This window comes from Numida meleagris, chromosome 3, assembly GCF_002078875.1.
Source record: "Numida meleagris isolate 19003 breed g44 Domestic line chromosome 3, NumMel1.0, whole genome shotgun sequence".
Lineage (NCBI taxonomy): Eukaryota > Metazoa > Chordata > Aves > Galliformes > Numididae > Numida > Numida meleagris.
This window is the reverse complement of record NC_034411.1, coordinates 86,085,638-86,157,726: the sequence shown is the minus strand read 5'-3', so window position 1 is coordinate 86,157,726 and position 72,089 is coordinate 86,085,638. Positions and strand designations below refer to the sequence as shown.

General features: G+C 37.3%; 1 protein-coding gene across 1 annotated transcript; it reads right to left on the bottom strand.

Moving 5' to 3' along the window:
• LGSN (lengsin, lens protein with glutamine synthetase domain) lies at positions 37,020-55,697 on the bottom strand. The gene is made up of 4 exons (XM_021392045.1): positions 55,091-55,697; positions 47,043-48,027; positions 39,836-40,014; positions 37,020-38,421 (listed from the first exon to the last, which is right to left on the bottom strand). Exons 1-4 carry the CDS (start codon positions 55,118-55,120, stop codon positions 37,222-37,224), a joined length of 2,394 nt encoding a protein of 797 aa, XP_021247720.1. The 5' UTR covers positions 55,121-55,697; the 3' UTR covers positions 37,020-37,221.

The following is a 72,089-nucleotide window of genomic DNA, read 5'->3' as shown; positions in this document are numbered from 1 at the left end:
CACTTAAAATGCCTTTCAGATGCTTGAGTAGTATCTAAAGTAATGCATTTACTTTTGTGTTTGAATGGAATTTCTTCAAAAAAGTCATCTGCCTTGAAATATAAATTAAACACTTATAACCCCAGAGAATAAAGAAAATATGGCCACACTCATATATCAGTTCCATTTTGGGCAACTATTGTTAGAAATAGGACTTGCATTTATATGATTTATAGCATCCCATCAAATGCTGGTCACCTACAAATGTCTGCAGTAGTTCAGAAAATGGTCCAGTGTTATGCTATCCCCAGCACTGGCCATAAACACAAGCCTAGGGAGAAGCAAATACAAAGCAAGCAGTTAAGATACATTCCATGGATATGCTCTCAGCCTTTGCCTGTTTTGTGAGCAAGGGAATTCGTGAGACTGACACAGATTGACATTTATTTATCCTCATCTGATCTCTCTTCCAACAATTTGTCCTGTGTCCCTTGAATGTCTGTCTTTTTTTTTTTTCTTTCTTCCATTAATAATCTCCCTCATTTATAGATCACTCCCATGCACATCTTCTCTTGTCCCTGTCTGGACTTCCTCCATTCAAGATTATGTGGCACATTAGGATGAAATAAACTCCTAAAATGGTGCTTCGCCAAGTCACTTCCAGCAATACACCTTATTGTTATTTGGCTTGTTTCTGGATGAAGTCGACTCATGAGAAGAAAATACATTTAACAGGCTGCTTGAGCAGAACCTGCCACCTAGGCACGGTAATAGATGTCTTTCCAATTTCCAATTCCAATTTCTTGCAAATATATTTGGTAAATTATGGTCACACCATAGAAGAAGAATCATAGGGTGATTGTGACTTCTGCTGTACTGGAGACAGTAATTACTTGCTTTTCATCTTTTAGTCCTTGAATCAATTTTAGTGCCATAGAATGACATAAAATTATATTTCTTGAAAACCTCTAAAAGTGTATGTGCTGGAAAAGCAATTATTCGCTGTTTTTAGCCGTCTATCCTAAGTTATTCTAGTCAGTATTCATATGTACTTCTTTGTTTCTTGGGATTCTTCAGGCAGCTGACACAATCAGTTCTCTCATCTCATTGCAAGTCAGCATGACAAGCCAATATTATTTCTCTTTGCTTGTCCTGTGCTACTTTCATAAAAGAATTATTGCCTTCTTGTGTATAGATTCTGACAAGTTTTCCTGGGAGAAGCGCAAGGGCCAAATTCATTACATAAACATATTTTTAAATAGTGCTTATTGTAATTATTTACATATCTCTGTATAACAGAATCAGGCACAAAGGATTCATCAAAATGTAGTTAAAATAGAAGTACTGGGGAACGAAAAGCCTGATTTAAAATGGTTGACAAATGTGGACTTTCAAAGGAACTATGCAGGTCTGCTGGCATGAATTCTGCTACTGTCTTTTACTGTGATCTTTTCTATATTATACTTTTTTTAGCTATTGATTGAAAATATAGAGATTGAATGTGCATGGTGTCAGGAATATGATAAGGAAAGAGCTCAATATCATTAATCATCACCATCATCATCATCATCATCTTGGGGAAATTGTACCCCCTTGACATTTGATGGAAGGAACAAGACTCTGACTTTACCTGTCATGAAGCAATATGTCCAGAGGACACATCAGACAAGACTGAATACAGAAGAATTTAGTGTGACTTATCCATTAAACTCCACTTCAGGATGAACAAATCCATAGGTGAAGGTTTTCAAAGAAGAGCTACAGAAGTTCAGTTGTGATATATATATTACACTTAAGTAAAGGTCTAGACCACTATTCTAACTCTTGCTCTGTGTAGTTACTAAATTCAGGCGTAGTTCCCAAGAAGAAAATCTCATCTCACTCATCTGCTCTTCAGAAGACTGAACATTAAAAAGTCCCTACTGAAATCAACAGGGCCTGTTGAGAATTTGGCGTTTCTGATAATACCTTTTTTTATGACTCCAGCTATGAGTCAGGAGCTAAGCTAAAGGCATATAATATACTCCAAATATGGAAACAGAGATTGTGGAAATCTGTGATTGTATTTAAAACATCTTACAGATGATTCAGGATTGTTTGTCCAGAGCTGCATACATTTTTTTTAATGTGTTAACACTTAAAACTAGATTTTTCTCCTCATTTCTACCAAATATTATTTTCATTCTCCTAATCTAAATTGAACTGTGTGACACAGCGAAGTGCATTTCCTCCATGATAACTCCAGACTTATATAATGTTCTCACATCCCAAGGTCTAACATGAAGGATATAGCATGAATAATGCTACCTTTAAAGATTGGAAAGTAAAATTAAGATAAAAATGCCATTACTTTACTTCAGGGGAAAATGTAATTGCAAGGTTTGAAACTAATTTAAACATTATTTGAGAAACTGGATGACTGTGTGTAGAGCTCTGCAGAAGATGGCAAATATACTTGTTACTCCTTAGTAAGATTTAAAGGTAAAATATGTTAGCCTTTGAGTGGTAGACATTTGCTTTATTTTTTATATTATTTTTATTTCCTTCTCCACCTGAGTACAATAAGAGTAAATATTTGTTGTTGTTGTTTTCCTGGAGAAAAAACCTACTTTAAGCAAAGCTTCACATGAACAAAGAATCTTTAAGAAAGATGGACATAAGCTAACAAGAAATTAAGCAGTTGGCGTATAGACATACTGACCTATCTGTTTAGATGATATATCCTCACTAGATTCTCATCACTGTAGTTTCTGAAAAAAAAAATTCTGTTACATATTTATACTCTGTACATCTGAATGAAAAAATGAAATAATTTCTCCATATTAAACTAATAAGAAACTGAGAGGTTAAAATGACCTTCCTAACGTCATATGGATTATCTGAGTAAGATCTTTCCCATCATTCTTTGTTTTTTCTGTTTTTGCCTACAAACTCTTTGGATTAATGTCTGTTTTATTCTAAAATCATACACACGGTCTAACAGAATGTGACCTCGTTCAAGTCTGCACTCAGTGCAAGTCCGCTTGGTACTAACATGATGAAATACTAAATAAGGTAATTTGACATACAATGAAAGAGAAAAAGCTGTAGAAGAAAATTAGAAATCTTAATTTAATTTTAAATGTTTTACCTTTTAATTACTCAGGAGGAAAATCAATTTAGACAATTCCATGCTTCATTTGCTTTGAAATGTGATTTTGAATGTTTGGTTTTGTCCATTGTCTCGCTTTTTGTACTACTTTTTTGGCAAATTACAGAATGAAAATTAAAAGAATAAGACAACTACTTAACATTACCTTACATTGTTTGAAACTTTTTTCACATTATTCTAAGACAAAGAAAAAATTTAAGTGAAAATTATTTTTTCCCTAGTTTTACAATTTCCCCAGGTTTTTCAGTGGGAAGAAAGAGGAAATTTTAAAATATTAGAAGAAAAAAGATCCTATTATTTTTGAGAAACATGTCTTTTTAGATTTCTTCCATCTGATACGAGAAAGGAAACATTGTGAGAAGTAATCTTTTTCAGTAACTTTTTGTTTCAGTTAAACTCAATGTTCCTCCTTGCATTTCTTGAAGAAAATCTCAGCAGCTTTTAATAATACTGACGGTAATGAAAGTAGTTTCGTTTTAATTGTCTGACCTTGGGCTATAGTTTCATGATATGTATTGTTCAGAGAAAACATTATCTCTAAGTTTTTCAGTCTGCCTTTGTCTCCTGCCACTTCTTTCCACCTCAGCCATTTTGACCCACTCCCTTCACTGTGCCAGAAAATTCATGATGATATTGTGCTGGACACCAGATCCTGCAGTGGTGGCACAGCAAGAAGGTAGCATAATCCAAGAGTGAGACCAAGGAATACCCAACATGGTGTTAAACCAAGACATAAGTCAATGTTAAATAAGTTATACCAAGTCAGTATTCATCATTTTTGCCAACCTGCATGGTAAGGACTTCTTCACTCTAAAACTAGGCATCTGAAGTTTGAGTTAGTCTTGCTAATCTCTTTCTCACTGTTCGCTTCTTGAAGACAGTATATCTTAGTCTAAATCATCTGTCTTAGTGCAGATGAATAACTCTTGTGAGAACCATATTGCTCTTTAAAGAAATAAATTTAGAAGTAAATATTTAAAGTTGGTGAGATTATTTCCAACTAACATGATATTCTTGAATTTAAGTATAATGAGTATAGTATGTGTGTAAATGACTAACTAAAAAGATAGAATATCCAGTCTGTTGGCTCTTACTAAAAAGATGATGTAAAGATAAGAAAAAGAGGAAATAAAACTAACTGACCAGTTGAGCTGTATATCTTTCCTACCTGTGATTCAGGTTTTTCTCTGTTGAAATTAACCATGTTTAAAGATTATTTGGGGCTTTAACATTTGAAATGCAGACTATTACTCCCATTAAGCAGTCTGTGCCTGTACGGCAGATCTGACTGTTAGGTAATACATGGAAAGCTTATATACACAGCTTCTAATCCAAAGACCAGAACAGCAGCAGTGTTCATGGCCATCTGCACAGTATACGAGATTTATAGAATCACAGAATCACAGAATCATAGAATCATTGAATGGTGCGTGTTGCAAGGGAGGGACTTTAAAAATCACCTATTCCTAAACTCCCTGCCATGGGCAAGGATGCCACCAACTAGATTAGGCTGCCCAGGACCCCACCCAATCTGGCCTTGAACTCTTGCATGGATAGGGCATCCTCACCTTCTCTGGGATTTTAATCCATTCTCTGCCCAACCTATCTTTGTGCTTGGGATTGCCCTGACTCAGGTGCAAGACCATCCAGTTGCCCTTGACAAAATTTATGAGGGTGTCATGGGCCCATATCTCAAGTCTGTCAAGGTCCCCCTGAATGGCATGTCTTCCCTCTTGTGTGTCAGCCAGATCATACGGCTTGGTGCAGTTGAATCAAGATATGGAAACTAATTAAAGCACATGAGATTAGACCATCATAATATTAGGCTTGGTACAGATACATTAAAACATGTCATTCTCCCAGAGCACGACAAGAGGCTACAAGAAGAAACATTCAGACAGATGAGGAATACACACGACAGCCACAGTGTTTTGGTCAGTGAAGTTGCCTTAGCGTATCAACATAGGTGAAGACTTTGACAGACATTGAAGCTATCACCCTTTATTCCTTCTTGAAATGATCTTTTCTACCAGTAGAGGAAGAAGTGGTAAAAGGTTCTCAGTGCTGCACTGCCATAGCTGCGTGGTGCCTGAGATGTTTCTCCTAAAAGCACTGAAGTGGCACAGCAAGCAGAGTGAGTGCAATGTCTACCCATCCCAGGCAATCATGCTATTCATGTTCAATACAAGAATTCTTTATAAAATTACATTTCTTGTGCACAAACAGAACAATAGGTGTTTCACACGTCCTGGGGTCAACCAGTACAGTAAAAGTCTGGTGCACAGAGATAAAAGTAAACATACACCATACAACTTGTTCTTTCACTCAAAGCTGATAATAATGATATGAGCTCAGGAATTCTTTTTGAACTCACTGGTTGAAGAGAAAATATGCTGCATTCTGATAAATATTCATAATCCTGAACAAGTCAAACCTGGCTCTGAGACGATCAGGATGTAGCTTCAGGGACATTTTAGTGAGCATTTTGATTCCCTAACAATATTTTCATGAAAACACTCTTTATTCCACTCTCTGTAAGGAGTGAGTTTTCCTCTTGACAATAAATTTATTTAAATTTACAGAATACTGGCATATTTTTTTAGCCATTGTAAAAAATTATATTCTAACATTCTCCTTCTATATAGGCCAGGAGGCAAACTGAATATTCTTCTTCCAAGATGTATTTGTGTACTAAAAATAATTACTTTCTCTGTATATAAATTATCCTGACAACCTGATCTATGGCAAGGAGAACCACAAAAATAAAAACAAGAAGTGGACACAGATTCCATGGACCTTTAAATCCCAGAAAGCTTCAATAAACATACTATAAAGGCGCAGACAATCTGCAAAATTCATATTTCCTACAGATTTGGTTGACTGGAGAGTGGATAGTTGGTTCCAGACCATGTATGACTGTGGCAGATTTTGTTTTCTAAAATGTATTCAGTGACACCCACATTGACATTTCCAAGCACTATCATGCCAGCACATGGCATTTTGAGTAGAAGACTAAAAAGCATTTAAAGAATTTAACTGACTTAATTCCAAGAACTGACCTTTGCTAACATTATTTAAATGCTGTTTAGTAAAGAAAAAATATTGCAGTTTCAATTGTTCATCACTCTTTCAAACCACTTTAGGAACAAATCCATTTTTTCAGTCTGATTCAGTGAAACCTGATATTAGGAAACTAGCAACTACCCCCTCGGCCTGTGCAGAAGACTCTTGAGCAAGCTCAAGAACTGAAAGAGTGAAAGGAGATGTAGGAAATGCTGTGGAACCCCGTAAGCAAAAATGGTACATCTTCATAGGCTGCTCTGTTCTACCTAAACAGGCACTTTGAGATATTGCTAAACTTTTCAGAAACCAAACCATATCCATATAGTTATTCCTTCAGCTGTTTTTATCTAATAACACTACTGTCACTGCAGGTGAAGGTTTTGAACCATATAACATTACAGCAGGGTGAATCTTCTCAGCTTTCTCTCCTCTGATATGCTACTGGGAGAAAATGTGAGTGCCTCAGGGAGCGTCACTAATTGCAGAGTTTCAAACACCAGTGGAATAAATAAACACAATTCTAACTGTTGGTAGGGAGAGAATATATGGTTATTTAGACTAAACCACAGAAGAATGTTCTCTACTTTATTCATTCAGAGTATCAGATTTTTAAGGAGATTCCTAAAAATGGAGGATGGTAAAATGGGCAGTTTGGAAACTAAAGTAACATGGATATTATGTGTATGGAACAAAAGGATTTAAAAGGTCAATTTGCCATTGTTTCTGATATGAGTGTAGAGAACTATGTTTGTTTAGTTCTTTCTAAAATCATGCTTTAATATATTTCTATGTTCATGTGTTTTTTTTTCTTTCTTCCCACTACAATTAACTACTTTCATTTCCTTACTGTCTCTCACACATTTTCATCAAACAACAAAAACACATTATGAATAAATACCACTTCCGTTCTTCCAGGCATCCTTCTGCTCCTTTCACTTGTGGTAAAACAAACTCAAAGGAGCCTTTTCTGCAGTTCATACATCTGTATTTTCTTCTGACAAATACTTAAAGAAAGTTTTTAAGCTTTGATTCAAGTTTATGTACATTAACTTTTTAAACATCCATTAGAAGTTCTATGCTTTAAACCTTCAGTAATTAATAATTCTTTTCTAAATCTGAGTATTTGTGTCTGCAGTGATCAACCATGATGACACACACAGCATTGACTAACACTTCTAATACCCACACAGGTCATTACACATCCTGTTTAGCCCCTAATAACAATGATTTATATGCATGACTGTGGGGGGAGACTTAACAACAAAGAGCTCAACAGACTCTGGTAGATCTTATCTTTACGAGGCTTCCGGAGTCTGGAGACAGGACTAAGGTGTAAACAGAATACTCTTTAGTATGCACAGCTAATGTGGTCACTTCTGGGACAGTTAAGCAACCCTTTCTTTGTTATCTATGTTGTTGTGAAGAACTTAAGGATAATCAACTGTGAGTGGATTTACTGCTTACGAGTGAAGGATATATAAGGTGTGTGTAAAACACAATAAAGAGAACTTGCTATTCTGAGGACTTGCTATTCTGAGGCCACACTGACTGAGGGAATTTTGTAACGGGACCAAGCGCCGACACATGACCTTCTTTTTCATTATCCTTGTCCATCACCATAAACTCTTCTGTCTTGCTAGAGAACTGCTTCCTTCGGTAATATTTTCTTATGTAAAACTAAACAGAATTCAATTTATCATACAATTTAAAAGAGGATTTAGGCATGCATAAAGGTGTAAGTTTAAAAAACAAAAAAATGGGAGGGAGGCAAGCAAAGGCATGATGATCGTCTATCTTCCTACCACTCCTGCTAGGGGCAAAACTAGTCTCCATCTTAGGCAACTGTGGCAACATGGAAGGTCTAATATTTCCCAGTAACTTTAGAAGGGCTTGTTTCGACTTCTCATTTTTCTTTAAGTCAGAAGTGAGAGCCCATTAATTTAAAAATGAGAGCATTCTCTCATGGCTGTGTATCAGCAAAATGGAAGACACTCGGTACTGGCTGCAACTAGATAAACATAAAGAGTTGTAATTACTGAAGTTTCTATACTTCAGGTGCATTAAAATGCTACATAGCACACTGGCATTGGTAGCAGTGCTGCCTGGTAGCATTGTTTATGTTAAGCTATTGTTAAACAGGGATTTTTCAATTCCATGGCACTCTGAAATGTGTGTTAGCACCGGGATATGTGTCCTCTTTTGAAATTTGTGCGACGTCTCTCTCTACCTGCTGTGCTTAATTTCAAAATCCAATGCTATCATCAAGAAAATCTGTTTCCTCTTTTGTCCATGTGCTCTATTTCGCACCAATTTTCATCAAAAACCTTCTACAGTTCTTGCTATAAATTGATCCTGTCTAGCCCTGCCTGCACTTCAGACCTAGTAAAATGATGTTTATTAAAAGTTTTAAATCTTGCACCGTGAAAGTCCTGAATAGTCAAGAACAAATTTGTTCCTATCGTAATTTCTTTGAAATTATTTTGTTTTCAAAAGTTTTTACACAAGCAATGCACTTTTCCAGTAGTTAGTATATCCCTGCTAACTTTGATATTAGGCAGAACACAATCTGCTTTTATTCTTTGACTGGAAAGAAAGGACAAGAGAAAGGGTAAGAGTAACTCCAGATCTCATCTGATGGCTGCTGCAGGGGCAAAAATACCTTATTTGAGTTAAAGTGGCAGACTTGGAGGTATGGTTGGATCACTGGATCTTTATGGCTGTCACAACGATATATGGTCTGTACTAAGTTACGTCACAGAATCCATCTTGTTCTTCAATTTATAGCATTACTTTTACATTTTAATTCAATCACACATTTACAATATATGCTTCTACAGGAAATAAAGATTCCTTTTCCTAGTACATTCCTTCTTTAAACTACGTTTTAAAAATTGCCATTTGGTACTGAGTTTTTGCTAATTGAGAGTGCATTTGGGTTTTCTATACATGCCTCTAGTAAACACTATGAGTAAGTCCATTTCAGGATTTCAATTCCAAATCTGGATATTTTCAAACTTACTTAAACATGAAATTTGGCCTCTACATGTTATTAGGAAAGAAGGTGTTTTTATGATAGCACAAATGTTACCAAGTTGTGATTTTTGATACTTTTTTTAAATACATATTACCAAAAATTAAATACTCTATAAGCAAAAGCAGAGTAAGGAAGGGGCTAAAAAGATGAAAGAGCATTCTTAAATGTCCCAGTACTGACAGAGTAGCTTCTCAAGTTCTGCTTCATGGGACACAAACTGTTTCAGGAATACTTTTTTCGGGTCCTCCAAATATCTCCTGTAAGCACTGGATACCCAGGAGCAAAGAGAAGTAGCTTGCAAGGATCTCTAATATCTTACAGTGTCTGCTTAAACAGAATCATAGAACCATCTAGGTTGCAGAACACCTGCAAGGTCATCAAGTTCAACCACCTATCTGACCTACAGAATCCCATCACTAAACTATGTCCCTTAATGCCACATCCACATGGTTCTCAAATACCTTCAGGGATGGTGACTCCACCACCTCGCTGAGCAGCTTGTTCCATGTACAAAGACTCCAATGTGTCCATCTCCATTATGACTCTGGGTGAGGGTACATGATTAACTTAAGTCTGAATTATTATTCTACACGCACATACACAAAAAAAAACAAGGTTTGAGAACACATCATATGCGAAAACTCATTCTGAAGTAGTTATAAAGACATCATTAAAATTGAATCCTGCAGTTTCTTCAGGTTGCTCTGGAGTGAGTTGTATGCGATACAGTCTGACAAACAGTAGTGCCTTCACTGGTATACTGGTCTAGAAACATCAGTATTAACCTAATTCTGCAGTTCTGGTTAGACAACATTTCAGCAACAGCTTTTGTGGAATGGGAAAACTGGAGTCATGCTCATTGTCTTGGCAAAATGAAAATGGCACCACAGATTACTAAGCATGTCACCACATATCAATTGACCCATGCAATATTTGTTCTTGTATTTGCTTTGAGAATGTCACAGTAGCACAGATGGTGCAATTAGGTGGTTGGCTTTGTTAAGCTGCACCTGCATTTATGGTCTCAGAATATAATATTTCTGGCCATTTTATTTCTTGTAGCATCCTTCCTCAAGTGCTGAAAATGTACTTGTTTGCACTCTACCACATCTCTGGCAGTAAAGTATGTCTTTGTAGGAATTTAGAGCCTCTTCTATGTTTACTGGTTCTAGCCACCATGACTCTTACTGTTGAATGGGATGCGATGCCGCAGCATGATGTGTCAAACAATACTCATTGCCTTTTGCAGGCAAAAAGTTTGTCTCAAATTCACAGTATTCAAAGTCTGCCGTGACAAATATTCTGGCTAGTAATGACAATCTACCAAGCTAAGGACGCAGAACATGGGGGCAGTGTGGAGGCACTCCTGAATGGGGTGCATGTAGGACCACATGGAGTCCATGTCCCCAAGCAGGGGATCACATGTGGCACCTACACCCACACATCCAGTGCCAGGAGGTGCAACCAGCACTAACAGGGGGTTCAGGGGTACAAGTAGGTATTAATTACAGAAGTGCATTTGGATGAAATCTGTATATATTATTATTTTTCAAGCATATGGAGTTGTGGTTTATGTTCTGTTTTGCCAGTATCAATTCTAAATGTATAGTTCACTGATTGCCAGTTAACTATACCATTAATAAATCAATACACCACTTTGAACCTGATTTGATTTAAACCACATGAGTTGAGCAGCTATCCCTGGTGACATATATGATCTATTACTATAGAGGCCTAAGTCCCACAGAGAAGGATACATGACCACTCTTACATCCATAAATAAATAAAGATTCTTAACTTAAAGCATTCACCAGTAGCAAGGTTAAAAATAGTGGAAATATGGAGGATGGAAAGCTTCAGAAAACAGAACCACTCATTATAAGACCATTACTAGGGAACGCAATTTTGACAAAACTGTATATTTTGCAAACAGCAAGACTCCATATGCTTAGTGATTACTATTTTTTCAATTTATTGAAAAACTACACTTTCCACCTGCTATTTACTGTCAATTTATAAAGGCACTAAAAGGTTTGCAACAATTTTGGCTTTCCTGAGAATAGAATGGGTTTCAGCTACTAGTTTTGAATGTTAGTGCTTCATTGCTGAATATGATTTCAAACACCCAGTGGCAAATCTGGATATCCAGTGTGACATGGACTGGTAGCCACCATGCAGAATGGATATATTTAACTGAAGAGTTGCTATTACAGCAAGATCTTCAGTCTACTCTTGGGACAACCACTTCTACAGCAAGTCAGGAAAGATAACAATTTTAGAAAACTAAATACTAAAGAAGAACAAAAAAAATATATGGAAACCTTCTGCACTGAATCATTCCTAATAAAACAGAACAAGTGTTCATATCAATGTCCAGAATTTGCCAGTGTTTCCAAAAAAAAAAACAGAAGCAAGTGGCCTTTCAGTACAGCTGAAGGACTCTTTGTCAGGGAGCATAGTGATAGGAAGAGGGTAATGGCTAGACAAAAACCTAATGTGATGGGTGACCAAGTGACAGATGGATCAGATCAAAGAGTTATAATAAATGGTGATATATCAGACTGGTAGCCAGTCACTACTGGGGTTCTGGAATACTCCATTTTAGGCTCAGTTCTCTTTAGTATTTTAATCAGTTACATGGATACAAGACTTGAAGATATATTAAGACACTAAACTGCAAGGAGCTGTTGACTCCTTCTAGTTTAGAGAGGCCTTGAAGAGAGATCTTTAAAAATTAGAGGGCTGAGCAATCACTAACCCCAAGAAGTTTAACAACAGCAAGTGCCAGACTCTGGCCTCTCCTGGAATAATACATCCAGGCCTGAGGCCTCCCACACATGGGAGAAGTGGAGCTGTTGGAGCGGATCCAGAGGAGGGCCATAAAGATGATCAGAGGGCTGAAGCACCTGTCTTACGAAGAAAGGCTGAGCACTGTCACAGGCCACCCTGAGAAATGGTGGGTTCTCCATCCTTGGAGGCATTCAAGGCCAGGCTCCCCAGGACAGGGACCATGGCCCCAAGCCTGGTGGAAGTTAAGAACCACTTGGACAGATCTCTTAGAGACATGGTTTGAATTTTGGGTGGTGCTCTGTGGAGCCAGGAGTTGGACTTGGTGATCCTTGCGGGTCCCTTCCAACTTGAGATATTTTATGATTCTATGATTTCAAGGCCACTTTTATTTTTATTATTTAAATGCATCACTATTGTTTATGAATCTGAACATAGCTCCCAGCTGGCTGAAATGCAACTTCTCTGACATGATATGGTACAAACTTCATTCCTGAATGAGGTGCATAAACACTCATTTCCCTATGTGCTGTGAAGCACATTCCTCACACTAACGCCAGGCTTAGAGCTAGTTTGAGTACCTTTTTGCTAGAATTTTTCAGGTTCTACAGGGTTTACTATTTATTTCATCAGGGCACGCTAGTGTTAATAGAATAATTTTATGTGGTTCTTGAATGTTGTTTTTAAATGCTAGTCCATCCAGGAAGTATCCAGTTTCCTCTTCCAAATCACATAAATGTCTCCTACGCTGCTAGTTTTCTTCTCCCCTATGGGTTCTCTACTTAAAAATAACTCTTCTGTTACAATGCCAGTATTTCTGTTTCTTCAGCAACCTACATTTCTCTCTAAATTCCTTCATATTTTTCCAAAATTTTTAACATCAGTGATTTTCAATACACAGAAACTATACTCAGTTTCTTTGATCTCCTGAGTATTTGTCTCCCTAAATTCCAGCACTTCACAAGAAAATACTTTTCCCTAGAATGTATTGTCTTCATCTATTTATTTAGATACTGATTGTAATAATTAACATGTTATAGCAATACATAACATTATTCCCTTCTCATCTCTTCACAGCTCATCTATCAAAAATATTAAAAGACAGTATAAGGTAAAGAGGAGTAAGATATAAAGACAAAATCATACCATAATATCAAACTGAAATTAATGAATTATATAGTGCTCATTATACGTAACAGTTTCATTGTTCCATAGAAAAAGAATACTACATCAGGATATTACCAGAATACTACATCAGGATATTACCAGAATGGTCAGCAAAGGTTTTTCAAATGAGAATCTTAGAAACACTTTCTAAACAAATATTTTTTTTTCTCTCAACTTTCTCAAATCCAAATGTGCGTCTCAATATCCAAAAAGCAAAGAATTGTGCAAGTGTCTTTTCTGAAAGTCACAGTATGCATGACTTATTCCAAATTGATAATCTTTTCAACTATCCTTTGATTATTTCTCTGTTTCAACAGAAAAGGTAGTATATAATATAAAATCTTTTAATCTATTTTTAACTTAATCAATGAATCAAGTGTTTCTACTTCTTCTCTGAAATTCTTGACCTGTTTGATAGATCTGCACAAAAAAAAAATTGGAAAAAGAATGAAATTCATACATGCTACATATCACTATATGCACGTAAAATACTGAAAATTTGTTAAGAACCAGAAAATAGAAAAAGGTTAAAAAAAAACCAAATGATTCACAAGTCAGCAAATCCAGCTCCTTGGAATCAGCAATACAGCAAGGAAAAGAAATACATACAAGGAAGGAAATAACTACCAAAAATATAACAGTGAAATCTTAGTGAAATAGAGATGAATTATACAGCAAATGCTATTTTAACATGCAATATGATGTTATATATTGATACCTCACTGAGTAATACTCCTTGTTGCTCTGTTAATTACATACTTGAAATTTTTTGTTCAAGATCTACTCAGGAGAGGAAGGTATAAAATATACACTTTGAATGAAAAGCAGTCTAGGCCAGAAGAGAAAGCTGACATTAATGTTCCTGAATCCTATGACTTCCTGTCCTGTTTACACCCAAGTCAGCCACTAAAGTGAGCTCTTTGATGTCTTTGATTCATTATTCATAATGCTGGCTATTGCTGGCTCATCCACAACACAGTACAGCTCTTGTCTCACGTAGTAACTTCTTGGAAGGAAAAATACAGAGAAAATGAAAAGAAAAAATATTTTAATATAAAAGAATAAGTTATACTTACTTTTCTCTTATGCACAGGACATGGAAGGATTTTAAACTGAATTCTGTGGTCCAGAACTGGCCTGTTTTTTCTTGTTCAGAAGCAGAGTACTGCACCCTTAGAAGATGTCACTTCCAAAATACTTTCTCTTTGTATTAATCAATCTGGACAGTTAATTTACTGTCCATTTTACAACAATGATGTTCAAACACTTGGAAAGCATAAATCTTAATGTAGATTGTCCTTATCTCACTGTCTGCATTATCTATATAGCTTGTCCCAAAAGTAATGCCTCCCATTAATTTCCATTGGGAAATAGATCAGACACAAACAGCACAATAACACTATTTGATAGAACAAATTCTCAGCTACTTAACACCATTTTTCAAGACAGGCACCACCATTAGCTTCATTTTTGCCAGTGATGAACAAGAGTCTGTATGCCATGTTCATGCTTACCAAAGGTGACCCACTGTCACTCTTGTCACTGCTGAAACACACCACCCACCACCTCACTGTGCTCACATTCACTGTTTGGTCTCCATAAACTTTCAGCATGTATCAATGAATTTCAGTGGGTGCTATTTTTTTCTGCATAGAGGAATTCAGTGCCATGTCTTGGCCTCATACTCACTTCAACATCAGATGCCATTTTGTCAAACTGCCCCTCAGCTGCCATCTGTCATACAGTAACAAAATGTAATGGAATATTGGTGGGAAGGTTCAGCCTCTGCTGCCATACCACCTACATCTGCCTCTGATGTCGTGGGCCTACATAATAAAATAGGAGACATTACTTTCAGAGCAGCCCTTGTACTGCACAATCTTTGCTTTCTCCCAGGCATGACAAAGTGTCAAGCTCTGAAAATACACTTGCTTGAATTAACAAATTGCAATGAATCCTGACAGAACAAGTAAAACAGGTCATCTGTATGTAGAGTACATTTCAGTCATCTTAAAAAAAGGTCTTCAAAACTTGTGATATGTCTTTCATATTTGTGAAAGAAATATTACACTCACCCTTCATGGTTGAAATATTGTGTATTTTCAGTGACTCATTGAACCATACTCAAGCATTCTGGAGTGGCAAAGGTAACTGGATTGTTCTTTCCCAAGTATATAGAAAAACAGAGTTGAATCATGCCAAGGTGAATTGTGATTATTTTACTAGGGAATTCGATACCCCAAATACAAGTCTGTTATGAACATTGTGACTTTAATTAGGAAAGTACCAGCAGTAACTTACCTATTGCAGGGCTATTTAGATACTTTCATCAGTTTGTCGCTGTTTGTTTTTTTTTGTTGTTGTGGTTTTGTTTTTTAAAAGATTTAACTCTACTTTAGATCTTGGCAGTTCATTTCATGTTCATCTAATATGAACATGGATAATATGAAATATATAATATGAAATGTGTTTATCAATGTGTAAGGTTTTAAAAATTTGAAAGATACGTGTAAAGTTAAAAATGCCTTTTTTTGGCACCTTCCTATAAATCACCATTTTAAATACCTGCAACAACCTAGACATTTATCTGTCATGAGGTACCATGAAAAGAGATAAGTTAGCAAACCAAACCACTCTTTACTAAAGACAAATCAGTTTCATGATCCTGAAAATCACTATAAATATTATTGATAACTTTTTTGTAATGATCTTTTGTGAAAAAAAGTACTCTCAAATGTCTTTCTCTCTTTGGAATTCGAATATTTGGAAAATAGGGTGATTTTGAGCCCTAAATTTCTTGTTAACGTCTTATCTGATATTTTGCCAGCAATGCACAGAAGAGTAATTTAACAGGACATCTATAATTTAAAAAAAGAAACACTTTTATTTGGATTGCCATTATTGATCCAAATATCAGGTCGCCAGCCTGAGTATATTTGGTGTTTGTAAGGAAAGTGATGGTATCTTATACATGGACTGGATAAATCAGAAATGAGTAAATGCTAAATAGAGTTTGATGGAAGTGAAATAGTACTAGTAGTTTTACATATTACCTTCAGCAGTTGAGTGTACAGGCAGGATTCTTACCACATGGACATAAATTATACAAGTAGATTAGATAGGCAGGATAAACATGTCCAAAAGGAGATGTCTGAAATATGAATGAATTTAAGCTAAATTTTGTGGGATCTATTTATATTGAATGGATGGAAAATAAGTACATCTATAATACAATTTACCTAATCCTGAACCTGAAGTTTATAACAGGTTAGATACATCAAATTCGAGAGAGGTTGAAGAACCAGGATAGTGAGGTTAGACATAGACACCCACACTGTATATACCTAAGGCAAGATGAGATGTCTGATACCCACTTCACACCAAGACTCACATAGTCCAGCCACGTGACTCAACTTCACTGAATTTGATCCCTAGCAGAATTAGTTCAATAGAGAAGAGAAATTACATTAAAAATCTCCAGCTGATAGGATCATAGGGGTTGGAAAGGACTTCTGGAGTTCTGTGAATTACTGTTTCCCATTTTCTTTTTTTTGTTTGTTTTTTTTCAAGGTAATTTCTTCCACAGATACACAGAAATGTCTTCTGAGTTGCACTCCTCAATAAAAAGGTTTTGTACAGATTCCTCAATCAGAAATTTGCAAGAAAAAAAAAGTGGAAAAGTGTCTGAAGATATAGTTATACTTTCATGAAAGAAAAAATATGAAAAACATTACCAGCTGTTCTATGTAATGGTGAGCTTGACATAACATCAACATCACTTCTATCACTCAAAACTAACGATAAAAACCTTTTATATTTGGCTATACATGAAGAAATTAGGACAGGCAGAGACAGTTTGTATGTAGGCTCACTGCAGCTTGCTAGGATTTGTACCATCAGTGTCTGTATTAAGTATGTGATGAAGCTGTAGGGAAATGATACAAATAAATATGGAGCTTATTCACTCAGAGGAACATCTCCATCCCAGCCACTGAGCAGGGGAATGAATGTTGTGATCTTGGCAGTAGCAATTTGATCTGCAATTAGAACATTCATGAAATAATACTGGCAGCCAAAATGCAGATAAATACACATTTGCTCTTAGAAGAGCATGCTGTATCAGTAAATTGACACAGGAAATTATTACTCATCTTATATGAGAAAGATATGAATTATTAGGATAGAGAAAAATTGATGTAAATTTCCTTAGGCAGAAACCCTGAATCCTTGTCCTACCTGCCCAGTCCATAAACGAGTAAATGAAATTCTAAGCTCTCCGCTAAATATTGTAGGCTTTTTTCTCTTATAAGCTGAATGTTAATATGCACATACATTTGTACCTACGTGTGCACAAGGTCCAGTTCTTTCAAGCAAAGGATTTTGCTAAGAAAGCTGTAAAGGAGTATTGCACTGGTGAATCCTCTGCAGGAAAGGGGAAAAAAGAAGGATTCATAGAATCATAGAATCATAGAATGGCTTGGGTTGAAAAGGACCTCAAAGATCATCGAGTCTCAACCCCCCTGCCAAGTGCAGAGTCGCCAACCACTAGGCCAGGCTGCCCACAGCCTGCTTTTCATGGAACAACAGAATTAAGCTTTCTCTCCTTTTGTCAGACAGAGATCATATTTCTATGTAGCAGCCACATACCACTTTTCTGATCACCAAAATTCATGTACAATGTGCAGCGCGTACCATGGGAAACATGAAATTTTTGTTACCTCTCCTCTATGCAGAGACTCGAAAGAGGTGGAAATCCATCCTACTTTATAATCTGCTTTTGTCTTTCTCAATATTTTATACTTTCTGTGCTGTAACTTTTGATTTAAAGCCTGTCAAGCTTGTTTGCCAAAGTATGATCCCCAGAGCAGGCAGAGTAACCAGAACTAGCCCGTTCAGAAGTCAGGAAACAGAAAAATCTCAAATGTAGGATGATAGGATTCCACAGAGCGAGCAAATATTTGGACTTCTTAACCACTCTGTGTTATTTCTCAGGGGGTAAGTTTCACATCTATTCTTTTTTTTCCCCTCTTCTTACCCTGAACAAAATGGTTTCACCCTCTTGCCTTTTCATGCCCACTTTCTCCATCCTTCCTCAGGCATCTGTGTGAAATTCCTCAGTAAAATTCAAGCAATAAACCGAAAAGAGAGGAAAAAGCAACAAATATAGAAAAACAGGAGTATTCCATTTTACCAAGCATTCCACTCAAATCCCTCAAATTTCTGCATTTCAGTCCCTACATCCATTGCCTCGTTGCAAGCTTTGTAACAGGAGCCAAAGAGCAGGCCAGCTGGCTGGAGCAGGCCTCACCTCCATCTGCCTCCTGCAGCCCCAACCCTCCCTTGGAGGGAGGGATTGCTCAGTTCACAAGTATATCATGCCAGCCTTTTCTTTTGCAAGTGTAGCAATGTTAGGGGAAGCACTGAGGAATATAGCAGATGATTACAATTTCAAAACAGAGCTGTTTGAAGTGATCTATTTAATTCAATAAAATGTAATAGCAAATGTTATTTTTTCAAAAACTTTCATAAGACACTATGAAAAAATCAATAAAAATCTATTTCCCTAGCTCAGTTGCATCATTAGAAAAGCTACTTTTTGGAGTCGTTTCCATAGAACTTTATTAGTTTTATCCCAATTCAGTTTTGTACTACCCTTCTTTAAAAATAGTAAGAATAATGACAACAAAGTAAGGAAAAAAAACCTGCTGCCATAGGGCCCAAATTATACAATTAAAGGTATGCCTGATTAGTTGAAGTATAGTAATAAATGCACAATAACAGGATTTGAGGCCATATCCTAAAAATAAAAATTTGATAGAAGGAAAATATTTTTTTTTATTTCACTGTCCCCAACAAGAAATTCAGCATATGATATAAAATAACTTCCAAATATGTAGCTAAATGCAAAACCTACCCAGCTCTGAGAATATGTTTATTTAAATCCCCTGATTGGTACAGACGGGCACTGGGTCACCTGTCAGAAGAAAACAGGTCTCACTGAGAACTTTGTACTGATGCATGAAGTCCCCTAGCTCTATCTAGTGGATGGAAAGGAGTGCACTGCTTTCCATGAAAGAGCTGATTAGAGCTTTCACTTGTATATTTGAATGTAACACGAATTCCTTTCTCTTTCCACTTCATAGGTAGTTCTACCATGTATAAACATATTTCAAGCGATAACACTATTAATGTATTATTTTAAAGGAATACTTTTACTTCTCTCCCCTTGTCCTGTGGAATATGGCTTAAAGTAACTGTGAGGTAGGTTTGTAGAGAGAGGCAGTATATTTTAAAAAGCAACTAAAGTAGTTGGGAAAAAAATTAAAAAAAAAGCAAAATTTAAATCTTGCCATTCCTTCTTGAGAGCTAAACCAGAACTGTTTATGTTTCAGAGCAAACAAAATCTTGCAAAAAAAAATACTGTTTTACTTTATTTCCCTTTTTCTTGCATTACAAGTACATGGTCTCGGATCTTTTATTTACAGCAATATTGCTTGTCTCCTATACAAGACCATGCCATTGCAATACAAATATTAGAAGTTATCATTATTTTTTTAATTATGCAGATTTCATCTTTTTATTTTCACCTTTTTTTTAACCTTTCTTAACACATTTGAATGTGTTTTACAAAAATTCAATTTACTTACACAGACAAAGTAAAAGACAGAAGAAGTATGTTTAGTAGGGTTTCCTGCTTGAAACTCACCCTTGAATACAGACCAGGCTTTCATCTACTCCTGCGAAACCTTGTGTGAGTGGGAAGACCTGCAGGAGGGTTCCCACAGCTGTAGCAGAGCGAAGCCAGGCATCACAGCACAGCCTTCACTGTGGGCTCTAGGAAAAGGGAGAGGGGAGCAAAGGCTTTGGAGAAAGGAAAGGACTCTTCAATGCCCTAAGGGAAATATCACTTTTCTCACTAAATTCGGGAAAGCAGTTGAAACTAATTGTCACCCCCCCCCTCACAAAAGCAAGGGAAGTTCATTGAGATTGCATGTGAGGTACCTCTATGCCCTGCAAAGGAAATATTTCTTAACAAGCTCTCCGTCAGCCTAAAGGATGTGGGAGACAGAGTATTTCTGGAGCTGTTCTATCATCTCTCTATTATTGTAATGCGTTGCACAAGTTTATGCATATCTGAGGTCTTCCAAATAAATTAATGAGATGTTTGCCACATGAGCTATTTTTGAAGGCCTGCAGGAAATCTACAGTTCTGCTGAAAGTAGCTGCCAGCTTGTTTATTGGAGTGATAAATAAGCCTTTCTCTTCTGAGGACTCTTGTTTAACTCTGTACAATGTTTCAGTCTTTGTTTTGATCTGCAGATCCCTCTGTGGTCCGAACTTTGTGCATTGCCACAGCATTGATCTGCTGAAACATTTTAACTAACTTTCTTCAACTTTCTCACAGAAAGGCTTTCAATCTAGAAAATGTTTGTTTGAGAAGCCATCAAATCCTTGATATATTACAATTTCAGCTATGATTTGTGCTGTAAAATTCTTGCAAGTGTGACTGCAATGAGAACTGCTCAAACCTAAATAAACCAGGACAATCTCAGAAGAGAGAAGTGAAAGGAAATGAAAGATCAGAGGCTTAGCTGTCATTAGAAAAAAGATTTATTGTACAGTTGTATCAAGAAACATTTCTAAGTTCAACACACCTTTTGGAACTATAACGTGCTGGCTTCACTTCGACAAACTAAAATGTACTAGCAAAAACCTTTTTTTTTCCTCTCCAGTATAGCTATGTTTACATTAAGATTTACAGCTACAAATGTTACAGAAAACTACTGCAAACTATTGCAAATTTTGTAGGATATAATTTTTTAGATCAACTAACATAGCTTACAAAAAAAAAATAAGCAAGCTCTATCTTCAAAAAAGCATCTTTATTTTTAATATATAATTTATCTGATGAATATACTCCTTCCAGACTCTGTACCCTCACAGTTACAACACCAATAATTGCAAAAATATATCACTATATCGCAAAAAGACTAACACAGCAAGAAATCAGTATTATTTTAAAGATCTTGTGTCTGTGTCTTTCAAACTATTGACATTTTGGAACATTTTCCACTGGAGAAAGTAGTTTCTACAGGACAAAGTTTACCTTAATACAATTAGTTATTTTTAGCAGATCTTTATTTAGACCAAAGATCAGGAGAGCATCATGGAATTATAGACTTGAATTAATCTATTTTGAAAGAGAAGAGAAATGCAGCACAGTTTTCACATTATGTAATTTTACCCAGAATCAATCTGAGAACTTGCTGGAGATTACTGAGCAAGTAACTGGTAGATATTAGAAGAGACCGTCTGGCTTACTACTTGGCTGTACACCACTCAAGTCTAATTATAAATTATTGGCTTCGTGTAAAGCTGAGGAGAATTATAGAGGAAGTCTGATATGAGCACAGGACTGTCTTCAGAGGGGTTTTTCAAGACTGAAATTGACTACAATGAATGCACTCTTGTGTTGCAGAAGAGAATATCTCAGTTCTGCTTGGTGCAAGACCATAATCCATAGGAATTTTATCAATATTAACATTTTGTTGTATTGTTAATAAATAACTCTAAAACGAATCTGTCCTGCTAATATGGTTTATACATTCAGATCTTGTCTACTTGGCTTCTTTCCTGAGCCAAAAATGATATAGAAATTTAGACATTTGAGGTTATATAAGCAACAAATTAATATTAAAAGCTAGAATTAAAATAGGAATATAATCCCAGCTTTGCAATTCAATGATTTCAGAGTCAACATTGTACAAGGATTTGAAAACATTAAAACCCTATTTTGATGAAAATCTTCAAAATCTATAAGCTTTTTGTCCATTTGTGATGTCTTACAGATAATTTGAAATCTCTAAGCATATATCAGTAGTTTACGTTGCATAGACTGCCACTTAATTGAATTGTAACTAGCATAGTTGTTGTGATTACACCCTGAGGACCCTTTGAAATGAAGAATGAACTCGTCAGATTATTTCCTCTTGGTTAGGAACAGAAAGGAGAGCAAAATCCTTCCACAGAACCTGAATCTTTTGTGGACAATATGAAGTAGCTGTGCATAATGCATAGGAACTGATTAGACAATTATTTGATTTACTGAAACACAGTACTTAACAGTTTGCAATACATCAGCCTCCTGAATGGAGTTCTCAGACTACGATGTGTCTGTGTAGAAAAATTTTATCTTTCTCGTTGTGAAAACTGCCATTAGGAAACTCCCAGAGAAGTGAAATGCTTCTCGTCTTTGTCCGAAATATTTTTGACATTTATTTCTCAGACCTTTATGTGACTATTCATTATATTGGTGAAGGGATACCATTTCACCCCCACCTTTTTAAATTAAGTAAATGGCTACACAGATTGTAAGCTATATACTTCTGTGTCCAAGTGCTATCGCAACAGTGATATTAGGATTTAGTCATTACTAGAGACCATGGGCTTCGTTCCCAAATTGTTTATGATTGCAGCTTCACTTCTTGCTTGCCTCCAGGCATGCAACCTCAAATACAGTAAAAAAAACAACTCAGTTTCTTATAACACTCCCTTATATCTCCTGCTATACTTCTGCTCCCAGTTGTAATTCCTAATTTGCAGACTACTGCTGTAGGCAGTCCTGCAATACAAATAATGAGCCATGCAGAGCAGAATAAAGTGCTCAGGCAAATAGGAGAAATAATTTACACACTTTGGAGTGCTGCATCCTGTGAGGCCATATGTAGTCTATAGACAGAGGACATATATCTAAGGTACAGCAGAAGATACAAGCCCTTTCTCTCTCACCTCGTCAGACTGTAGCTGAGGAAGTTGCAATTTGTTGTGGGGTCCAGGGAATCCCAAGTGTTCAGTAACAACACATGTGTAGCACTGATAGCTTGCCAAAGGGAAGTAAGTCATATAAGGCCCTGCTGACAGAGGAGGGGCTGCATATGGTATGAAATGAGCACCTTGCAGAGAACTGGAAACAGTTCAGCAATGTGCCCCAGGCATAGACAGTCCTCTGGGCTATGTCAAGATTAGTAAATGCAAGGGATCTTTCAGCTGCACTAGCCCACATCCTCTTTTACCCTACATCAGGATAATACATGCTAACTTCCTCTCAACGAGTTTCATTTCAGTTTCTATGGGATGGAAGCCAGGGAATCCCAGCCAGAAAGAGGTCAAGACATGTTTTAGCCTTGTTCCATTCTGAACGATCAAGTAACAAGGACTTTTGTTCTTTTAAGTCTCATAAACACAAGTATATATGTAAGAGTCATCACCTATGGTCATTTTTTAACAGGAAAAAATGTAATCTACTCTGTGAGTGAGTCCAAAAATCCATCCTCATCACATCTCTGCCCAACATCACTATACCAGTAGCATTTTGTAGGACTAAAGCCCATGTTTATCCAGGGCTACTTCTGGAGACGCACAGCTACCCCTCAGCAGTGTAATGGCATAGCAGACAGGAATCTGTCCCACCGAGCATGAGTGTGACAAAGCCTGTCCTCCCTGACGGCCATCCCTTGCAGAAAACTCATGCAGGGATCCGTCCTTGTGTATCTTCAGTTCACTGCATAGGAGCAAACAACAAGTTAGACTGTCCTTGAAGATGTTATTAAGGGCTTAACTCTCAGTTTAAATTCTATTATCACAGAATTATTTGAGTTGGAAGGGACACTTAAAGGTCATCTAGTCCAACTCCCCTACAGTGAACAGGGACACCACAGCTAGATCAGGTTGCCCAGAGTACCATCCAGCCTGCCCTTGAATGTCTCCAATGACGGGATATCCGCCACCTCTCTGGGCAACCAGTTCCAGTGCCTCACCACCCTTACTGTAAAAAAAACTTCTTATGTCCAATCTAAATCTCCTCTCATTGAGTTTGAAACCATTTCCCCATGTCCTATAACAGACTTCACTACAGAGTTTGGCCCCTTCTTTCTTACAACCCTCTTTTAGATACCATCAGTTCTCTATCTGGTCTTTCCAGAGCCTTTTATCATCAGGGTGTAAATTCAGAACAGCACCACTTTAGAAGGTGGACTTAAACTCCCATAAAGTGAGAATAAGTAAAATTATGGGCAAGCCTTCAAACACCAAGGAGGCTTCCAACTCTCAGGTAAAGTTACGTAAAGTAAAGGCATTAGGGAGAGAATTTTGAAATGAAAGGGTCTGAAAAAAATGATAGCTTTTAGAGACCAGAGAGGATTTTCACAAAATCTGACATGCAAACAGCCAGAAGTATAGCCTACTATATCAGGAAGAATGTTTAAAGCATCAGATAAGATGGAATATATCTTCTTAAAGCTAATAAGTATTTTCACTGTTGTTATTTACACAGCAAAATGATGTGCTGATTTTGAAAAATCAGAAGTCATTCTTTTTCTTTCACTTCTATCCTTAAAATTATTAACTCAAACAACAAACAACCCTAGAGGTTAAACAGAATGGAAGATATCCAGGAATTGAGTTCTGTGGTTACTTTGACTCGTAGCACTCAAATAAGATTCCACATATCTCACCAAAGGTGAAATTTACTTTCTATGAGAATCTTAATTTTTTCCCCAAAAATCTCTACATTAAAATCCTTAACCATAGCATCTCTTCAATTTTTTTCTTAGAATTAAATACAGTAAGTGGTGCCTAAATTATAATAGATGGAGAAAAATCTCTTTTAAAATAAATAAATAAATAAATAAATAAACGGTTCTTGTGTTGGATAGAACTGTAAGATATCTCTGCCTGCCTGCTGCAGAAAGCAATGGTAAGGCAGCAGTTCTTTCAAAATCCTTAACAAAGATTTAAAAATACATTCGGTTATTCTGCACTTAGTTGGTAAAACAGCACTTAAAAGAAAAAATGACAGAAGAGTATGATGAAAAGAGGATATTTAAAAACTCCTTCATTTTACATAACATTTAATAGTATAATTAACAATAATTATGATAATTAATGGTTCTGATTTTGATTAGTATGAGAGAATACATAAATATTAAAAAGTGATCATAGAATCATAGAATTGCTCAGGTTGGAAAAGACCTTCAAGATCATCAAGTCCAACCACAACCTAACCATGCTACCCTAACTCTAACAACCCACCACTAAATCATGTCCCCAAGCACCACATCCAAGCAGTTTTTAAACATATTCAGGGATGGTGACTCAACCACCTCTCTGGGGAGCCTGTTCCAGTGCTTAATAACCCTTTCTGTAAAGAAGTTTTTTCCTGTGTCACGGTATTATCTAAGGGTCTGCGTCCGTGACAAGGGGAACAGGCCCGAAAGAAAAAAAGAAAACGAGAAAAGAGGAAGGAAAAAAAATTGCCGGCGAGTAGGGCCCAGCCCCCGGGGGGTCCGGCGGCTAAAGCGGCAGAGAAACCGTGGAGCCGCAACCTGGGAAAACAAAGGGAAGAGGGGAAAAAAACAGGGGACTCGTAGGCGGATCTAACACAAAAAACAGCAGCACCAATCTGAGGAGGAACAACTAATTTTACTAAATATATCAAAATGAGGCTAGTAGAATTATAATAGAGGGTTTACAGGCTGAAAATCTTACACAGTAAACTGCAGGAGGACCACGTGCTTTCTCCGCCGGGCAGGAAGGAACAGACCCCGCCTCTCCCACGCGGCTTCACCCCCTCCCCTCCAACGCAAAGACCCCTGGGGAGTGCACCTCCTCCCCTCCCCCTCAGAGGGCCACACCAAAAAAGGTAGTTTGCAGTAACCAGGGAATTAATTCTTTAACTGCCCATACCTTACATGATGTAATGATGTGGAATACCGACAACAAAAATCACAAAACCATAACATCCTGATATCCAACCTCAACCTCCCCTGGCACAACTTGAGGCCATTTCCCCTTGTCCTGTCACCTGAGAAGAGACCAACCCCGCTCTCATTGCAATCACCTTTCAGGTATTTGAAGAGAGCAATGAGGTCTCCCCTCAGTCTCCTTTTCCCCAGACTAAACAGCCCCAGTTCCTTTAGTCTGTCTTTATTGGGCATATTCTCCAAGCCCTTCACAAGCCCTGTGGCCCTTCTTTGAGGCTCCAGCACCTCAATGTCTTTTCTGTACTGAGGCACCCAAATCTGAACACATTACTTGAGGTGGGGCCTCACCAGTGCTGAGTGATATTCTTGTTTGGGAAAATGTTCATGCCTGAATCAGAGTGAGACATGGACAGAAAGCCAAGAAATAATTTTATTTCTCTTCTTTCCAAGATCCAGAGGGGAAAAAAAAATGGAAATAACTAAGAAGAGAAGCAATCTTTAAATTCTTTCCTGCCTTAGCAGGTGGCAATTACATTTTATGATTGTTATCATTTGGGTACTATGCTGCTTAATCATCCGTTTCTTCATGTTCCCATCTCCACATCTCAACATCAGTGTAGGAAAATGTTTTTCTATGGTTCTGTTCCAAATGGGCTCACATGAATAACTTGGCCTTACAGAAAAAAAAAAGAAAAAAACACTGAAAACAAACAAAAAAACCTAAAAAGGTAGCACTTCATTTTTGCAAGTCAGCAGGAGAAGTTAAACCTCAGATTAAAGTCTTATATTACCCAAGAATCCTTACAATAAAAACTTCTATTTTCAAGACTTCTGGAGGTGTATTTGCAGCAACAGAATAAACTAAGCCGACATAACATGTGCATGCCATCAAATGTATCTGTTCACTCAATCTCTAAAAGCAGGCCAGTATAAACAGCAAAATACCAAACTATATTTTTATTCCATTAGATCTCAGACTTAAGAAACATACATCACAGGAGATTTTAGGAATCATCTCGTTTCTACAGAGACTGTATGCTGTGCTCTGAAATGTACTAGACAGGCAACTTCACATGTTGGCTGTTTGCACACAGCTGCTGGGATAATCATGTGAACATTTATTAAATATTTATTGTCTTTAAAAATACACGTGATATATCAGGAGAAAGCTTATGGATGTTTCTTTTCTTTATTTTGTTCTGTGTTTAGCAGGCATATGGGGATTGCTAGGTCATGGCCTGAACCAGTCATTGAGTGCCAGATGAGACCGTGTGGCTAACCCAGGGCACACAGGTGCAAGCAATGCACATGGACAACTGGAAAGGGTGGACCCTTCTCACTCTCATTTAAGGATTAGCAGCCGAGAGAGTAGGAACTCTTTTAGGACTGTCCCTTTTGGAGACTTCACCAACCTTCAGAAAGGGGAAGCCATTTGTCCCCATATCATCTTTTAAACTATATGTTGATGAATACCTTTATGAGCATGTTTGTATCCTGGTAGAAGGCAATATCATAATCTCCTATGGAGCAAAGGAAGATAATGTAGTTCTGTAAGAAGAATCTGCTTAACCTCATTTTTTAAAAACAAATGATGTGTACAGTAGTAGGGGAAAATAAATTCTGCTGCACCTGATAGAAGTGAAGCTGACACAGTTCCATGCCCCACATCTAATCAGTGGTGAGATCAAGTGTGTACTTCCAGCAGGCACACATACATACAGAAAACAAGTATGCAGCACATGAGTACTTGCACACAGAGTCAAGCATAGAGACCTCAGACAGACATGTGGTGCTCTCATGCAAATGATAAGAGCAGGGCTGGATAGGCCCGGATAACTGATATTCAAAACTTCAATGCAAGGACACCATTTGACACTGCTGATGAATTCTACTCAAAGTTCAAAATATTCTGAGTGCAGAAAGTGTATCAACAGTCTGAAGTTCCCAAAGTTTTACAAGCCATCTCCAAAGTAACTTCCATTAGAAAACTCCTCTAGACAATTCCATCCCATCCATTTTGTTTTTCTTGGTTGGTCACATGCCAGGTGTTAGCTAGATGAAGAATGAATCCTTTTGCCTGAAGAAGCCACATGATCTTTTTTCCTTTTCTTTTGCTTTCCCATGGCCACCATCTGTTTTTGCTTTCTCATTCTGCTGGTTTTATTGATGCCTGTTACTCTGCATGGATTTCCCCTTCTTAGGTCCTAGCTTCAAGTGCACTGGACAAATCCTTGCATTGGACAGTGTAAATACTTCTGGAAGTATATATCCCTAACAGTATTGCCTCAAACTTTCAATGAAATACATTATAAAAAGAAATATGAATGACTATGATCTGAAACTATTCATCAAAACAAAATCAAAGTAAGTTTTCAACTGAAGTTTTCACAGATCTTCTTGCAAATACTATTTTGCTGGCATGTAACAATTACTTCGCTCTATGACAAAATATCTACACCAGATTACTGAAAACTACTTTATATTTATACTTAATAAATGTGTATGATGAACAAGGCAAACCACAGAGCCTCAGGATGAGTTCAGCCTCATTGTGAGGTGAGGTCAGCAGGGATGGGGCAATGTGTAGAATGCCTAAGCTAAAGAGACCATCTCATTGTTCCTGGAAGTTCAAAGTTTTTAGTCAGTACATCCCAGGTTGTTGCAAAACTACCAGGTTTCTAAGCAGCCCTGCAAGCTTCCCAAAAGAAGCACAACTTTGCCTGAACCTGCCAAGATATCTGAAATGTAGACACACCCTCAAAGTCAACGGGATTTGCCATTTTACCTAGATTCATCAGTCAAAGACATATCACTACAGTCATAATAATAATAATCCAAATAAAGCAAGGTGCTTGCTGGATCTTACTGTCACTTAATGATCTATGATACAACACATGAGAGCTTAAAGGTGAACCTTATTGTGAATCTCAGTGATTTAGTGCATAATACAGAGAAGCTTAGCATGTAATTCTGTTATAAATTTATATTGATTTACTGTACAATATAAAGAAACTAATGGTGTAGCTTCATTGTGAGACTCTTCTTACTTGCTTCCAGTATCATGCAGCTGACCATGTAACCTCATTGTGAAACACTGATTTACCAGGGGGCACTGAAGATTTCATTGAGCAGCTCTGTTGCGAGCCTCTAATGATGTGCTCATTTAGTACTGCTGGAGAATAAACTGGATTTAACAACTTGTTGCTGCTGTATGGTGAAGAATTATCTGCAACCAATGAAATATTTAATATATATATTTTAAAAGACTGTCTAGAGAACACATCATTTAAATTAAACTGTTACCCTCTAATTCAATGCATAATAAGGTGCTATACAGAAAATACCACTTTCTTCAAGAGATCTAACACATGCACAGACAGTATGTTAAGTTTGCCTAATATCTCCCAGGTTTCAAAAGCCTCAGACTTTTCCATTTTTTCACAAAAAAATTCTAGTGTTACTAACATACTTCATTATTCATGAAATCATAGAATCGTTTGAGTTGGAAGGGATTCTTGAAGGTCATCTAGTCCAACTCCTCTGCAATGAAGATGGACATCCACAGCTATATCAAGTTGCCCAGAGCACTGTCCAGCCTGACCTTAAATGTCTCCTATGGCAGGGCTTCCAGTACATCTCTGAGCAACCTGTTCCAGTGCCTCACCACTCTTACTGTAAAAAAACCCTCTTATGTCCAATCTAAATCTCCCCTCTTTTAGTTTGAAACCATTTCCCCTTGTCCTGTAACAAGACTCTGCTAAAGAGTCTGTCCCCTTCCTTCTTACAGCCCCCCTTAAGATACTGAAAAGCCGCTCTCAGGTCCCTCTGGAGCCCTCTCTTCTCCAGGCTGAACAGCCCCAGCTCTCTCAGCCCGTCCTTGTAGGAGAGGTGTTCCATCTCTTGGATCATTTTTGTGGCCCTCTTCTGGATGCATTCCAACTGGCCCATATCTCTCATTCTGCCTCAAAAGTCTCCCAAGACTTTTAGCTAATGCACTGCGTTACACCTAGGGTTGTCTTGGGCCAGGAAGAAATGTATTCAAATGATTCTTTGCGGTAGATTGATTCTGGCCAGCAACAAACACCCAATTCCTTGCACATCCTGCCTCCTCCATTAGGATGGAGGAGAGATGTGGAAGTGCAAACATGAGTGAAGTGCCATCAAGACTCACTCATCACCTTCCACAGGCAGGTCAGTGGTCAGTCAGTCTCCAAACAATATCTACTTTGAAAAAAAAAAATGCTTCACAGTTTTAATTGCTGAGCATTAAGTCACAGGATATGGAATATCTCTGTCCAAATCATGGCAGCAGTCCTGGCCAAGTCCCAGCTTTTTGGCCACCCCCAGCCCACTCAGCGGGGAGTCACGTTGTATTAGGCGAAAAACAGAGCGTTCGGGATGTAACGCGGAAGGCCCTTCGCCATTTTGCTTGCTATTGGTTGACCTACTTACTTGAACCCGTGGTGTAAGAAGGAGAGTCTGTACCTCTTTGTTTTGATAGCAAACTACATAACCACCCCATATATGGGTTTTCGGAAGTGGGTGGAAAGAGCGTGATATTCAATATGATTGGCCAGTAGCCCACGTGAGCTTCTGGAACAGTCTAGTAAAAGATAAGAAATCCTATATAGTTCTGTAACTTTTACCAATAAACGCCATTTTGCTGTTCATCATATTGGTGCCTATATGCAGTATTTGGCCTGGACCAGACTTTTGGTCTCAGCGTGCAAGGACGAAATACAGAGGGTTGCCTGCGTTCGGCTACAGAGTCAGAAGCAAATGAGGCCTTGATTCTCTGCAAGCACTGTAGGCTTCAACCCTATAGGCTGCTATTAAGAAAATGAACCCTATCCCTACTAGATCCAGTGTGTGGTTGAATGACGTATAAGAAAGCAGGTTTCAGAGAGGTTGCACTTAGTTCCACCTCTAACGCTACTGCAACATAAATTTTCAAATATTATATAAATATATACATCTCCGTTTATCTTTGGATGTGTTTATCTCTTGCCACCAAATAGCCAGTGATTCTATGAGAGCTAAGCTCCACACTGAGGTGCACAGCTGAGTGCCTAAAAATTGATGGAGTCTGCAACCAAAAGCTGTGAATTCAACTCAGTATTCTACAGAAAGACCACACAGGTGTATGGGGGAAAAAACACATAATAATGTTGTGTATTAACTATGATCCTGTAAGAGGTAGCAGGTTCCATTTCAGAGATACTTTAATTTTGTAAGTCAAACAAACAAAAAAGAAAAGGAAAGAAAAACTAAGGACATAACATTTACCAGGATGGAATATCATCACTGGCACAGATTGAGATAGCAGAAAACAGTGTGCATGGACGTTGTCATGATGAGAGCTTAGTGTCAGCAAAGAAATCAAAAAGCATTCTTAAATTACAGATTAAATTGAACAACAGTTGTTGCATACCTTCAATCAAAAGAAAATTGCTCTGCAGTTGCAAACTCATCCAAGTAGCTTCTCTGTCAGCCAGGGTTTTATTCACCTTCAACCAATTATTCCTCATCTAGCAGCTGACATCCTGACTGCTGCCTTGCTGGGCTTTACTCAGGTGGTGAATTAGAGCTTACATGGGGCACTCTTATCTACTCAGCCCTCTTCACTTCTTTTTCCCACTGTTGAAATATAACATAGATGTTTACTGAAATTGCCTGTAGATAGTTCCTCTTCTCTTTATTTCCTTTACTGCCATATTCTAGGACCATATTTTCCTGTTTTCCACAGATGGTGTTTAAAATGTTTCAAAATAGCATAATTTCAGACCAGCTAAATTAATGTTCTGTAACAACAATGCAGGTTCAATTTTTATTTGAAGCATTTCTATATTTTTAAATATATTTGAGCTTTTTATTTAAAAAAAAATATGTTGCAAAGAAAGAGTTGGGGGAGGGGATTGTTTAAGTTTGAATCTTGCAACTTTGTGTAGAGATTAAATACGTGATAAATGTGATAAATGTGAAGTCTGACTTATGTAGTCAGAATTATATATAGAAGATAGTCCCTGACTAATATCTAGGCTGTATAGCTAAACCTTAATAATTTAAATTCTGCTTTTGAGTTCTGCAAACCTTTACTTGGTTCTGCTCAGGAATAGAAAGGCAGTCGGAATAGGTGTGTCTAGAGTGCATTTATTATGTATTTATGATTCTCCCACAGCAGACAAGAAATAATGAGTTGGAAAGGAAATAAATTAGTGTAGGTAAAATGGCGATCCATATAAGCAAGCAAACTCTCCTCAGCATTTTAATAAGGTGGTACTACGAAAGACTTCGCAGTGGTGGCCTACCTTCAGTTATAAAGTACTGCCATTAAACTTTGGTTGCAATGCTGTTAATATATATGAAGACGATATACATATGTACATACACACAAATATGGACATATAACTCTTTAGATTAAGTAAAGATTTACATAATCTTATTAGAAATTGAGATAATGTTTTGAGAAGTCTGAAAGTGCATCTTTTACCGGAAAAGTTACACAAATTCAACAGTAAAGTAAGCTTAACTAACCAAGTGGCAAAGAGATACACTAGCTTTCAGCTACTGTGCTATGTTTCTTTAAAATACCATACATGCATATATAAAATAAATAGATATATTTTTTTGTAGTGTTTTGCAGCACACTATGTTTGAGAGCCCAGAGGAAAGTTGCACAGTGCGCTGCTGCCCTCTGGCTGGAGCCTGAAAGAAGAAAGACTGAAGATTCACTTATGTGGATGGTGTCTGTAGACTGACATACAGGAGATATGTTAATTAATAAACTAAATTTTGTTTTCGTATCTCACAAAACCTGAAGCATAGTTAAATGAATGTCATTTTCAAATTCATGATACTGTATGGAGGAATCTGTAGATTTTATGTAATTTTCTGACACTACATCACAAAATAGATCAAGATGATGTGTAATTAGAGATGTGAGATGTTTTCATTGTTCATTGTACAGTGCAAAGTCTATTTGAGCTTCATAGCATAGTGTCTCAACACATTTTTCACTGTTTCTATTGTTCAATTACATGGTATGTCTAACTGTAACTGTGAATCAGTTTTTCTGACTGTTTGCTAGCATGAATCTTCTGGTATCTCTTCTTCCTTGTGTACGCATACTTTTAATAGAATTCCTCCCCTAAAACAACATGATTTAGCTATTATGTTTTATCTTCTAAGAGGATATTCTAGATAACCAATAATTGAATTTTCTCTGAGTAATAACAAAGACCATACTGGATTAAATGTTAAGCCAGTCTCCAGCTTTGATATCTACCGAGTTCAAAAGTACTATAAGAGTCATATACCTACACAGACATTGTCCATTATCCTTCAGTTTCAAGTTGGAGTACCTGTAGAAGGATAGAGAAGACAAACCATTCTGCGTACTTGGGGAAGAGCAGACTTTCCATAACTCTCCTTGGCTGACAACTGTCAACTTCTCTTCAAAAACAGATGAAGGAACGCCAACGAGGAAATTTTATAATTTGAGACTTTATTTGCAGAAGTCTTCATAAGCCCAACTACCTACTGCTTTGCTCCAGACCTAAGCACCTAGTAAGGAGGCAGTGTGGTATTAGAATGCAGCTACAGCTATCCCACATTATTAAGTCACATCAAGTAGACATGGTCAGACAGACCTAATTATTTTTAAACTGATTCCTGAACTGAGGGATACGTGACTCAGTAAGGATAGGAAACAGGAAAGACTATTGAGGAACATGTGTGTGTCTGCTTGAATTCTTAGTTATAAGGTAATCAATGACTAATATATATGCACAGAGTTTAAGTTTTCAGATGAAACTAGCTCAGGCTGGTGTTGCAACCGTATCCTGGTGAGTCAAAGATCTATGTGAAATGAATTGTTTTCACAGATGTATGTAGAAGTTGATAATGAGATGAGATAATCAAATAAAACTATAATTGTGTGGCTTAGGCCAAATATCTACTTCACTTCAGTAGGTAATGAATGAAAGTAAGCAACTCAAATGTCAAATTGTCTTTGATGTCTATTTTACCCCGATTATATTAGACCATATACCTAACTCTTTGGAAGCTAGAAGCAAGTGATATCACCTTCATCTCTAGATTCAGAGATGGGCTTGTGTATCGTTGGGCTAATATAGTACATTTCCTTTCCTATAAACTTAGCTATGAGCTCCCAGTTCGCCTATCTCTTCCACAATCACACAGAAGCACAGAAACCCAGCAAATAAAGAAACCAAGCAAGTTTATTCCTATAATGCTTACACACCTGAAGATGTAATATCTCGGTACATCATAAGGCACAAAAGTTTGGTGACCTTTGTCAGAACTCTACCAGATTCCACAGATATCCATTAGTTAAAAGCATTTTGGTGACTTCACAGGTTTTCTAAATGTCAGTTCTATTGATTCACTATCCTGAATACTATGAAGTTCTCCAGAATGTCTATTCTACATCATCTTTGATATAACTGTATTAGCTGCATCTTGACCATAATGGATGGGAAGAATAGATTATATTCTTCTACTTATCAACATCCTTTACAGACTTGAAAACCATTATAATTCCTTCTACCATATCCCCTTTCTAAGATAAACACAGCCTTTTGGTCTTTCCTAGTAAATAAGTTCTAGCATTATGATCATTTCCTTTGTTCCTCTATGGATTTTCTCCAATTAATCTATGTGTGTTTAAATTGTGGCACCTTATGATCAAATTCTGAGAACAATTTCATTGAGGAAAAGGATAAGTTTGCAAGCTACACCCTTTTGTATTGTTCCTGATCTCCACTTGAAATTGTTGAGCTGGTGAACTGGAACACAACACAGTCCTTTCTGAAGAAACACATACTAATGAACCTCAGTGTAGTATCTTTCTCTTACCGTTATTGAAACATTTCTTTTTCCTGAATATTTCTCTAAATTTTTAACTTTTTTTCTTTTCCACTTTATTCTTGTCAGTTAACATCAATGAAAATATATACATATATGTTTGCAAATATAATAAGCTTGTTCTCTATTTCACTATCTAGGTCATTCAGGAAAATGATGAACAGGATGGACTCCAAGACAAATAATTGTCACATCCTATTGTACACATTATTCATTTTTGACAAGAAAATCTTCTACAGTAATCCACCCCTCTTTTTAGATTTCCCTGTAATGTTTACTTCATTTGCTATTCCACTGAAATTATACACTGAATTCTCTTCATGTTTACTAATAGTTTCAGATTAGCTGTTGTTTTTTATAAATAAACTATTCTTTAAAAATATCACTGAACTTAAAATATCTTTCTCATCAAATATATAATCTTGCTTATAAAGTGAGAATTTTTTTTTTTCACAGAAAGGATATCCCACTGTTTTACTGATAAATACCTCACAGCAGCTGTCTACAATCTCTTTTCATTGAAAAAATTTGGTGATACAGCATTGTGATACGAATTCTAAATATGTTATAAGGCACATGCAATATGGAATATTTTTCCATAAGTGTCTGTAGATTCCAGCTGGTATTATAAAAATGTTTTCTATGTTTTCTGTTTTTAAAAAAAAATTCTTCTACTATTTTGAGTGAATGTATACTTAATGTTTATTAATGATATTGATTAAAAAGCATAGCTAGCCTAGCAAATATTTATTTACCTTATATTTTGACTTGCAAATAACCATAATAGCTTTATCATGCTGGCATTGCAAAAAGTCATCTTGTAATATTTTAAATATTTTAAAAGCTTAGGAATTTACAGTAATGTTCCTTGTAATCCTTCTGCATGGCATGGAACCGAGGCCTGGCATGAGCCAATATCTAGAAAAAGCAGTCATGACATTACACAGTGTAAAAAGCAGTACCACTTTGTCAGTGAATTTATAAATACATAGTCAGATTAAAGCTGAAAAGATTAAAAGATGCTTTATTAATAACAGAAATTTCATATGCAAAGCCTTGCAGCACCTGACTGTAGTGTCCTGGGAAATCACCATTACCTTACACAAAGCTAGAGGTTTTAAATGTCACCATAATTTTTTTTCAATTTAAAACACTGCACAAGTTTAAGTTACCAAATTGTGGTGCTTGAGACATTGATCTTGGACCTGTAGAATAGTGAATGGTATTTCCAGACAATACTTCAAGTGATGAAATGTTAACAACACATCAGTCAATGGTAACTGATTTCAACTGAGCAGTACGAAGTAGTCATCTTTTCTCCTTGCCTTTCTGAAGCAAATGCATGAAAATTTTTTCAAGGATGCAGACAACTTTAAAAATTCATAGCTGCTCATTTTGAAAGAAGTATTTTTGATGTTTTCCCATGAATTTGGAATTGCTTTTGTTACACTGAAATATATTATATATTTAGGAAACAGAAGTCAATTTTCTATTTCAAATAGCATTGTGATAGGTTTAGGTATTTAAGTCACAAAATAACTGAAAGAACTTCTCTCAGTCTTACACGGTATTTCTGGGTCTCTCTGGGAAGGGTGAGTTCACTTATGTTTTATTTAATCTGCTTTACTTTATAGAAAAAAAGTGAAAAATATATATAGATCAGAAATCAGATTTTGGAAACTCCTGTGTGGGAATGTGTTTCTATATCAGAATCAGCTTCTATATAAACTTTAAACTTGTTAAGATCACCACATCTACAAATGTTTAATACATGTTCATAGCCATTTCTGGTACAGCTTTGTTTAGCCAGTGTGTCTGCTATTATGTAAAAATCTTATCACTTTAATACATATCACACATGCAGTGATGGTCATTAACACATCTTGCCAGATGAAGAACAAGGAACAGCTATTAACCTGTGCAACTGTTGGGACTAAACAAGGAAAAAGGTAAGAAAACATTATGAGCAAAGAAAGGATTTTTATGGGTGTTTTCTGCCACGATATTGTGAAGACTGAGAAACAACCAGAAAGAGAAGACAGGACTTGGTAATGGTAATAAGTTCACAGAGCCCCCGAAGAGCTTTTTGTGCAGCAAAACAGAAGCTCTTTTCCATTTCACCTTCTGTTTTCTCCTTTTTACCAGAAGGCCTGTTCACTTAAAATGAAAAGCTAGTATTCTAAAAGCCTGTTAATACTTTTTCATGAATATCAGTTTTCCACTGTGCAGAATGTACAGACTATAAAATGCAACTGCCATTTACTAAACAAAGAAGGAAATACAATAAATAAATAAATGAAGCATTAAAACATTTTAAAATATATTTACTAATTTCAAGATATTTGTCTACAATATATGCATTTACACAGCATCAGTACAGAAGAGTGCTCCTTCTAAATAAAATACCCCAGGCATTTATTCCTTTCACTATCCATTTCTTCAGTTTCTAACTCATAATGTTTCATGGCAATGAAATAACTGATGAAAGTTTCACCTAATGCTTCCTTAATGAATGAATCTTTTTCAAGTGCAACAAGAGCATCTTCTAGCTTCAGAGGGATGGATGAAGGTTTCAGATCAGATATGTGGTTTTCTTCCTGGGACGTATCATCATACCTAAGTCCTCTCTTTACTCCATCTAGACCTGCAGCAATAGTAGCAGCAAGTACCAAGTAGGGGTTTGCTGTAGCAGAACTTAATTTATTCTCTATGTGAGTGCCTTTTCCACCATGACATTTGACATTAAAGGCACAGCTGTTATCATTATATGCCCATTTTGCATTTACAGTCTCTTTTGATTCTTTGCTGTATTTGGAATAAGGCTTACGGCAGCTGGTGGTAGGAGCCATCAAGCAGCTAATAGCTGCTGAGTGTGCCAAGAGACCAGATAGCCAATTTTTTCCAATATCTGTGAGCTCTTCAGCTCCATAACCAGCAGAAAACAAATTCTTCTGGCCATTCAGATCCCACAGGCTATGTGAGAGAGCCCCTGAATTGTAGAATCCTGATTCTGAGAAAAAGCTAGCTATGTAGCTATACTTCTTAGCCACCTCTTTAATGCCTGTTCTAAATGTGAAGGCACTGTCAGCAGCATCTATGCCAAATGCTGGATGAAAAGTGACCTCCATTTGTCCAGGCCCACTAGAAGAAGAAAAGCTTTCAATGTTGGCCCCAGTACAATACATTCCTTCAATGAGCTCCTGAATGAATGTCTGGTCATGGTTATTTAGTATCGTTGCTGCAGGAAAGGATATTGTCTTCGAATTTACAACCTCAGTAATGCCATAAATACAAAATTCATAAGTGAAGGCAGAGTGTAGAGAGAAGCCATTGTTCTGAAGCTCTCTCAGCTGCTTCTTGGCAATGTGCCTAGGTGAGGTCATTAGAGGGTTGCCCAATACAGTGAAGGAATCACATATCACTCTAGCAGTCTGCTCGGTCCAGGGTAGAATTCGAAACGTTGATAAATCAGGATTCAGGATTATGTCACAATTAAAATTAGTTGCATTTATATAATCTATTTCATTATCGTTAGGATTCAGGGTCAGTTCAAGATAGCTTCTGGGCATGGCAACACCATGAATTGCTTTTTCCTAAACACAGAGCAGAATTACAAATTACCAAATGAGAAAATAACTGAACAGTATTTTTATTTAAGTAAAATATATAAAACTTCGATTTGTAGCAAGAACAGTAGCATTTTTCATAAAAGAACACCTAAAGCACAGCAATCATTAAAGTTGAAGATACCAGCCAATTACTGTGTCACTATTAAGCAGGACAATTCTTGGACAAGATTGGTATGAAAATTCTGGCATAAATATCCTGATGATTGGTTTTTAAATTCACATTAAAAACTGTAGAAAATGTTCAACACTTAGTATTCCATGGTTTTTGTACAATTACAGGAATCATCAGTCATGTGCAAACTTTGCAAGTCAAACTTTTATTTATAATTATGTTATGAGGCTTTCACATTCTCTGAGCATTTGTTTTACAAAGATCCAAGTGACCATAAAAGACTCATGACAAAATTCAGGCTGCCACTTCTCTTTAAATGCCATAACACTTCCCTCACCATTTTTCAAATGCAAAATTAAACCAAAAAATTCTCACTTTCTGGTTTTATTGAGTTGGGGAAGAAAAATAAGCAAACAAACAAACAAAAAAAACCCACAGAGAAGCATTTTCAAGTGAGAAATTGTTCTAATGTTTCAACACTCCCCTTTTAGGCATCAAACAGGATGAACTCATAATTCTACTTTCTCTATTTGAAAAGAGAACTTCCACTTATGTAAATGAAATGTAGATAGGACATCTCCAAGCAAGCACCTTTACAACTTACAACCAAACCACTGGATGATGAAAGCTGCAATTATGTGGCTGTCAAGAGAAACTTGGCTCGCATTTACATTTTACCTTTATCTTTCTAAGGAAAAGGGAAGAGTAGACAGAATGAACACAGAAAGGGGAAAGCTCAGAGCTGATAAAGTATTTCCTAACCAGAGGGAATGTTGTTGAAATACTTCAAACTGTATATAATGGCTTCTGAATGAATGAATCATCAATATGGAAAATATTGCTATTAAATCATTATTTATCACCTGACTGACTACTATAACATTTCCAATACCTAAAGACATTTTAATTTACTCATTTTCTTACTGTTAGTGGTTACACTTTTCTCACTGTAATTTACTGACATCCAGTCAAGCTAAATCTTTATAATTGTGTAGAACTTGAAAAGATAAAGAGTTTACTAGAAATACAAACAAGAGAAATTACTGGACCAATGTAACTGGATTACCATTTTTGAGAAACAGAGCGATAGATGATTACAGCGATGAAAAAATGTCAGGTTCTTTGGGAGCACTCACAAGTGAAAAGAGCAGATAATTTGTTCTAAGTTTGAGATTCTGCTTGCACTATGAAATATATATATATATAATACAAATTAAGGACAGAGCAATGAAAACTCTAGATACACCTAGAAACCAAAATACTTACATGAAAAAAGCGAGAAGGAACATTCTTTGACCTTGACACACCATGGAGGTCTATTGATTCAAATCTGACAAACTGTACGCTGTCCCTGGCCATCTGCTGCTTAATAAATTCAATGTGAGAGAACAGGTGAAGGAGGCTTGGAATTCCGAGGCCGTTTATATCAGGTTCCCTGCTGGATGCTACAAGTGAAGAGGAATGTTCATATCAAAAAAAAATAATGAATGCTACAATACAGGCTGCTCTACTAAAAGGTGCAATAGAGGCAAACTGTGATGCAGAGTCTAAAAATAAAACTAAGAAAAAGATACAGATCACAAAACATTTTTGTAAATAAACAGGCTTTTTTTGCCCAAAAATCCATACAAAATCCTGTATTTTCTGGAATAGTCTATAACTTGGATGTTTTTTCAAAAAAGGAAACACAGGGCTATCAAGCAGTGAAGCCAGGAATTTCTGAGGGATACCTCAGTTGGTTTACTGGGTGAGTTTAGGAGCACAAATAGCAACTGGATAACTTTTTCCCAGTGAAAGTTGATTTAATTCAGATTCTATATCCCTTCTTTAATTTCTTTGAAAAGTGTATTGATAACAAAATATGATAAAAAGACCATTTATCTACTAAACTTTTCTCAGTACCTCCTGAGGAGGCCTGCAGACTTCTCCACTATAGGCAGCAGACTTTTGAGAGGAGTTTATGTATTTGCTGGCATGGAGTTGCCTTCTTTACTGTATTACAGCAGCTGTAGGACTGTATAAACTTGTTGACATAAAAACAGCAGCAGGTGAATCATAACTTCTATAATGGAGCAAAGACCTAAGAATAGTAACTGCTTTTCACAAACCTCTTGATCTCTCAGCCTGTTTTCCTTTTAAGTATCTAAGTATTATTACTACTCAAGTTAAACTGTACAAAATATGAATTTCTATTTACTACCATCAACTAACTAAACGAAAGGCAAAAATTGCTATTAAGATTAAAAAAAAAAAAAAAAAAAAGGAAAAACGATGTTTCTTTCTTTCTAGGAGGAAAGTCCTCCATTTTCCCATGGAAATTGAGAATATGACCTGATTAATTTTTTAAAATCATTCAGACCAACAGTAGATCAGCAACAGCAGCCACTCATCATCATATCAAACCACCCCAAATGGCGTAAAATTCGTTTAGCAGAAGCCAGCAGACACAAGCAGATCTTTCTGATCTTTCCATTGGGACAGCTAGGAGTGCCTGCTGCAAAGCTGCAAGGAGTCCAGCCAACTAGCCCAGCACAAAGCTGTCTGATCATTACTTCAGAAGGCAGCAAAATTACACAGTCATAGACTATGTGGAGGCTCTAAACGCCTCTGGATCAATCTCCAGCTTCAGATGGCAAGGAGGTTACTAGGATACTAAAGTAAGGACAGATTAAGTAATAACGTTGCTCCCTGAGGAATAAATAACAAGTGAAAGCAAAGACAAAAGTTTAAGTAAATATAAAAGTTTAAAGAAAAACACTATAAATCAAATAGGTAAAACCAAGAAAAAAAATTGTCACATCTACCTTCTCTCTTTTCCTTTCATCTGCTTCAGTTGTGAGCTACTTCTGGAAATAGTTTTTTTCTCTGTCTTCTAAAAGCATTGGGGTAAAGCTACAGATATGCTTTATTTAAATATCTAACAATGGTAAGTAATTTTTTAAATTATATGTGTATTGTCCTCAAGCTAAATTGTTGTTTCAATAAATGCATAACTACAGATTATATAAAATGTCATAAATAATAGAAAAATTCTAAAATGATACCTGTTAAACAACATTGAGAAAACCGAAACAATTAACTGAAGAAGTAAGAACAGTATTTTCGTGTTTGACTTATCATGATTATAGTGATGGATCTTTTTAGATGATGAGGTTAAAATTAATATTGGTATTTTAATTCAAATGGTGCTAGACTAAGTCCATGCAGCTAGTAATGGATAAAGTTTGGAAGAGTAGTTAATAAACCAAGTATTCTGTCTTTTCCCAGTTCATACAATCTTTGCCTAGAGCATCACCTACTGTAGATAAGGTAGCAAATAAATAAATGTTAGGCAAATGTAGCAGACATAGATACACAGTCTAACAGTCTTTCATTCTCATGAGGGGAACTATGTTCACAAGTGTAATCGTTTCCCAGGGACTGCAAAAATAAAGATGTCTTCATTTCCAATTCATAAACTCTACTAACAGAAACATATGTCAATTTCACAAGATGTGCAAATTTGGGTTTGGATTTTCATTTTAAAATTGAATTTTAAATCCAGACTGGACTTCTCTTATAAAGCAAATCACTACACATAGATTTTTAGATATTTATATTAAATCAATAGCACACAGGAAAACATTTCATGTTTGTTTCTCTGTGCTTCTATCTGTATTTCCCATTTAAGTTACCACTGAGAAGCAATTGGTATCACGTTTGTTTTCTAATTACTACAAACTAGCTACTAATATATATAAATTATCTACAAGTATTTAAAAATACATATGAATAATGCAAAACTACAAATATTACCCCAAAAATCCATAAACTATACAAATGAGTGTTCCTGTTCTTTCTAGCAGAAGACTTACATCATTCTTAGATCACTAGTATTGAAACAACCTAGATTCATAGAATCATAGAATCATAGAATCATAGAATCATAGAATCAATCATAGAATCATAGAATCATAGAATCATAGAATCATAGAATCATAGAATCATAGAATGGCTTGGGTTGAAAAGGACCTCAAGGATTGTCGAGTCTCAACCCCCCTGCTAAGTGCAGGGTCGCCAACCACTAGACCAGGCTGCCCACAGCCATGTCCAGTCTGGCCTTGAATGCCTCCAGGGACAGGGCATCCACAACCTCCCTGGGCAACCTGTACCAGTGCGTCACCACCCTCTGTGTGAAAAACTTCCTTCTAATATCCAACCTAAATCTCCCCTGTCTCAGTTTAAAACCATTCCCCCTTGTCCTATCGCTATCCACCCTCGTGAACAATCGTTCCCCCTCCTTTTTATACGCTCCCTTCAAGTATTGGAAGGCCACAATGAGGTCTCCCTGGAGCCTTCTCTTCTCCAAACTAGACAAGCCCAGTTCCCTCAACCTTTCCTCATAGGAGAGGTGCTCCAGCCCTCTGGTCATCTTGGCTGGCCTCCTCTGAACTCTTTCCAAGAGCTCCACGTCCTTCTTGTGCTGGGGCCCCCAGGCCTGGACGCAGTACTCCAGACGGGGCCTCACAAGAGCTGAGTAGAGGGGGACCACCACCTCCCTCTCCCTGCTGACCACTCCTCTTTTAATGCAGCCCAGAACATAGCTGGCCTTCCGGGCTGCCAGCGCACACTGCTGGCTCATGTCTAGCTTCTCGTCCACCAGGACCCTCTCCGCAGGGCTGCTCTCGAGGAGTTCTTCCCCCAGGTTGTATAAATACCTGGGATTGCCCCAGCCCAAGTGCAGCACCCTGCATTTGGCCTTGTTAAACTTCATTAGGTTCTCGTGGGCCCACTTGTCCAGCCTGTCCAGGTCCCTCTGGATGGCTTCCCTTCCTTCCAATGTATCGACTGCACCGCAGTCGATAGATTCCTAAGGACAACTGACATGAAGGAATAAGAAATATTGACAAGAAAGAATAAATTCTTTACTGTGAGGGTTGTGAGACACTGGAACAGGTTGCCCAGTGATATTGTGAATTCCCCCTCCCTGGAAGCATTCAAGACCAGGCTGGATGGGGCTTTGAGCAGCCTGGTCTAGAGGGAGGTGTCCCTGCCTATAGCAGGGGGGCTGGAATTAGATGATACTAAAGGTCCCTTCCAACCCAAACCATCCTATGATTCTACGACAGCCTTTCCTATGTAATACATCATTCTTACTGCTAGTATTTAAAATCTCTATTTTGTATCCTCATCTGATTTTTAGCACGTTAAGTACAAATGAGTACTGGGTTTCATTTGAATAGCAGTGTTGATTTGAACAATGATCAGAAATATTTGGAGTTGAAAATTTTGTGTAATTTAAAATTCCTTTTCATCCAACTCTAGTTTCATCAAATGTGTTTACAATATTGATTTCTGCAGTCAGAAGGTGTTTCCTAACTCTTACTTTTTGCACCCCTACAAGACCTCTGACAAAGGAAGCATTTCAGAAATTTATCAAAGCATGGAAGAGAGTTAAAATATTTCCCTGATCTGATTGATTTTGATTCCATCTATTTATCTGTCTTGTGATAATACTCTGTTTTCTTTTTTAATCTTAACTCTGAACAGGGCTTTTTTACCGATGTGGACACAGAGAAGTTCAGCTCTAATGCATAAGTTTTATAGCTAATTTAGAGACCAGTGAACAGTTTCAACAATCCACGGATTATTCTTTCCAAAATGTACAGCACTAACAAGACACAGCTACTCAGAGGAAATACATTATTAAGAACTGAAATACAAAATATGATTTTATTTCTCAATAGATGAAAGACAAAATAAATTACCCATTTTTCCTGTCTTCCAGGGTGTTTTATAAGATGTCTGCTCTGTATTGAATAAGAAAGTGATCACAGTTTTATAGAAAAGTTAGAAAAGATTCCATCTAGACCCAAAGATTTGAAAGAAAAATGTGCAGCTGACTGAAAAATCATAACAAGGTAACACTTAACTAATAATCCTAAATATAATGGCTCTAGAATGGTATGCCTTTCTTAAAACTCAAATAGATTTAAGGGAAGAATCATTAAGTCAAATTCCATGAACTTATTTGTGCAATACTGCAAATTGTCTAGCCTCTTTTTCTTTAAAAAATGTTTGACTGAATTAAAAAATAATAATAAAAATAAATAAATAAAAATGAGTGAAGTGGAATACAAGATTATTTAGGGAAAATAAGCCTTTCCACAATGTTCAAGGTAGATTAAACTCTTCTTTAGTACATCATAGAAAGAGAGGTAGCTGCAGAGAAATAGTAGAGAATCTATTTCAGTTCCATTCCGTCTAAACTAATTATTCTGGCAACACAGCAATGTTACTAGAAAGAAAATGAGTATCTCTAATGGTAAGGAAGAATTACTGTCTGAATATACCTCTTTATATCCTATACCTTTTTATATCTTTTTTAGATATATTCAGTGTCAATACATGCTTAGATCCAAGACTTCTGCTCAAGCACTTCAGTAACTAAAATGTTAAGGATAATATTTTATCAATATCTTATCAATAATAATTAATTACTTAATAGGGCAAAGACTCATTCAAGGTAGCAGAATTTTATCTAAAGCTTTCTTCTCTTCATTTAAGCTACTAAGTACATAGAATGAAGTTTAGTTTCAAAACACATTTCTACTAAATTAAAAACCACTTCTACAAAAGATTGTTCTTCCATTTACCGGAGGAAATATTTAAACATACACAACACCATACAGTTTGTTAGGTCAAAGCCAAATGTGATCCAAAGCTCAGAGATTCCAGAGGTTTTATTGTTGAGTTTGTTTTAGATGATACAAAACAGTTTTCCCTCATCTCCCTTCAAAGTTAATTTTCATCTATAGCTCTCTTACAGTTGTTGTTGTTATCACCAGTGAGAGAGAATAACATTAAATCCAGGTTGCTTCTGGTATTTCAAATCAGCTAGGCAAATAATCTAAGCTAACCATGTAGACTTCTTCCCCATTGGGTGGAAAGAGAAGCCACTCTCCAGAGGCCAATTTCTCATCAACCTCTAATACTTCTTTGAAGATAGAATTCCTGTCTTTCTCTGTTGATAAGGTAATGAGCTTGGATTAGACACTTTAAGTGTCTAAATTCTGGATGAAATCTCCCTGTGGAGTCTACAATTAATCTCTTCAATTCCTTATACTTTTTTAAATGGTGTCACAATGAAGAATAGTTATTGCTGTATTTTAAATTCTATTTCCTGGTTTTAAGACAGCAAATGAGAAAACACTAGTAATCTAAATTTGACAATGAATTTTGCTAGCCTTTCAGCAGAACAACAACAAAAAAGCAACACTGAAAGGGAACAGCATCCAGAGTAGGCTAAGAAATAATCGTCTAACCTGAGCATTCTAAGAGAGGGAGAGAGAGAGATTTGAGCACAAAGTATTTTTTTGAACTTGTTAATTTCTCAGTTGGTTCTCTAATTAGTTCTGATGTACAACCATTCATGGATATCTTGCCTGAATTTGTTCAAACTTATTAACACAAGATGTCAAATGAAAAATCTTTCTATAGCTAACAAAATTTGGTATACATTCAGATTCTTTACAGATTATCCATAGCAATGCTTCCATGATCTGAAAGCAGATCAAGAGAGCAGGATAAATTAATATTGTTGTATGTTGTCTTGCATTCTGTTATATAGCTAATGATGGACAAAATATCTGATTAATGAAGATAAAATATTCATATTTCTTGTATCATTGAAATAAATCACAGAGCATCGTAACTACCCTGAAAACCTTATATTATCTGAGCCTGACACTCCTAGAAATTTATTAACCTGATATCTGTTCAACTGGGAAATTTTTGTGGGTTTTATTGTCCTTCCTGGAACAGAAACAAAGCAACTAATTGCTCAAGTTCATCACATTATTATAGCTAATAGTAGCTTTCAATTTGTTGACCCAGCTAGTCTAGAAGTTTAGTTTTTACTAGCCAAAGAAACCACAGCCTATTAGTAGCAATTAAATTACTCTATAAACACTTCCAAAAGAACATCTTGAACAGCATGAAGAGAAGAGGAAGTCCTCTGTGTCACATTTTTTTTTCCACCACAGTTCATATCAGATATTTTGCATTCCAATCCTCTAACAGGGCTAATAACAGAAAACATCACCTGTACACAGAGGCAATGTCCTCTGCTGCAAATGTTAACAAAAAGGAAATTTTAAGAAGGCCAAGTGACTTCAGAGTTCTCCACTGCCTAGGAGACCTTTGGGAAATGTTGCCTGTGCTCCGTTTAATTGAGGAAATATCTCAGTTTTAGTGAACAAGACATAGCCACTTGTGCATGGCGGTCTCTGGCAGGCAGTTTGGCTTCATAAAAGACTTAGTTAAAAAAAAATGCAGTATGGATGTAGGGTAGAACTTCTGAGCCATCGTATCTCACAAGTGACAATTTTCTTGTGCACTAGTTCTGACTAAATTTTGTGGCATCACAAAACCCCACAAAACAATAGAAACATTTTCTTTAATAGTGCAGCAGGTGATGGTTAAATATCCTTACCAGCATTCCCTGCTGAAGAGTCAAATAGAACCTCGGGAGCGGAACTTTCAGCACTGATGGAAGCTTCTGGTTGTTTCAGGATAGGCTGATCCGCCTCGCCTCCTGCTGGTTGCAGCTGATCGGATCCTGCACAGCTGAGGTCCAGCAGAGGTTTGCTCTGCTGCTCTGCTCCGTCTTTGTGAAAACTGTGGTACTTTTGATTCTCTTTTCCAAAATGGAGACTAAGCGTCTCAAAGGGCCTGCCTTGTTTTTCAGCTCTTTTCTCCACAGGCTTCAAGTTTTGTTGACAAAAAGTGCCACTTGACCCACCTCTGTAATTGGGCCCATGGGTAGGTAGAGGGCCTTCAATCAGAAGCTTTTTCAGCTCTTGCAGACTTTGTTTAGAAGTGCCAGGTGTGAAAGATTCTGCAGTGTCACTCCCTTGAATGGTTGCAGTGCTCTCCAGGGAGCCCATCTTTGTCATATGAAACTTGCTGTTTTCTTCATCCATCCTGCCCCAGACTTCTTGTTTATGCTCTGTCTTCTCACTGTCCTCTTCTTCAAACACTGTCTCTGTGCACTCAACTTTCTCTGTGTTGCTTGCAGATTGTATGGACAGCTTTGTTTTACCTGATGTTTCTGTCCTCTCCTGCATTTTTTCTATTGCTTTTTTCCCACTGTCAGCGTTTTCTGGGATGCCATGTGTTTCCCCAGGCATGTCTTCTTTCACGTTGCTGCCAAAATGGGAGCTGCCACTGTCCCCTCTGTGCTTTTCTACCAGAGTGAAATTAGTCAGGTTTTGAAGAGAATGATGCAGTGGTGGTTCTGAACTAACAATGTTTCCCTGAAGATGATGAGGACCTGGGATTTTTGAGGTGTGAGACGGCTCCATCTTCTCATTTTCTAATAGAGGAGCATGCTTTATGGTAACTTTGATTCCCTTTTTCTTTCTGAAACTACATATATTGTTTCCATCAACTTCATCATTGTCAATTCCAGATGAGTTCTGTAACCAGCAACAAAATATACAACCAAATAATATGCATGAACGAAACAGAACAGAGAAAGGGAGTACTACCACCAGCTGCATTTACCTTGTAGCATTTCCAGGATTTCTTGCTAATAGAGATCTCTGTGGACACTTAACTACACTCGGATTATGCTATTTGTGTAAGATTTTTTCACTGAATTCTTTTTCTTAAGTTTTAGAACAAAGCTGGTGAAAGTACCTTAATAATTCAATTTTCAGGCAGATTTAATAGATTTTAGTAGATTAAAACATTATATAGTGTGACATCATTTGTCAAGTGAATGTGACCTTTAAGTGTGAGAAAAATGTATTTGTAATAATCACACTTATGTATATTCTTATTTATATTAAGAGTTGCTGTTTTTATACACACACACACACATATATATGTATATAAAGGAAACGTATTGCCCTAAAACATGAAACACTACCAATCCTTGCAAGTATGGGAAGTGATACCTAAAAATAAATAGTTTTAAAATGAATTTCATAATCTAATTTGGCTAAATAACCAAACTCCCAGGGCAGTAGTCAAATGGGCAAATCCATATTTGGATGTGTAAGCAGGAAAGAAATAGGAGATTATATTTACTTTTATTTTTGCCATTTAAGTGATTTAGTGCTGGGAGCAGATTTTAAAACAGATGTAAAAAAATAGAGATGGTGCAAAGAGGAGGTAGAAAAAATAATATGTTTGTATTATCCCAGTGAATATCAGTATGTATCTGAATCATCTGTCCGTTAGTGTGATTGATCTGGTGATGACAGGGAAATGAACAAAGGACAGAAAATAAGAAACAGCAAAGATTTTAATATCACTAGTAATTAATTATTTCACAAAATATCAAGGTGAGGATGAAATCCTCCATCTCATGACATTATAATAGTTGGCTCTGTAGTACTGTTCTACCAACATATAAATCATTTGATATTTGGTCACAAATTGTCATGAATACATTCTCAAGCATGTATTTAAAACAGCAACATTGCCAAGAGTCCTTGGCTTTCTTGGGTCAGGCTGGAACTGATAGCTGTAAAATCACTGAGAAACAAAGAGGTATCCTCTGTATCAGACTATTCTTCACCTTTTCCACAAAGGAATAATCTGCACACTCTACAATTTCTGAATTTCCAGAAGAAAAAACTGTCTCCACAAAAGCAAAATGCTAGTCTGGGTAAAGCAATAGACCCTCCTGGTGGTAGACAAAAACATTTAGAAGAAAAGGCAGCAGCATCTGAGATGTATATGGAAGGAAACAGTTACGTGGCTTCCATTAAAATCATCAGTATCTCCATTTTTCTGCGTTATTCTTTACCCATTATACTATTTTCCATCATTACCCCAGTTGAAAAGGCATAGAACTTGTTTCTTAAAACTCAGCTTGCAGAAACATTTCCTTCATCTCTCCCCCTTGCTCTGAATCTTTGCAATGTGCTTCATTTACAGCTTCTTTTGGAGCTCACCAGGGCATTCCTGCTGGTGCAGAAAGTGGATGACAGCCAGCTCTCTAGTAAGAACATTATAAAACTTAAATGTAATGAAGGAACATTCCTGAATAACAAAGCAGACAAGAGCTGCTTATAGCTGAGCATTTTAACATCTCTATTAGTTATAGAAGACTGTGAGTGAAGCTGGGAAAATACTAAATGCCAAGTGGATAAACCCAAATCATTTTAAAATTAAAGAGGTATCAAATTCAATTTTGAGATATATAAAATGATTTTCTGAAAGGAGAGATGCTGTGAAAACTATCATGAAAAGACTGTATTTCAAACTAATTAATGAAAAATATTTACCGAAGGATCCTTTGTGGCAGAGGCTGCCATCATTTAAATTTTCAGATTTCTTCTTCATGAAGTCCTAGAAAGTCATTTGTTTCTTTGAATAACTTGAAACCAGTACCATAACCACAATATCTGCATCTCTGCCCTATAATGCATTCCTGTATTCTGTACCTAATGATAACTATTGACAATTTGAATTGTCTCAATTCTCAGACTCAGTTCTTGCCAGTTGTTCCTCTTACAGATCTTTGAAAAACCATTCAATACAATGATTGAATGTTAATACATCTTTCTGTATAATACTTATATCTTGAAGTCAAACAGAGTAGTTCATATAACAAATACAAAACATCAGGAATCTGCCCTTCCAGTTAAATGCTTTCATGAACACAAGGTTGCAGTCCCACATTATAATCTTTACCAAAACGAATTCCTTCTGAATAGAGAAGAGAAGCATAAGGACTGACCACTTGTAAACATGTTAATAGAAATGTTTATTTTTAATAGAATTCTAATAATGAATGTACCTATTGTACTCTGCAAAGAGTTTATTTTCTGTACAGAAGTTGAGGCTATGGTGCTGCATTTTTATAATAGGATATTTGTCACAGGAAAGGGACATTGCACCTATTGCTCTAAAAAAACCTGATCGTTTTTACTTTTAAAGGAAAAAATTGCATACATTTATACAGAGAATACAGTATCTACACTTTACTTAAGCTACTCAATACCTCAGTGCCGTCCCTGGAGACTTTCAAGGCCAGGCTGGACCACGCTCTGAGTAACCTGATCTAGCTGTGGATGTCCCTGTTCATTGCAGGTGAATCAGACCAGATGACCTTTAAAGGTCCCTTCCAACTCTGAGGGTTCTATGATTCTATGATTCTGTAAGCATGAGCTACAACATAGCCTTTCTGTCTGGCAGTTTATGCGGATGTCAGCAGTCAGAAAAGGCCATGTACAGTGTGGGAAGCACCTGGGAAACAGGACCTAAGAATTGTCTCCTTAATTTATTATTTATAGAAAGTTTATTTTACCGAAGACAGGTTAATTAAGTAAAGTAGCATCCTGAAAGAGCTACAGTACAAGTGAGCTGGATAGTGATCGTGACTTAATTTCATGGAATCATGCTGGGTAGAAAAGAAAGAGTAGTCATGGCATTAATACCGTAAAAGTTCTATTATTTTTAGTGTCATTACCAAATGCTTCTACTTTTTTTGCTGTGTGGCAGCAGTAACAGGATATCCTAAAGCTACATGAAAGTTTTTTTAGCCAACATTTGTTTCAGCATCATTCTGGTTTTGTTTTCTTGTTTTCAAATATTTACTGGCATGCTCAATCAAAAGCCTTGAAACTTTTGAAATTTGTTGCTCTTTCTTAGTTAGTGAACACTCAAGTCGTGATTCAATTATTCTTGCCAGAAAGATAAGATCCAAAATTTATGCAGTGTATGCCAGATTATGCAACAAATTAAAATATACATTTTCTAAATATTTATCTGTTATGAACCATCACCAATAGGTATTGGTACCCCGTAAGTCCTGACTTCCATCAGGACTTTTTGCTCCAGTGCTGCAACTTGTGCTGATCTCCTTAATATGGGGGTTTGCTGCTGGGAGGTTTCTGTTTTGGTAGAGGTGGACCAGTGCAAGTCCTAGAACAGACAGGAAGACTAGAGTGGAATAGACTTCATTTCCTGTTATGGACAGTTTCAACTCATTCAAATAACAGCTTTGCTTGTCTTTACTGGATACCTGCTCTATCACTTTGAGTGCATAAGAGTCTAGATGTTTGTGACTATCAACAGGACAATGTCCTTACATTACAGACAATGCCTCAGGGACACACGTGTATTACAGAGGTGTATTAGGGAACCATGCCAAATAGCCAGAACAAGACAATATTCTTCTGTTCAGCTCCCATATGACAATGGCAGGTGGGAAGTGGAGAAAATAGAGGATAGTACAAGCAAGCAGATATTTCAGCCCTTTGCAGATGAGATTGCTAGCTCTACTTAACCCAAGTACGTGTCACTTCTGGCATGTTGTCAGGCTTCCACACCTGAAAGACATTTTATATCTTGTGGCAATGCAAAAAACCATACATCTAAAACAATTGGTCTTAATGAGTTTGCGTTCCCTTCTAAGCTTTGTGCAAGCTCCGAAGTGGAACATTAACTACATCATGAAATACAGCGCTGTCAAAAGACAGTTCATCTGTAATCTGCCAATCCACAGGCCAAGAACATTTGGAAATGTAAAGTGTTGCCTTTGGGAGGAATAATAAGTGCAGAGACTTCTGGCATGCAGAACAGGTAAAAGTCCAAGACAATTATTGAACGTTTGCCTCAAAAGGATTTTATAAATGACTCAAAATCTATCTGCAATGTACTGTGGGACAAAGTCAGTTGTTGCAAAGGGAAACTTCTATTTTTTCCTACTTTTTCTTTCCTTCCTGCCCTTAGGCAAGGCTGCAAACACTACTGGGGTTTATAAACTTTTCAGAACAAAGTATTGATGAAGAAAGACAGGAAAATCAGAGAAAGGAATTCATGCTATAGCATTTGAAAGGAATATGTTTTAAAAGATTCCCTGTGTAACTGTAGATAGATGCAGAAGGAAAGTGAAAGAGGGAACAGTGCAACTCTAGCAGCTGCTTTTCTATATATATAAAATCAATGAGGTAACCAATGTTTCTGCTACTGGCTATCCAAAAAAGTGAAGCAGCCACTCAGCAAACTGCCCTAGAGTATTAATCACATCTTTGTTTTCACATTTCTTTCAGATTATTAATGTACTGTAGCCATTATTTAATAAACTTTAGCAGGTCAAATTGTGATGATCTTCCTCAGCTGTTGATAAATATTTTTCAAGAATAAAAGATTCATTTTGCAAAGACCATCAAGACATCAAAATGTGGCATGACTAAGATTTAGAAAAATGTGGAAAACAATATATATATATATATATATGCTAAAAGCAAAAGTGAAAAAAAACCACAAGGTCATTTGAATGTGTTATTTATTTAAAGTGCTTCACTTGGATTTGAGTTTGCTTTTCTATCACAAAAATCAGAGTTGATAAAGTGAAATGAACTGTTTCTAGACTAATTTCCAGTCTTAAAAAATCATAAGCTCTTGTTCAAATTATGTCAGCAATTGCCTTATTCATATTGTTTGAGCATTTCTCCAGATTTCTTTCAAAAGTAAATCAATTTTATATTGCACTTTGATTGTAAATGCTGAGGAATTTCCTCTGAGGCACTTGGGCTGTTACCAGGTTACCCTTTACAGCTTCTTCTGTTTGGCATGGTCGGGTTTAACTAATGATTTTATCCAGTAGCGAATCTCAAAGTTAAGTCTTAAAAAGACATGTTCCTTAAGACCTTACACAATGATGTGTATAAAGCAAGTATGCCTGTGTCAACGTTTTTTCTCTGTCTCTTCCCCTGGCAGATGGAAAAGATTTGCCCAGCTGCCTACCCCAGCAATGAAGCAGAGAAGGAGCAGAGGCAGCTGGAACTAATTTTCTACTGCTGGGAATTAATGCAGCTTCACTAGAGTTGCTAGAGCTACCCAGATTTATACCAGAAGGGAATTTGGTCCAGGGAATTACAGAAAGCTACAGAGAACAACCCAGACGTTTCCAGGGAGTTACTCTAGGTACACAGAGGGATTCTGGTTTTTTTTGTTTGTAGTGATAAAATAGTGTGTGCTACTACATGCAGATGCTGGTAGTTTGTAAGCTAGAGACGTAAAGATCACAGCACATTGTCAAGATGTTGCTGTAACTAATTTCTCTCTCTGTGACCTTGGTTGATGAAGTGATTCTCAGAGAGTGATTTACTGCTACAGAAGCCTCCTGGTGAAGGACCTGCAAGTGCATAAATATTAGGCACGTGTGATTGTTTTGCAGTTAGAGAAGCTGTGAAGCACAGTCTTGCCATAGGTCACAGGAAGATGACAGTAATGTTAGGAGCAGAGGCAAAGTCTCCTTTCTGCTTTGTAGAAGAAACTTGTAAATATGCTCAGGATTATTAATGTCCTTCATGACAAAATGAATGGAATGAGTTTAGCTCACATATTTTCACATCTGACTTCTGCCTTTGTCTGCTATTCCTATCCAAAGTCTTCATACTAAATATGAAATTCATTGTAGTTTTACTTCTCAAGGTCATTGAGTCTCTCACTGCTTCAAGGCAGCAAAGTCCTTGAGGCAAACTTACATAAAAAATACTTCCCTTGGACTATGCCACCTGCTCTACATTTAAAAAAAAAATAATAATTCTCTGAAGTAAGATAGAATCTCAAAATGAAGAAGATAATCCTGCCTTCAAAATCATTTTGTACCAGAAAAGAACATGGGTGGTGTCATCTCCAACTTGCAGCAGTGTAAATGAGATGTAGTAACAGGATCCATTTAACACATGACTGATTCTTTGTCTGGAAGACATTTGCAAGGAAATGGACTTAATGACCTACTAGACTTTTATGTCTAATTTCTGTGACTCATTTCATATACAAAGATGGTCTGGGAAGCAGCCAGTGACTCAGAGCAGGTGTATCTCTGGCATATAAAATATCCATTTGTTCATCTTGATAATAAATTCCTAGTAGCCTCAGGAAGTCTGTATGCGCCATTACTTCTAAGCTATCTTATATCTTTCTCAGCATTTTTAATTAAACATTTTTATTTCATGTTTTTCAGAGAGAGATCTCTTGGACTCTGCCCAAAATAATAGGTATTTTTAATTTTGTTTAACTTTATTGAAAGCATTTATCGTAATGTCTGGACAAGGATCAACTTTAAAATGCACTTATAAAAACTGGGCAGCTCCAACTTCATCCAGCTCAGTAGAATGACTGAAAAGTGTCACTTTCTAATTTCAGTCAGATTCTGATCAACATACAGTAGTGTTTCCATTCACATTAATGAAACTAGTCCAGTTTTCCACAAATATTAATGGAATCAGATTTTAGATCACTATTTCTGCTACTTTTGATAATCTTTTAAATGAAAGACATGGGAAGATAAAATGGGCTAGGCTTGCTTTCTAAGGCAAATGTTTTTTTCAGTTTAAACAAGTCTTTCTTTGATCTGTGTCTGCTGCAGAATTAGACCATGCACAACATATGCGTATGAAGAATATTGTGCATAAAGCACAACAAAATATTCGCTTGATTAAAATCTTGAAGCAGGTGAAAACTATTTTATATTGGCTTACCTGATCAGAAATCATTCAGTCAGTCCCTTACCTGCTGAGTAAGATCTCCCTTTTTGTTCATGTCCACTTCATTCTAGTTCAAGTCACGATTAGAAATGGCTTGGTAAAAGACTAGTAGAAAGCCATCTTGTATTTATAGGCACAGACACAAAAAGGTTAGTTAAAACAGATTTGCTGTAATGTTCTTTTCCCAGAAGGCCATGTGGATGATGAACCATAGAAAGCAGCCCTGATGTGTCATGGCCAGGAGCACTGTTTTCTGGAACTCTGTTGAAGTAGTGAACTGACAAACGCAAATTATTAGCTGCCTGCCTGCATGGAAACAAAGACAACTGAGTATAAAACTGTTTTGCTCCACTTTTCTCCTCACAAAAGGGTGGGTTATATTGTCCTGTAGCAAACCATTTTTGTTCTAGAACAGAAGCTATTGTTATGCTCCTTCGAGGTAAAACCTATACGGGCATTATAATAGTATGTTATTGAGGCACATGGGTAGGAATTTGAAAGGCACAGCTCACTGCAAGAGCAACACGCAGTGCTAAACTGTCAGTCAAGGTGTTTACATGTTGCTAATTAATACTGATGGATCTGGTTTTAGTAGATTTAGGGAGAAGGGTCTTTTTTTGCATTCTCTCTAAAAATATATCAAGGATTAGATGCTAAGCTGTCTTCCTCATACCTCTTCAGTTGTCAGGTTTAACATGGATTTAAAGGACTGTGTTTAACTGATGTTTCATTCATTTAAATTCGTTTAGCTGACATAATATTAGAGGATGAGTGTGTGTGCTTACAGCAGGCCCCTGACAGCTGATCACTGTTAAGAATCGTGTTAAGTATTGCATTAATATGACACTTAATCCTGGGGAGGGGGAAAAAAAAAAAAAGCTGTTTTGGCAATCTTTCGTGTGTTTTAAAAATAAAATGTTGAGTTCATTAAAATTATCCCATACAAATAATGACTGTGGGTTAGGAGCTATAGTTTACAAAAATCTCAGGAATCTTCAGTGAAATTTATAAATATAAATGCTCAGGTCCCAGGCAATGATTTTGAAAATCCTTCTTCATCTTGGAGTTACTGAAAGGCCAGAGCACTTAACTCTGCAACTCCATCTGCTCAAGTGTTATGGCTGTCCTCGTTCGAAACTGCCCCACTTGTCAGAAATCAGAGCAGATCAATAACTCCACAAGTTTATCAGTATTCAAGAAATAAGCTTACTTACAAAACTATTAGCAACGTAATGTACTAAAAATGCTTTTTACAGTTTATACTGGCTACAAATTCATAGCTAATATTGTTATTAGTAAATCCAGTTCATAAACGTGTGTACTAGGTAGCTTAATATTCTCATAAATATATGTTCTTCGTGGCATCAATGGAAAGGGAGTCCTAAAAGAATAGCCCATAAGCCTCTGTAGGAGAGGCAGAGATTTACACAAAATGTTCCTTTTCTTTTAGATTATGGTATTGATGTCATGAGTTTGCGTCATTATTTAATTTAAATATGCTGGGCTTCAGCCACAAATTTTCAAATATTAATCTAAAAACCCAGACACTTTGGAATTACAACATAGAGACCAACAGAATGATCATTTGATATTTTAACTACAGATACTTTGTAGACACTATGATGAGTATGCGCTAATGAGAAAGTGGAAACTGCTCATTATCCGATTAGCAGCTCTTCAGTAGCTAAAGAAGAGATACAGCCTCTCTTATGACAGCTACGGCAGCAGACAACTGCCAGTTCAGGGAAGCTGTCTGCTGGCTAGTTGCCAACATCTCACTGCGCCTTCGCATTCGCAGTGGTTTACAACTATTTCTCATTCTAGCTACAGAAATCAGGAGTGGTTTTTTTTCATGTGTTTCCCAAGGAGGAGATGAAAATTATCACTGTTCACCATCTCCTCCCATTCAAATAGGTTTTTAGGAAAAACCTCTCCAAAGGAGTGGTCAGGTTCTGGAATAGGCTGCCCAGGGAGGTGGTGGAGACATCGTCCCTTGGAGGTGCTCAAGAAACATTTAGATGTTGTACTGAGGGACATGGTTTAGTGGGAAATATTGGTGATAGGATGGTTGGACTGGATGATCTTAGAGGTCTTTTCCAACCTTGGTGATTCTATGATTCCAGAAGGGTAAGTTTTTATGTCCTCTCATTTTAGGTAGTAAAGAATCAGGCTTTTTTTTTTCTCCCCATTTCTATAGGTAACCTTCAGTTATTAATTTAAGTGGGTTTCCTGGAACGCCTATACTGGATACAGATTCCATGTCTTGGATAGGTCTTGAAAGGTGCCTAATGCTTCCCAGATAGGAAGAAGAGAGGATTACACCCTGTGATCTGCTCATAAGCCTAGAAAATTTATCAGACTAATTTTATCACTTCCTTTTATCACATAAAATGTATGGTTTGCAGCTACTCTTGTTTCTAATCCTGATAAGCATGGCAAAATATGCCTATCCCCCCTAGAAGAACTGGCTTGCACAGTGTCTTTTTCTTCACTATTTCTTCACAGCTGTGATAAAAGATATTATTCAGCAACAAGATTTTGCAGAAGAAGTCAGTTACATGTCAATTTACGCTGCCGCCTGTAAACTAGAAACATAATTAGAGCTTGGTTTGTACTGATCTTTTCTCAGTTATTGCAGCTATCTTTCTGCTAGGTTCTCTTGTCATCTTCTGATGATTTTCTCTTCCAGCACTCTCACAAGAATGCTTTCACTATGCTTGACTGCTCATTTCCAGGATCCTTCCGTTCATTGCCCAGTGCTTCTTTCTTGATTTCTATTCCAATTAAGCAGCCAGCAATGCTACTACAAATGCTGCTCACTCTTGTATTTGTAGGTCGAAAAAAATACGTACAAACTGTACTCAAAGACTTTGAGAGGACTGATAAGCTGGCCTAAGTTATATTAGAACTTTTTTATCAATGACATAAGAAATCTTATCAATAGGTAGTAAGCTATTATTTTGTGCTCATAAAAACTACGGTTGACATTATTTACGTTTCAAATGATGCCTCAATATATGCTGTCTGTTAATTAAAGCATTAAAATTAAATGCCAGACCTCATTATACCTCTCCCAGTTCTTGGTCTTTCATATAACAAATGTGCAAGTGAAATGCTGAGAGCTGTTGTTTATTTTACTCTTGGCATCACATTCCATTAATTTTCTATGTTGAAATTTTAAAATTACTTTTCAAATTATAAAGGACCACTGGTTACAGCATGAAAATTCTGTCATTCTGTGAGTCAAAGTGATAATTTTACACAAATATCTAAGCTCCTGTAAGTTTTCATCGTCCCTAGTATATCTCTGTAACCAGGTATTTTTTCCTTCTTTGCATTGCTTCTTCTATCTTATTAAGTGTCTGGAAATAATTCTTTTTCTTTTATCTATCATTTTGTTTTTATTCCTAGTTTATTTTGGTTTTTTTGCTTTCAGTCTGTCAAAAATGGAATTTCTCTTCCTGTTGTTCATATGTTAAATAGAGCTTTGTGCCAAAAGTCTTCTCTCATCTGTCATCTTCTCCTTGCAAGACATATAGTAATTTACTGGCTCCTGCGTACAGCTGTCACTAAAAGAGAAGTAAATAAATAAGAGAGTTACAAAATAGTGCTAAGGGTTTTAGACAGAGAGTGAAGAATACTACGTTGGAACTAGAATAAAACCATAACTAGAACAATGATTTCTGTGCCCCTAGCTCTGCCCCATATTCCTTCCTCCTCATCCATTGCCACCACCATGGCAAATTGTGCTCAGTCACACACTGTGACAAGGCAGACGTTGCAGTGCTTGCACTGAGCTGCGCAAATAGACACTTGTGTCCATGGCTTCCCCTGGCTGGCAGCACACAGGAGCCCATCACACGGAGCTGGTGGCAAGGCATGGTAGAGCCTGTGCTGCAGTCTGGGAAGGGAGAGCAATCAAGCCAGGTGCAAGACACACCTCCCAGGGAATGCTATGGCTGCATCTGGCCCTGCAGGCTATAATTAGCAATTAATCTGGATTAAATTAAATCCAGATAGTAATACTTGAATGTCTAATCCTAAAAGGCATGTTATGTGAGCATCACTAATACTATTCCAGTTTTACAGCTGTCTTTATAGTGCTGTCTAGCTGTAACACACTCTGGAGATGAACTGGAAGAAGCTGCATCGTGGAAACAGCACAACAGAGGGACCCAAACCATTTCCTACAGCAGCTGGGATTTTCCACATTAATTCACCATCTAAATTCCTGGCAGACATAACAGGCCTTACATGACTCACCAGCGCCAGTGTCACGGGCTGGCGTGATGTAACAACAGATCCTTGCATCCGTATTAATTCATTCCAGAGCCTTGCAAAGTGAGGAGGCCATGAACCCACACTGAATGAAGGCTAGATGATTACCGCTGGCTTTCAGCATAGACCGTGGTCACTGCATCATGCTTTGATCTCCAAGAATTGTTAGAGTTCAAATGGGACCTTTAAAGGTCATCTGGTCCAACTCCCCTGCAAGAAACAGGAACACCTACAGCTAGATCAGTTTGCTCAGAGTCCTGTGCAGCCAAACCTGGAATGCATCCAAGGATGAGGCTTCCACCACCTCTCTGAGTTACCTGTGTCCATGCTTCACTACTATCATCACAATAAATTGTGATTAAATTCATTCTCATTCAACCATCTCCAAACCTTTTCTCCCTTGCCTCATATCTTCTGTGTCCTCCGGATTACCACAAGAAGGCCCCACAACGACTATCTGACCTCATTCATTTCAATTTTTCCATGATTTCCTCTATGCATATGGCCCTGCCTGCTGCAAAATGAGAAGCACAGGGAACCAGCAGCCTTGGTCCTCTGCTTGGATGTAGGAAGGGAGTTTAGTTTCTTGATGAAGCTTCCAAATTCTTCTGGATTAAACCAAACAACAGACTGCAAGCTGCCTCTGACATGTATCAACAAAGCGGTGAGGGGTGTTCCATGGCAACACAGTAATAAAAGGAGAAACATCCTTCAAATTTTGTTCTTTCAAGGGCAAAAATGATCCAAAGTCCTTGCAGTGTGTAAATATTTCAGCCTGCCTGGTAGATGACTTGTCAAATACTTTTGCTGAAGAACTATCAGCTTTTCATGGTATAAAGTTGTATGCAAATGGTGCATATCATGGGAAAATTAGGAACTACTGCATAAACTGAGATTATTAACAATATTCATGCTAGTCAGTCTCCTGTCCTTAATTTTCTCACTGCCTTACATAAAAGTATATGTATCTCATCAACTAGGAGAATTAATGGTGTTTACTACTTTTAATTTATAAATTGGTAAAATAAAAGAAATCAAACAAAGGCATCCACAACCTCTCTGAGCAGCCTGTTCCTGTGCTGAGGTTGTGGATGCCCTGTCCCTGGAGGTGTTCAAGGCCAGGTTGGATGGGCACTCATCTAGGGTGCAGTAGATAAAGTTTCAATCCAACTTGTGCCTGAATGGATTTAAATATATAGGTCTCCCCTAACAGTCAGTCCAACAGCTGCTTTTGCAAGAATAAGAGACAAAGGTGCTTAATCTTCCTTGTCAGAATTGTTCCACTGAATGTAAACTGATTACAAAATCATTGGTTCAGATAAAGGAAATATATAAGCTTACTTTTATATATCACTAGCGAGTGACTTTTCTAGACAGACAGAGCAGCTAGTTTAACCTCTGCCTCAGTAAAAAAGGTATATTTTACACTGAAGTTATTTTCTACCTAGTTTGTATGCCATGCAGATTTTGCTTAGATGATGTGGGGTCCCTTCCCTTTGGATGATATTCTTTCAGTCCTAGGGGATTACACTGTGATCTGTCACATCGGTGAGAATCCAGTGATATTTATAGGATTTCAGTGAAATAATTAAGACGGCAGTAATAATTGTACCCCAAATCAAATGGTTCAAATAGTTACATGAAAAATATGCATCTCTTCTAGCCTCCATAAACTCAGAGAGAGAGAAGTGAAGGAAAGCAGAAAACCATTTTAAATTTCATCTCACTTTGACATATGTAGTGCAGACATGATTACTTACTCTGCTATTACTTGATCCCCTTTGCTACTCACAAACCTGGATTTCCTTTCAAGAGAAGCAAGGTCAAATGGAGGATGACATACACCTACTTGTCCTGACTTGGAGTTGGGACACATTAAGGAGCAAAACCCTGCAACCCAAACTATGAGTGGGATTCAGAGCATTCTTGTCCCCTGGTAAATATGCCTAAAAAAATAAATAAATTGATCCTTGAAGGGGTTAAATAAGGAAGATGGAATATCAATCCTTGTAAAAATATGATTTAGGCAGAAAAAGGGAAATAAAACTCTACTGAATTGGCAATCTATTGGGCATTGTATCCTTCAACTGTAAGTGAATTTTCTGTTCCAGACCAGTCAACATGGCAGAGACTGAGAAGAAAACATGTTTTGTGTTGTAAGTGGAATGAAATTCTTCTCATGGATGTTATAGTCTGGCAACGCAGCCATCTCTTTTCTACCATGGTCAGCTGAACCATGAATGATAACAGTATTTTAAATAATATTTAAACCCCAGTCCAAGTGGCTAGATTTGCAATAAAAATGCAAAGTCTACTTACAATGCACATTAGTAGAGTCAATAAATAATAACATAAAAAAGGCGTAACTATCTCAGAACAATTTTCATCTAAGTACTTGTATGTATTGATAATGCTGTACCCCTTTTCTTTGGTAGCTATGTAAAGATTGGATTTTTTATTCATATAAATCTTCTCCCTAGTGATCTGAATACCATGCTTTTTATCGTTCATGCTTCCATAAAGATGCTCTCAAAAGATGCTCTCAAAAGACCCAAAAATACCACAACAATGTCAAACATTTAATGTAATTCTACTCAGATAAAGAGGATTTTTACTACATAAAAAAGGTTTTTTTCTATGACTGTTAAAAATTCTCACGCTTTTAGATAGAGGGATAAACAGTAACTTTTGTGTTTTCAAGGTTGAACTCAGGGAATTAACTGCATGTTTTCAATAGCTTTAATGAAGGTTGTATGACTAAAACATTATTCATCTTTCTACAATCATCATGCATGAGCCTTGGAAAAGAAGGAAATAGGGGATCAATGAAAAGAAAATGAGATTTTCCAGTTAATTAAAATGTGCATCCGCAATCACAGTGTTTATCCTTTTTTAGTCATAAATTTGTCTGGGATTTTTTTTTTATTGGAAATCCCATAGTTTTTTAGTCATCCAAAATCCAGGAAGAAAACTGTCTAACTCCAATATGGTGCTAGAAAGTGGCATTCCTTTATTCCTTACGATGCACACCGGGCAACTTGACATACAAGAACTCTGTCTCAGAGCTCAGGTTCTACATTTAAACAGTTAATACATACTCATGCACTACATTAACATACATATTCATTCTTTTCCAAGAACTCATTAATACATGCTAATGTCCCTCTGGGCATGCGCAGTTACATTTATGGTGGTCGTATTCCCACTTACTTTATCCCCATATTTCCACCACTAACTTCATCTGAGAATTTTGGCTGACCTTTAGGTGTTTTTCCCCAATTTGGCAAATTCCCATTGACTGTTGTTAGACCATAATGAACAATTTCTAAAACAATATATGTGAAGATCTGAGGAAAACATCCTTGCACCTGGTGAAATGCAAAGATAAGTAGTCTATTATGACTTCAGTGCTTCTTGTGAGGCAGAAATAAGAGAGAACAAGACTGTTCACACACCAAGCAAAGTTTAAACTGAAAGTTTTAGAATTAGCACTCATTGATTCTTTTTGCTAAACTAATATATTGGTCCTTAAATGAATATACTGATCTCTATTGCTAAACAAACCAGCCTATATTACCTTACCTCTCTTCGTCTTTACTCAACTTCAAAATTACTTCTCTTCTTATGGAAAAAAATATTTAAAACACATATTGTACTCTGTTCAGCCAGAGCTGAAACTGAATATCTAAAGTTACACCAATTCAGAAAATGTAAATTGTTGCAAACCTCATGCATACTCAAAATCTGAGTAAGCTTCACATAGGTACAAATAACACGGGCACTAAGCAAGCACACAGGTGTACGCAGCCTGGAATGGGCAAGATTGTGGCTAAGACTGTAGCAAACGCAGTTAGGTACAGCATAGTTAAGGAAGCTGCATGACAGATCCTACTTCTTTAGGCTTTCTCTGAGTTATTTCCCCTTGTTTCTTCTCAGCAGGCAACATCTACTAAATCCTGCTGTCTCTTCCTCCAGTGGTATTTGAAAAAGTTCTCAGATAACAGATGAATCTCATTGAATTCAGGAGAGCTGCATGCAGATAAACATAAAAAAAATTGTTCAAAATATTTTCCATATTTTATGTGTTCTAAAAAGAAGTAATAGTTCAAGACATACCTAAGCAAAGTCCAGAATAGAAATGAGTTCTGTAGGAATTAGACCTTTTCAGTCATTCCATTGAAATCTCGGATGGACATAATTAGGCAGAAGGGCTAAAAAGAGAGGATACTAAATTTCTAATCCTTCAATCTCAACTGGAAAATAGTGATATCAAATATCTGGGAAATGGTTGTTATGCTCTCTATTTACATTAGGTGGCATCATTCTCACAGATATACGGTTTACATCAAAAGCCATGAAAAACATTCTGAAATCAAGTGTGAAATATCTTCATATGGTAAATACTCAATTTGCAACAAATTTTATATTATTAAGGCAAGCAAAATTACTTCCTTTCAGTGTAGAATAAATCTCCATTACTAAAGAAATGCTGCAAGGCATAGTAAGCAGGAAAGTAGAACAACCAACTGATTGACTGGTAAACCTTGCTCTCTAAAAGGCTTATATTAAACTTACATTGTACTTTCCAACTCTGAACAGGTTCTGTTCCCAGGGGAAAAAAAAAAAAAAAAGCAAAAACCCACTTATGATTCTGCTTATTTAGCAGAGTTATAGTCATTTACCAGGACTCATATTGTTGAAGTATTAGTGGGGGAATTTCTCAAAAAAAAAAAGTTGACAGAAGTAGAGAATTTCTTTTTGTAGCATATTTCACCAAGTGATTCATTCCATGTTAAAATGAAGTCAGAACTTCTAAAATACTTTTAGAAGAGGAATGATGGAGAGGGTATAGAGGAGGCAGCAATCAACTTCAGTTCAACTCAGCCTCTTCTCAAGTCAGCTATGCCTATCACCTAGGTAATGCACATACCTAAGAATGGATATCCAGTATCACTAGGTGGTACCTCAAAACCAAGGGTAACAAAGTAACAAGGTTTCCTGCCTCTGAAGAAAGCGTCAAATGTGCATTAACCCATTTCCGCAAAATGTTTCCACTCTGATATACTTCAATACCTTGGCAACAGTGATCTGTAGTCCTAACTATTTTCATGCTGTTAGTCTGCCATCACAGTTGAAAATCTCTTTAGAAAGAAATTCTTACAGGACTCATGTTACTAGTGCTCCCAGCCTTGGGGTGAATTCTTGGAAGAGCAGTACTTGAAAGCTATAGGTTTTGTTTTGCCAATCTTGGAGAGAGAAATACAGTCGAACAGATGGGTGAGAGCTCTCTAAAATGACTGGGGTTACTATTTAGCACATCTTGAGCCTCTGCAAACTTTTTTATGTGTTGAGAAAAATTGGCACGGAATGATAATAAAAGGTCTGCAGATAAGCAATTTCTGACCAATCTCCCTCTCTGTATTTTTGTGCCAGTTCACACCTGCTTTGCATCTGCCTTCTCCAAGCTAATTCATTGCAGTATAATAAGCAGACTCTTCCTTCCCATATCCAGTCTGGACATTGAAACTCCTACTCCCAAATTACTCCTTTTAACCTGTAGCTTCTTTTAATAATGCCTGAACACCTGCTGTAGACACCTGCGTGCCTCTTCAGCAAGTACCCGACTGTCCTTCTAAATGGGAGCCAGAGAGGATACAAAGAAAGATTCCCAATCTGCTTAAATGAACAAGAAGTATCAAATCTCCACTTCTTCACTGCTATTTAGATGTGCAATTTAGAATAGGTTTGTTTTTTTCTTTCATATGGCAGGTTGATGCAGTTGAGTGTAAGGACAGAGCACTAGGTGTAGGAGTTCAAGGTAAAAGTCATTGCAAAAATAGCAAAAAGGAACATGACCTTATCATAATGAGACAGTCACTGTGCTGCTGCCAAGCTACCTCTGCCTAGAAACAGGATAAACACAAAGACTGGAACAGGTGCTAAAGCACCTCACTAGTGTGATGAGTGTTTGCTGAGACCATTCTCATACTGACATGTGGGAGAGAGAGAAGAAACTTCTACTCAAGAGGGACAGCTGCTCCCAAAGCTAGGCAGCACTGATCTGGTTAAAAGTCCCTGCTCCTGTTTGCAGAGAAATGTCAGAGTCTAAAAACCTCCTCATCACACAGCAAATTCAAGCAGATATGCAGTAATGCTGTGGAGAGTGGTCTCCTTATTGGCTCTAAAAAAGAAAAGGGTAAAATGAGTGCTAATCACACTATGTGTCAGGGCAGCCCTGGGCATCCTGCTCTGGATGTATCTGCTTGAGCAGGAGTTGGGCCCAGTAGACCCTGAGGTTCCTGCCAACTTCAGTCATTCTGTGGTTCTGTGATTCTGAAACTGTTTTTCTATGTTTCCTTGAAGTTATTGATTGAATCAGCACCCTCTGTGGGGAAAGCATTCATACATCTTGTCAGCAAAGGGAAAGGTAAGAAGTCTAAGATATCAGCTTTCCCTCAACTCTCCTGAATCTGCATGAATTGCAGCTGATCTATTTAGCAGGATTTTGAAAAAAGTGGAGAGGTTTTTCACAGGCCTGGTGGATGGTCTTGACAAGAGCTCTATCCCTCTGCTAACTTAAATTCCCTTCTTCAAAGCAGGGTGATCCTGGAGCATTTCAAAGACCTCAAAGTATTAACAGGAACAAAATAGCACTTTGTTTCTGGGCTCTTTCATTGAAGGTGCTGAGTTATTTGGCTGAAATATTAAGGAATTCAGCCAGGGGCACAGACAGAGTATGAAAAGTTTTGGCTTAAACTCGGCATTTCAAAACAAAGGTGGAAATACTAAAACCAGTATTGTATAATGGGAATGGAGGCTGTTGTCAATAGTGCCTTCAGTGGTGCATAATAATCGGTACTGCTAGCACCACGGGTAACAGAGTTCTGACCTGCTTGTATACTTTTCTTTACTGCAGCAGTAAAAGGCTCTTTTAATACAAATATCAGATTACATTCAAAAGCCATCACTGACCCTTCCTATGGAATATTCATTTATCCTCATCCTAACACAGTGCTTTGATTACAGGCTTGGGAAACAACCAAGGAACAAACATGGTCTGAGGGTGTCCCTAGTGTTATTCTCCTGGGCAGCTTCTATGAGAGACAAGGAGACATATGGGGAGTGAGAGGTGTGTATCTGTTCTTCCTGTGTGCCAGCTGATGTTAATGTGAAGTACATACCACTGTGACTCAGCAACAACAAACCTGCAATTTCCTGCAGGCTTCAGGCATTTGACATCAGAATGACTCGGCATCCATACAGACAGCTGAAGAGTCCTTAGCACAATTGCACCAGGACATCTTTAAAAGAATTCAGTAGAAATAATGTTAGTTTTCAAGGTCTCTTTTTCATTTTATTTAGCTATTGCAGTAACCTTCCTGGAATTGTTTCAAAAATGAGTTACAGTCACACAGGGCTTCTTGCAGCTCCACTACTCTTACAAAACAGTTTTGCATCTTCTCTGAGAAATGTTTGTCACAACTTTTTTCCACTAAATCTTTGATATCTGGGGCTGGAGGCAGCAGGAACATAGAGACGATAGAGGAACTGTGCCTGCATTTCTGCTGCTTTAAGGACCACCTTCTCTCCATTTTGTTTCTCAGAAACTTTTGATGGCTGTTATGGTTTTGTGATTTTTTGTTGTCGGTATTCCACATCATTACATCATGTAAGGTACGGGCAGTTAAAGAGTTAATTCCCTGATTACTGCAAACTACCTTTTTTGGTGTGGCCCTCTGAGGGGGAGGGGAGGAGGTGCACTCCCCAGGGGTCTTTGCGTTAGAGGGGGTGGTGAAGCCGCGTGGGAGAGGCGGGGTCTGTTCCTTCCTGCCCGGCGGAGAAAGCACGTGGTCCTCCTGCAGTTTACTGTGTAAGATTTTCAGCCTGTAAACCCTCTATTATAATTCTACTAGCCTCATTTTGATATGTTTAGTAAAGTTGGTTGTTCCTCCTCAGATTGGTGCCGCTGTTTTTTTTTTTTTTCTTTTTCCCTCTTTCCCTTTGTCTTCCCAGTGGCGGCTCCGCTGCTTCTCTGCCGCTTTAGCCACCGGACCGCCCGGGGGCTGGCCCTTACCGCCGGCAATTTTTCTTTTCCTTTCCTTCCTCTTTTTTCTCGTTTTTTTTTTTCTTTCGGGCCTGTTCCCCTTGTCACGGACACAGACCCTTAGATAATACCGTGACAATGGCCCACTGAAAAAAATAAGCACAAATATTCTAAGGTAAAAGTTGTCACTGAATTCTGGTGAAAGAGAACTGAGCAACGTCCTATTAATTTGAGGAATTTTTAATGCCTACGAATGAGCAGCAAGTCATACTTCACCCAGAAAACAGCCCATCTACAGCCCCTGACCAACCCTGCTCTTCTAGCATAACCACACTGTGAGCTCAGGGGCCTCCTGCTCTGAATGAGTAGGAATGTAAAACATATGCTAAAATGAGCAAGATCCCTTCACCCATGCTAATAAAGGTAGCCACAGATACCCAACCTAAATCAAGAAGTCCCAGGTAGAGCACAAAGTTGCTTCACAAACAAATCAGTGTTTGTTAGTCTTTCTCCTTCACGAAGGCATTTAAGCATATGTGTATGGACTCATATTCCCATATAGAACAAGAGACTCATACTGTGCAAAAGTCAGCTCTGTCAAGTTTTGACATCGGTGATGTGACAAATAATTGAAGGCTCAAATCTGATAATGGAGATTCTTACAGTGCCAACTTCTAACAGAAGTTGTTTCTGTCATTCTTTCAGACAGACGGCTAAGAAATTGACTTCAAAATTAATATGCAAAAAGAATAGTAGGTTGCAAGTTCTTTACTGTCATTGACCTTTTTAGGTGCTGCTACTCATAAGCAGGTTCTGTTTGTACTGCTGGCAAAAGAGATTCCAGCTAGCTTCAGTCCAAGTGCTGGAGAGTCACTTTATCCACTTTTGGCCACTTTAGTCACTTTGCTCAGGTGGAAGAACATGAGTGAGTGCCTGAATGTATTGACGCAACACTGCCTTAGCATAGTCACACAGCTGATGTGTGACCGTTTGGCAGGGAATGGAGGTTGAGGAACTTTGGTTAGACATGGAAGTTAGAAAAAAAGCCAGATAAATTATCTCCTGGCAACCTTAATTCTATTCACTTAAGCAAGTGCATTTCAATATAATTTTAGTTATGTAATCACATCATATTATTTCCCTCTTACATTTAATTTAAAAAATGGATTCCTATCATAACTAAATTAAGATTACAGAGGAAACTGTTGGTGTAGAGATAGCTTCCGAATGCTTGACTCTACATCCTATTTTATATTTTTTGCATTTTTTTCATATTAAAGTTTAAATGGAATGATAACATCAAAGTGAGGTGAATTTTGATTGTTACCACAGCTTCACAAGTGACTACCATAGGTGGTTTCTTCTTTTCATGCATCACAAGTTCAAACCCACACACTGCCTTGTGAAAAGTTTCGTTGTTTGACTGGTTTGTCTCTAGAAGAAAAATGTTTCTACTAAACACTGAAATGTGTTCATATTTCATGGGAGATATTACTTTCTGAAAATCTTGACAGAAAATAGGATACAAGCAATTGATCTGCAATTCCCACAAGATACCAAAGTAGTTTTCCAAATTAAAGAAAAACAACATTGTTTTAAACATAAAATTTTGGTGTCAAAAATTGATGAGGTCAGGTTCAGACTTCTTTTTTCACCAAAAAGCCAATATTTTCTCTCAGGGAAGTCAATCTTCCTACTTACTCTGCTTCCAAGTGGCAGCTGACACTGTTTGAAAATGTTACTAGGCAATGGCAGGACTGTAGAGAACAAATTAAACAAAATTCTTACCTCAATGTACTTTAGCTGGCATTTGAATTTTAATGGAAGAAACTGTTTTGGATTTGTTTACTTAGCCTATTCCAGCTCCTTTGTTTGTAGTTCTAATGAAGTTCTGGGGTTATTGACAGACCCCTCAAAGAACACAGTGTTTTTATCCTGGCCAGTCAATGGCTCCAAGGACTAAAACCAAAACATTATATTTTCTCCCAGGTAATTTAAGAAGCTTTGATATTTGCTCTTTCTGCTTAATGCCTGCTTAAAAACATCTTTTTCCAACCACCACTGACCAGACTTGAAATCTTTTTGCCTTGTTCCGAAGGAGATTATTCATTCTGGTTTAATCTATGGGTAGCTAACAAGGTCTGAATGTCAAATTTGCTCTTTATTCAACCAGATGATTCATGGCCACTTCAGTTCTGGCCTGTCCACATCATCAGCCTGCTTTTCCAGGTTTGCCTGGAGTTTGGGCTAGGCTGCCTTCAGGCAGGTAATCTTCGTTTTGGCTTCTCTTCTCAGTTTCATAACTAAGGATAAAGTGTGAATGTAAAAGAAGGCAAATATTCGAGGAATTCAATGAAGAATGAAACTTTCCTAGAGGTCATTAACCTGTGAACCTATGTAATCGGTCCAGGAGATTCCATGCTACTATGGAACATGGAAAATATTTGAGATTTTTAAAGTTTTAGTATGATACAAACTTTTGGCATATGGGCTTTTGTATTAAATTCTTTTACAACCCGTTAGGAAAACAGATTTTCACTGTACAACCCTGAGACTTTGTCATGGCTTATACTAAAAGTCCTGTGCCTGGAGCTAATAATAGCTCTGATGTCAAAATTCAAAATGCAGTACTGTAGATGCCTGTGTGACTCCTCCTTTCCAAAAGCCTTTCACACCACCCAAATTCCTGTACTCCACTAAAAACAGGAGTTTTATCAGGACTGGCTTGATACAGTTTGCCTATACTAACTTCTTGTTGTATTAAATGTATAGGAAAAGAAATCAGTCATGCAGAATAGGCACCTACAAATAATCTCCTTAAGAAATGACAATTACTAACTGTTTTTGCTTATCTGAAACAAATTTTCTGCTGTTTATTGAATATGGCTCTTTCAGGGAACACCTTTTGATACATGGAAGAATTCCTTCAGAAAAACATCCTCTTCTTGTGGTGTTGCTACCAGGGATTTTTTTTAAGATAGTTCTCATTTTTACTGTTGTGAACATTAACATTGTATAAAAATGAGACTTTTATTCTTTTGGGCTTATTCATTATACCACCATCTTTTAGCATTCATTTAGTGCTTTTCTTCTTTGAAGAGCACCAAAACATCTGTTACTACTAACAATACACTATCTACTGCAATGCTACAGCATAGATGAAGTCTTACCATTCTTTTTCCAAAGAATGTTTTCTGCCTTTATGTGGTTGGAAATATAAAATCCTTTTATTATAAGCATATTATTCCTTCATGTACTGGGCCTCTGAAGTTTACCTGCCTAACAGTTTTGCTCGTCAGAAGATAAAATGACTAATGTATTCAGCAGAAACAACAGCACTTTTTTAATGAAAAAATCAAGTCACCAAGTGGTACTTCCTGGCTATTTTTGAGCTGGGGTACATTCACCAGATCCAGAATATCAAAATACTGCATTGACCCAAAGATTAGAAATAAAATAGAAAGCACTCAGTGCATCTTCTCTCATGCTTCTTGTATGCTGAATAGTTCAGAAACCCATCTGGATGTCCTAGTCCACCAACAGATAACTGGCACACAGTTCTCCTATAATCCAGGACCCAGCAGTCGCTGAAAGCCTGATGTCCAAAGATATAGAATGCCACTTATCTTCTTGATGTCTGACTCAATTCCGTGGCTGAGGTGCCGCATATTTCAGTCTGTCTCATCAGTGTTTAAGTTCCGAATTGTTCTTTTTCGATGTGTTTTCAAAGTACCATAGAATGGCTTGGGTAGGAAGGGACCTTCTGTTTCCATATTGTTCCAACCTCCCCGCCATGGGCAAGGTTCCCACCCACTAGAACAGGCTGCCCAAGATCCCATCCAGCCTGACCTTGAACTCCTACAGTGATGGGGCACCCACAGCTTCTCTGGGCAGCCTGTGCCAGTGCCTGGTCCCCCATGTCCTATCACTATCAAATCATGTAAAATGTTAGCCTCCTTCCTATTTATAATCTCCCTTTAAATATTGAAAGGCCACAATGAGGTCTTCCTGGAGACTTCTCTAAACGTAATAATCCCAGCTGGCCCAGCCTGTCTTTGTAGGAGAGGTGCTCCAGACTTCTGATCACCTTTGTGGCCCTCATCTAGATCTACTCTAACAGCTCCCACAACTTTCTTGTGCTGGGAACACCAGGCCTGGACGCAGTACTCCAGATCGGGCCTCAGAAGAGCAGAGTAGAGGGGGACAATCCCCTCCCTCTCCCTGCTGGCCACCCCTCTTCAGATGCAGCCCAGGATACTGTTGGTCTTCCTGGCTGCAAGTGCACACTGCTGGCTCATGTACAGCTCTTTTGTTCACCGAAACCCCAAAGTTCTTATTCACAAGGCTGTTCTCAATGAGACCCCTCTGGATGGCATCCCTTCCTTCTGTTGTATCAACTGCACCACTCAGCTTGTTGTTGTCCACAAACTTGTTGAGAGTACACACACTCAATCCTACTATTTCATTTACAAAAGTGTTGAAGAGCACATATCTAGGATTGTCCTGATTCAGTTGCAACACTTTGCACTTGGCCTAGTTAAACCTCATTAGGTTCATGTGGGCCCACATCTCAAGCTTGTCCAGGTTCCTTTGGATATCATCCCTTCCTTCTATTTATTACTTTCAGCTAATTTGCTAGTTTTTGCGTACTCACATTAACAATTTTGCTATGGCTTCATTGCCTCAATGTCTCCCTCTCCAG

Coding starts and splice junctions, on each gene's coding strand:
- LGSN (XM_021392045.1), bottom strand. CDS start 55,120: ATGAACAAAAAGGGAGATCTTACTCAGCAG. Junction 40,015..47,042: donor CTCTTCAGCAGGGAATGCTG/GTAAGGATATTT, acceptor CTTCACTTGTAG/CATCCAGCAGGGAACCTGAT. Junction 38,422..39,835: donor TTCCTTCTCGCTTTTTTCAT/GTAAGTATTTTG, acceptor CTCTGTGTTTAG/GAAAAAGCAATTCATGGTGT.